General features: G+C 32.7%; 3 protein-coding genes across 3 annotated transcripts in view; 2 read left to right on the top strand and 1 right to left on the bottom strand.

Moving 5' to 3' along the window:
* The first annotated feature begins 17,625 nt into the window (after window positions 1-17,625).
* LOC137831063 (transcription factor JUNGBRUNNEN 1-like) lies at window positions 17,626-22,506 on the top strand. The gene is made up of 3 exons (XM_068638578.1): window positions 17,626-18,103; window positions 18,694-18,998; window positions 21,835-22,506. The coding sequence occupies exons 1-3, from the start codon at window positions 17,911-17,913 to the stop codon at window positions 22,255-22,257; spliced, it is 921 nt and encodes a 306-aa protein (XP_068494679.1). The 5' UTR covers window positions 17,626-17,910; the 3' UTR covers window positions 22,258-22,506.
* A 21,713-nt stretch (window positions 22,507-44,219) lies between these two features.
* LOC137831062 (GDSL esterase/lipase At4g26790-like) lies at window positions 44,220-48,336 on the bottom strand. The gene is made up of 3 exons (XM_068638577.1): window positions 47,837-48,336; window positions 46,366-46,858; window positions 44,220-44,592 (listed from the first exon to the last, which is right to left on the bottom strand). Exons 1-3 carry the CDS (start codon window positions 48,221-48,223, stop codon window positions 44,405-44,407), a joined length of 1,068 nt encoding a protein of 355 aa, XP_068494678.1. The 5' UTR covers window positions 48,224-48,336; the 3' UTR covers window positions 44,220-44,404.
* A 23,080-nt stretch (window positions 48,337-71,416) lies between these two features.
* The window catches only part of LOC137833332 (uncharacterized mitochondrial protein AtMg00810-like), a 1,217-nt gene continuing 544 nt past the window's right edge, over window positions 71,417-72,089 (top strand). The window contains exons 1-2 of the mRNA XM_068641688.1: window positions 71,417-71,618; window positions 71,836-72,032. Coding sequence (XP_068497789.1) covers window positions 71,417-71,618; window positions 71,836-72,032 — 399 coding nt within the window. The remainder of the gene's footprint in view (window positions 71,619-71,835; window positions 72,033-72,089) is intronic.

Here is a 72,089-nt window from a genome sequence, read left to right as displayed (position 1 = left end):
TTTAATATTCTAATCTCCTGGAAAAACTGGTTTTTGTGAGAGGTTGTACTTGAACGCATGATTGAGAGTCTTCCTTATCTTAAACTTTGGTTTCTTAGTTAGTTCACATTGTTCTAATTAATTTCTTGGGCGCATGATTCAAGAGAGAGGAGGTAAGCATTCCCATGGAGTATACACATGGAACAAAGTGGGTATTGATTAAACTAGTAGACACATGTTTTACTAGTGAGTTTCAGTTGAATTAGATTGACGCATGTTCAATCTGGTTTAACTCTGTTGGAGGATTGAGAAAAGATTAATCTTTAGAGAACCTGTGAAGAATTCAATGGTGGAAGAACTTGGGAATCAACCACTTTTTATTTGTTGTTTCAAATCTCTTTTATATTTCCTGCATAACTATCTCAATCCTCTTTCTATTATTATTGTTATTACTAACTCTTATTATTGCAGATAGATTCTAAACATCGATCTGTTAATTTCACTATTGGATTCGTTGGGAGACGACTTGGGGTCATCTGACCACAATTATACTATCATCTCTCTAGTGTTAGACAAGTCTACACTATAATTATATTAATTTGACAGCAAAACGACAACAATCAATGGGCTTTTCTGGAGAAAGGCTGAGGGTCATCCCTTGAGGGCGGGTTCGGGGAGCGAACTCGCACAACTTGTCGTTGATGTCTGTGCATGGTTTTGCGCAGCTTTTCATTAGCCCTTTGTAGCTCCTCGTTTACCCGCACAGTTTCCTCCATCATCTTTCGGGATGCTTCTACCTCTCTCAAGAGATGATCCTGGTGGGCTTGAGCTTCTTCTCTCTGCCGCTCTTGTTCAGCTCGGGCTTCATCCCTTAGCTTCGTCTGTTCGGCTCATGCCTCCTCTCTTAAGCGATCACACTCAACACGAGCCTCCTCCCGGAGACGCTCTTACTCAACTTGTGCTTCTTCTCGAAGACGATCTTGCTCCCTGATGATCCTCATTAGCTTGTTGGAGGACTCTCATCGTTTCAATGATTTGTTGCAACATGGGGATCCCGTCTTCGTCGGGAGTCGAAGCTCCTTGCCTTGTGTTTCTCATCTCGTGCGCTGGTGTGGGTGAATTCGTGTTGGTAGCTAGTGGGATTAGTTTCACTGGCCTCACGGTGGGCACCAAATAATCTGGCTGGCTGACCTGGGTCGAACCGTTGCGATGGTTGCTATTGTTAGAATATATGGCCTTAAACGAGAGGGGGGTGAATTGTTTAAGGGGGATTTTCGCAAACTTTGAAGATATAATGAAAATCAATGCTGAATGACAGAGAAAGAAATCAAAGAAACAAAGAACCAAAACTGTTTCAAGATGATATCAGAAAAACAATCGGTTGTTTCTTCGAAACAATCGGTTGTTTTTATCAGCAGTTTATAAAAACAACTTAAAAACAGAATTTAAAGAGTTAAGGGTAAGAGATAAGCACGCAAGCAATTTATACTGGTTCACTCTTACACCAAGAGCTACATCCAGTCCCCAGAAACCACTGGGTATTTCACTATGCAATAAAAACCAGATTACAAACACCACACACCAAAGTAGTGACCTTGAACCCCTCAAGAAACACACTACCTTTGGCAAACCACACCAAGAATGTTGATCTTGAACCCCTCAAGAACACACAACACTCCTTGGCAACACAACTACAGAAATACAGTAATCTAGGAAGAAGGGAATAGAATACACCTGGGTATTACAAAGCTTAAAGATCAGAATTACAACCCAATCCTATTCCACACACTTAAGAATGATCCAAAGCTCTTTCAAATCTTGGAAAAACTGTTTTGATAAAATCTTTCTGTTACTTCAAGATTAGGAGCGTAAAACTACCTTTTATATAGACCCACCAAGTGGTCAAAAGCATTTAATAAAGGAGCCAAGTTAGTTAGGATCATTTAAAACATATTAAAACCGCTTAACAGAATTATGTTACGGTTTGCAGGAAAACAATCGGTTGTTTTGTCGAAACAATCAATTGTTTTGGTTTGACAGTAAAGTCAACCAAGTTTTTCAAAAACAGCTAAGGCAAAACAACCTGTTGTTAGGTAAAACAACCTGTTGAATTTTTGACAGCTTTTTAGAAAACACATTTTTTCAAAAGGTTAAAGATTCAAGTGAACTTGGATCAACTTAAGGAGTGAATTAACAAGTTTCAAACAACTAGACAACACACACACCCAGCAACAAGGTCTTCAAGCTTTCCTCTTGGATTTGGAGACATCAAAGCATCTTGTTCAACAGCTATCTCCCTCTGTCTTTCTCACAGATTCCAACAAAGGGTGCTCCACCTATTGATTACACTCTAACGATCAAGTTAGTGAGAGCACTTATATATTATAATGTAGTGTAAATAGCGTAGAATCAACTTACCTTATGCCTAGGGTCTCAATGCCCTTTTATAGCACTCGTTAGGAGTTGATAACTACATAATTAATCTGTTAATATTTACCCTCGTATTTTGGGGTTATATGTTTGCATAGTATCGTCTCTGACTAGGTCTTTTCTTGTTTCAAACAACTAATTCAATTAGTTATAATGCATATTTACTGTTTGGATCGTGTTAATTTTATCAAAGATGAATGTTCGTTTGGAACTATTGAGCCTTTTTGTATTTGAACCGATGCATGGAGCTATGGTATGTTCCAAATATACCGATTTAACTAATGAGGCTAAAATCCACATATTCGGATTATGGACCGAACATGTCAAACAATATATATATATATATATATATATATATATATATATATATATATATCATATTTACTAAAGTTTTAAAAGTCTATAATAATGCTACAATTCACTATCAAGGTTATGAATACTTGGAATTATCAAGGAAAGATAGTCAAATATATGTAAATCTATTTGGGTGGCTGCTCTATAAGTATCTTAAAATTATTTTAAGATATTTATTATGCAAAACAGAATGCTCTTTTTATGGTATTGTATGTAGCAGTGTTTTACTGTGGCTCTGACCAACTTCACATCAATTTTGTGGGTGTGGTCTGTTTTTATTGTCAACATAATAGGTTTGCTTCAGTAGCAAATTATCTGTTCATGGTAATTGTTTCTGGATTTTTATATATGATTTGAGACACTTTAAAAATGTCCCATTTTTAATTCATTTAATTATTTTTTAATAAAAAAATAAAAACTATTTCTTCATAGATATTTATGTCCCGTGCATCAAATTATTGTTTCTTTGATTTCTACAACTGTAAAACCTATATATTGAGACTTTTGAAGGTTCTTTCCTCCTCAAATTTACTTCTGGGTTATGATGGAACGAGGAATGTTTCTGTTGGAAGTTCTTAGTTGGAAACGAACGTATGAGTTTCACTACGTTAACGTCATTACTATGGTCATGTCTGACATGCTCGTGGACAGTTTTACAAAAAGGGGTTTCGAAGTTGTTGTTATATTCACCATGAAAAACAAAGTGGTTATCTTTAGAATTTTCTTAGGCTGAAACTAGTACGCTTGGATTGCTACAATTATCCTATTTTTTGGCTACTGTATCTATTAATTGGGGATGTGGTGAAAATTGAAGCAATACTATATATTGTGTTAGTTTTATGCTTTTGTTCTCTAGTTTTAAAGTTTGATTAGTTTTTGGTTTTTCTTTGTTAGAATTTTGGTAGACATGAGATTCCATTATTATTTGTTGTTGGTAGGTGTTATGTTGATGGTAGGGTGAGATATATTTGGTAAAAATAGTGTAATTGGTGTTAGTTTTATGATTATTCTCTTTAGAGTATATAATAGGATCTTTGAAATGGTACATTTTTTAGTTCTAGAGAATGAGGTTTTTTTTATAAGGGATGGGTATCCTAGCCTTTTATATTTATTTTTTTATTATTGATAACAAAATCATTAAAAAATTAATTTTTAATTATGAGATTTTTATAAATATATTTCTCTTTCATTTACCACCCTATTAACTGACATGCATTTAACGATTGATTTCAAGTTTAATTTTTAATGACGTTAAATAGCTTAAACAAAAAGTTGTTTCCTTTAATAGTCTTTCTTTTACATGTAGAACGATTATCTTTAATACAAGAGGTATACATACACACACACACATATATATATATATATATATATTATTAATTTAAATTTTTTATTTAATATTAGTCTCACTTTTTAAAATTGTTTCCATATCACATTATTTATTATATTAATTATTTCCCGCAAGTTTTTTAATTTGTATCATCCTACCATTTTTGGTGTTGGTATAATACCATTTATAACTAGAATACGTTTAAGTAAAAATCGGCAATACTTTTAGGAAAAATAACTTCTTTAGTAACTCGAAAACAATTGAAAAATAGATATTATAAATGATGATATAAATTAGTTTATACAATAATTTAACATGTGAAACCTTTTTATTTTATTTTGAAATTCTTAAAATTTTGTTTCAAACATGCATGTGCCTGTTTCAAAGATGCGATAAACACTGATAATTATGGTTTTTATTTTGATATAATGATAGCAATTATCAAAAGTTGACTTCATATATGTGATGAAAATAAGTATAGTGCCGCCCACTCTAATCACACTTTTCCTAGGCGACTCTTACCTAATTCATTTTGCTATTGTCTCACACCCATCACAATCTACTCCTCATCAAATTTAATTTTAATTTTAATTTTAATTTTTGCACTTAAAACCTACCTTACCTAATATAAAATTTCCATCAAAAACTTCAGTACTGTTTGTTTACCAACGAAGGATGATCACATTTTTGCATTTGTTGGGTGATTTAAATCAGACATATAGCAGAAGAAATACAAAAACATATTGTTCCTATCTCAGTTTAACAACATCATCTGAACATGGGTTAACTTCGTTTCTCGAAGGTGTACACATTTTGTGCCAAATTGTAGAACGATAAGTGGAGCCTTAATCATGTTTTTTATGTTATATAACAGATAGGAGTGGGTACTATGGGAGATATACGGAATATCTATAATAAGGAAAGATTTTGTATTTTATTTGCATATTGAAGACATAGTGTATCATACACTTTTTTTTTATATAGATTGAAGTTAAAAAAATATAATAATTTATGATATATTTATAAATTTTTTGAATCTATTTAAAAAGACTCTTTAAGATATTTTATAAAAAAAATACAATTTGTATGAAAAAATTTAATTTAATTTCCTTTTTCATTATAAATGTATATTTTTATGTAATAAATATTTATTTAGGGTTAATCAATAATGACTGAACAGTAGGTAAAATCAGTATTATCTACAGATCTAAATCAGTAGGTAAATTCAGCATTACCTACGGATAATACCCACAGACAGTATTACCTACCAACTATTACCTACGGGTCTTATTACCTACCAACTATTATCCACCAACAATTATTACCCACGAATCTCTATTACTTACGAACTATTACCCACGAATATATATTATTTACCAACTATTATCATAATATTTATATACATAATATTAAAAATATTATTATAATATAAATAATTATAAAATCAAAACTAATATTCACAAATAATAATATTCATAACCAATAATATTAATATAATAATATAAATAATATATTAGTATTATATTAATAATATAAATATTATTATTATTATTATTATTAATAATATTAGTAATATTAATAGTATTGATGATATTAATAATATAATAAGATTAATAATATTAGTAATAATAAAATTATAATATTAATAAATAATATTATTTATTAATAATATTAACAATATTAACAACACTAACCATATTAATAATGTTAAAATACTAATAATATTAGTAATACTAACCATATTAATGATATTAATAATATTAATGATATTAAATATATGAATAATATTAATATTTTTATTATTATTAATTATATTAATATTAATAATCATACTAATAAGTATAATAATAATTTCATAATAATATAATAACAAAAATTGATTGATGTAATAGTTAAAGTTTATTTATTTATTTCTTAATAGATTTGACTTCGAGTTTCATATTTTAATTTATGTAAATAAATTAAATTTTTTTTATAGTGGAAATTGATTATTTATCTAAACACATTCTAATTAACTTTGTGAGAGATAAATTGCATGATGCAATGCCAATTCTTTTTCTTTTTACCACACTTTACTCAAAGAATTGATAGGAGATGGTGTATTTGTCTGAAATGAGAAGGAGGAACTCCATGATTGCTTCCATGAATGAAAGAGAAATAATTCAAAATTAAAATCAATTGTTTCAACAAAAATATGAAAACTGAAAAGCATGTTTATCATCGTCCTTTCGAATTTGGGAGGAGTTGAGTTGAATTTTGTAAAGGATGTATTTCTTCCGTGTCCATCTTCTTTTTCAATATTTCTACCCTAATTAATTTTTTTAACATTTTGACGCATTTATTTTGAGGATAAGAAAGAAAAAATTATTTGACAATTTCTCTAAGAGTTTGACTTCGAAACGTAGTAAATGTGCACAAAATTCAATACTATAACAATACATACGTCATTAAGGTAACATAATCAATTAAATTAAATGTATGATGTCTTTAAAAATATTTAATGAGAATGAGATGTTTTTTTTTTTAAATAGGACAGAAAAAAATGTAATTTTAATAAAGGCTAAATTGTGCAAAAGATCATGATAAAATTAGGGAATCTCAAAAAGTTACACCTCCAAAGTTTTATCAATCATACACTATATACCACAAAATATAATTATAAAGGAAAAAAAAAATACAATTTCTTGGGGGACTAAATGTGAGGGTAAAAAAAAGAGGATGAGTATCTCATTATTTAATGTGAATGAAAGTTATTACCTACCATAACTACTTATTTTTACTATATTTGTTCTATTTTCTATTTTCAATTTCTAATTAAATAAATTTAACTTAAATTTCTAAAATGACTGCATACAAAGTTAGCATGCCTTTAAAAAAAACTCGAGGATATAAATTTTTTTGGAAATATGATTTCTACAAATTCAAAATTATATATACCGTGAAAAAGACATTCCTTTATAGTTTTGCATTTCGAGGAAGCTTACTTTTCTGCCCATTATGGAAGTTAAAATTATGGGAAAAGTTTGTACCTCTCATAGGGTTGGGTTATTATATTAGGGATGATAATAGGTTGTGGAGGGTGAGTTTGAATACTATCTTTATTCTTGAACTAAAATTATTTTGTATTTTTATTTTTATATATAATGAGTATGGATTTTTTTTCTCTCATTTTCATCTTTATCGAGTAATGGATATATACTCGTACCTGTCTCTTCATTGTTTTAATTATTAATTAATTTTTTTTATAAAATTAAAATTATAGTAAAGGAAACATCACATTATCAAGTATTTAATGTAAAGTTCTTCGTCCTCTTCCTATTAGATGAGAATTTCCTTCACCAGGCTGGGTTAAAATTAATACTGATGGGGCTGCTAGGGGGTATCCTGGTCTTGCTACTTGTGGGGGTATTTTTCGTGGGAGTATGGGAGAATTTATTGGTGTTTTTTCAGCGTTTCTTGAAGTTCAGACTGCTTTGGTTTCTGAGTTTTATGGAGTTATACATGCTATGGAGGAAGCTCAAAAAATGGGACTTACTAATGTATGGCTTGAATGTGATTCTGCCTTAGTTTGTGTTGCGTTTACTGCTAGGACTAATGTTCCGTGGATGCTTCGGAATCGATGGAATACTTGTCTTAATTTTTGTGGGACAATCAGGTTTAGGGTTACTCATATTTTTCGTGAAGGGAATGCATGTGTTGATAAGTTGGCTAATTTAGGATTTATTCATAGAGAATCATTTCATTGGTATAATAGACTCCCAGCTAGTCTGTTCTTAGAATTCTTTATGAATAGATATAATCTACCTATGTATCGTTTTTGTTAACATATGGGTTTTGGTCTAGTCCCCCCATATTTTTGTATTTTCTTTTTTTTTTCTTTTTTTAATAATATTTTTTTTTCATGTGATGGCAGATGATTTTTGTTACTTGAGGTGTCAGCCTAGCTGAGATGTCAAGTGCATAGTGATGCCTAACATGAAAACTTTTTATGTAAAAAAAAGTATTTAATGTAAAAAAGATATACATTTTATTTTTTTTTAATGTCAAATATCAATGAAAAATTATAATTATAAATAGCAAAAGAGAGTATCAAATAACAATTAGATAAAAATAAAGTAAAAGTTTTTGAGTGATTTAAAACGGGGATGAGCATGAGGATGTGATACAAATTAATTGGAACGAGTATGGGGATTGAGACAGAGTACATACCTAATTAAAAAAAATCATATATTACTTTTTTTAATCAACAAAAAACAAATAAATAAAATAAGAGGTATTTCAGGGATACCCGAAGCCTTATACATCAAACCATAAAAGCCCCTCTACTCAAATTAGATAAGATATTACTTATACTCATGTATAATCAATATGAAGATTTTTCATTAAAATTAGGATAGGTTAAGACCATCAATAGTACAAAATACGGAATTAACGACCCTATATAAAGACGGTTCACGAAGAACAATCGTAATAAAAAAGGCAGTGACATTTTTGTAATTTTTTTGCCATTTTAAACAACAGTTCCTACCTGAATTGTCATTATATGTTAATGTTTGCACTAATAACGACGCTTCCTATGTTAACCATCATTATAAAGTGTCTCCTATTGCAGCGCAAACTTTCCTATCTTAATCTCGTTGTCCACTCTCAGCTCAACTCTCACTTTCTTTACACTTTCAGCGTCACCCTTCATCTTCTTTCACCCACAACTCTCCCAAGTGTCGCCCTTGAAGTTGCCTCCATCACCAATGCGAATTCCAACGGCGCTCCTCCGCAGTCAACCCAGACACTCCATTTCTGTCGTGAGTACTCCAAAGAGCACCGCCACTCCGTTTTCGACGCAAGCGTCGCGCCTTTGATTCGCCAAACGTTGCTCCGTGTTGTGCCTCTGCTCCTCTGCGAACGTTGCTCCACGCCTCTACTCCGTAGCGTTGTGCCTCTGCTCTTCCGGCTGGTGGTCGCCCGCAACAGTGGTCCCTCGCGCCTGGCTGCCCTCAACCCTTAGCTCACTGTCGCGCCATTTTTTTCCCGCCAGGTTATTCTTTATTTCTTTATTTTGTTTGAATAGTTTTTACTTTTTTTATTAGTGTTTTAATATTTTTTTAATTTTTTATTATTGTTTTAATATTTTTTACTTTTATATTAGTGTTATAATAAGTTTGTGAATGCAACATGTTGATTCTAAGTCCGAGGGTGCCCGACCCTCAGAAATTTAGATTTTTTTTTGTAATGAATTACATAATATTTGTATACATTGAAGGCGTTGATTCTAAGTCCGAAGGTGTCCGACCTTCGGCATTTTGGATTTTGTTTTATAATGAATTAGATAATATTTGTATACATTGAACGCGTTGATGCTGAGTTCGGGGGTGTCCGACCTTCGACAATTTTAATTTAGGTTTATAATGAATTAAATAGTTTTCTTAGTTTCCCAGCTCTATGGATCAAAGCTGGATTAATAAACCACGTATAACTGATGGATGCAAAAGAGGGGTGGAAGAATTCATACAGTTTACACAATGTAATGCCATTAGTAATCATAATGGAGTAAGAATGAGGTGTTCTTGTGTGAATTGTTTGAATAGAAGAATATTGAATGTTTTCGAAATTCGAGAACATCTTTGGTGTGATAGGTTCTTAAAAAATGATACAACATGGACGTGACAGAATTGTTGCACTTACCAAGTGTTTGCGAAGCTTCAGAGTTTGTTGATGATTTCCCAATGGACGATAGATTAGAGGACATGATTTGTGATGTGGGAGCATAATCATTTTCTAAAGCGGTTTTCGAAAATATGTCTAATGATGTAGAGACTCATTTGTATCCTGGTTCAACTAATTTCACACGATTATCAATAGTGTTAAGGTTAATGAATTTGAAGGCAATGAATGGATGGACTGACAAAAGCTTTACACAATTACTTGAATTGTTGAAGGACATGCTCCTAGAAGGAAATACATTACCCACCTGAAATTATGAGGTAAAAAAGATTCTTTGTCCGATGGGAATGGAATATAAAAAAATACACTCATGTCCTAGTGATTGTATTTTATACAAAAATGAGTATGGTAATTTAAGAAGATGTCCCAAGTGTAGTTTGTCACATTATAAAGTTAAAGTTGGTGAAAAAGAATATAATGATGAAGTCACAAAGGAAGGTCCTCCTGCTAAGGTCGTTTGTTATCTTCCAATAATTCTAAGGCTTAAGTGTTTGTTTACAAATGCAGATGATGCTAAAGACCTTAGGTGGCATGCAAATAATAGAATGGGCTACTTCGTCATCCAGCTAATTCTTTGCAATGGAAGAAGATTGATAAATAATTTCTTGAATTTGGAAAAGAATAAAGAAACTTAAGACTTGGATTGGCTACTAATGGAATGAATCCCTTTGGAAATTTAAGTGGTAATCATAGTTCATAGCTCGTTTTGTTAGTGATTTACAACTTACCTCCTGCTTTGTGTATGAAGTGCAAATACATGATTTTGTATGATGATCTCTGGTCTAAAACAACCTGGAAATGACATAGATGTTTATCTTAATCCATTGATTGAAGATTTGAAATTATTGGAATGAAGGCGTTGATGTGTTTGACGCGTTTAAGAATGAATCTTTCCGATTGCGTGCAATGTTATTTTGTACTATCAATGACTTCCCTGCATATGGGAACTTGTCAAGTTATAGTGTGAAAGGCCACAGAGCACATCCAATATATGAAGAGAAGGCATCATATGAGCAGTTGAAACACGAAAGAAAAACCGTGTATCATGGGCATCGTAGATTTTTAAAGAAATATCATATGTATCGTAGATGGAAAAAAGCTTTTAACAGATACCAAGAACATGATATTTGTCACACTCCTTTAAGTGGCATTGAAATTTATGAAAAGATAAAAAAATGTTAATGTCACTTTTGGAAAAATGAAGAAGAAGCAAATTGTGAGTGAAATATGGAAGAAGAGATCAATCTTTTTCGATCTTCCTTATTGGTGTAAGTTAGATGTCAGACAATGTATAGATATTATGCACGTAGAAAAGAATGTGTGTGACAGTCTAATAGGAACACTTCTTAACATTAAAGGCAAAACAAAGGATGGTGTGAATGCACGTCTGGATTTGATTGAGATGAATATACGAGAGGAACTGACATCGCGAGAAGTTGGTAAACATACATACTTGCCTGCAACATGTTACACTTTGTCAAAGAAAGAGAAAACAAGTTTTTGTGAATGTCTTAAAGGTGTTAAGGTACCCCAAGGCTACTTTTTAAATGTGAAAAGTCTTGTATCTATGAATGATTTGAAACTAATTGGCTTAAAGTCTCATGATTGTCATGTTCTAATGCAACAATTACTACCGGTGGCTATTTGTGGAATCTTACCAAAAAATGTTAGAGATACAATCACTCGACTATGTTCATTTTTCAATTCCATATGTAGTAAAGAGATTTACTCACAGAAGTTGGATGAACTTGAAGAAGAAATAATTGTTATCTTGTGTCAACTCGAGATGTTTTTTCCTCCATCTTTTTTTGATATCATGGTACATTTGGTTGTTCATCTTGTAAGAGAAATCAGATTGTGTCAGTCAGTTTATATGCGATGGACGTATCTAGTTGAACGATACATGAAGATTTTGAAGGGTACGCGAAGAATCAATGTCGTCCGGAAGCTTCCATTATTGAAAGATATATTTTAGAAGAATCTATTGAGTTTTGTTCTGAATACTTGTCAAAAGCCAAATTTATAGGAGTTCCTGAAAAAGGTTGGCACTCTCGTAGATATATAAGTAAATCTTCAAAAGGTGTACATGTCATAAGCAAATGTAGAGAAGATGTTCTGCAAGCACACTTGTATATCCTGAATAACACTGATGAGGTGTTACCATACTTAGATACACACAAAGACATTGTCAAATATAAGAATCCAAGGCAATAAAAAAAAGGGTGTTAATTGAGCATAACAAAACTTTCATGTCATGGTTTAAGCAACAAATCATGAATGATCCATCAACATCTAAAACATTAACATCAACATCTTTATACTTTTGATTTATTAAATATATTAGTACCAACTTATTGAAATTTAGGTATATTTCTGGATTATGCTTCAATGAGGGGAAACAAAATATATATGGGTTTTTAGACCCTCAACTCATTCAATCACTTGGAAACAAGAAGTCAGAAACACAAACATACATCACCACTGCCTTAAAGAATGGAGGAAAACAAATTTATTTTGCTCCGTACGTCCATGAGTAAGTCCATATTTATTAAATAACTTCTACTAAATTATTGAAATAAGAGAAACTAATTGATTAGTTATATATGCATCATTGGCAGCTATTGATTATATATGTTCAAGATCATACCGCTGCATGATTTTTCTCCTTGCATAAGAAACCCCCTACTTATTTTAAACACATTATAGATAGGTACGAAAATTTCATTTAACATTCATTATTACTTATATATTATATAATGTTATGTATTCTAACATGAAATCTTCTTATTTCAGTGTTTACTCTGGATATAACATGTTGAGTGGAGGGGAAGTGCAAACACAAAAAAACTGACTTGGATGTACCTTAAGGTATTTAAAGTATATATGTTCACTCAATTTAATGTGTCTCATTCATTCATTTAATACGTTTATTTTCAAATATAGTCCTACAGACAATCTGAAAGTTATGAGTGCAGTTATTAAGTTATGCAGTGGATGTCAGCTGTTGTGCGTGTTAGAAAAGATGGTTTTAAACTAGAGGGGGGGTGAATGGTTTAAAGGGGTTTTCGCAAACTTTTCAAAGCTAGAATGAACTTATTTCAGAAACCAATTGATTCAGCAATTCAGTTAGCCAAAACAGCAAGCAAAACTGTAATACTAGAAAAAACAATCGATTGTTTCTTCGAAACAATCGGTTGTTTATACCAGCAAACAACAAAAAAAATGAATTTAAAGAGTTAAGGATAGAGAGATTGTACACAGTTGTTTATACTGGTTCACTCCAAACTAGAGCTACATCCAGTCTTCTCAGAAACCCTGAGGATATCCACTAAGCAATCACCACTTGATCACTTACACCACAACCAAGAGAATGACCTTGAACACCTCAAGAAACACACTCTCCTTGGCCAACACTAATATAATAATTTCATAATTTTGCATAAAACCTTTAGGAACATAATAATTTCTAATTTTGCATAATCTAACAGAGTGACCTTTCTTCATGCAGTAAAAGCATGTAACAATCGGTTGTTTCGTCTTAACACTCGATTGTTTTTCTGATTTTCTCAAAAAGCTTTTTGAAAACCTATCTTGCTTGTTCTGTGGATTGAAGCCTAAACCAGCTTTTCCAAAAACACATCTTTGAGATGCTAGGACATTCTCAAAGTTTGACTTTCCTTTTGAAAGCTTGTCCACAGTTTCAACAAGATAGTGAACCTTTTTCTCAAGATTTTCACAATTTGTGCAATTGAGAGTATCACACTTGCAAGAGGCATTTTTGAAATCTTTTTCCAATTTTTCAAAATCACCTTTTGCTTTTCTCAGTCCCTCTTCAAGTGATTTAACTTTCTTTTCAAGCTCATTGTTAAGATCTTTCAATCGGTTGTTTGAAAGAACCAATCTATTAGCTTCATCATGAGTTTCTTGAAAAGCTTCAAGCAATTCACTATAGTTTTGTTCATTTAAGGAAGCACATGAACTTACCTCACTTGAACTGCAAGAATCATCATCATCATCCTCAGCAACTAAGCATATGTTGCCTTTTTCATCTTCACTTGATGAAGAGCTTGATGATGATACTTCATTTTCATCCCAAGCAATGTGGCTCTTTTTGTCTTGCCTTTCTTCTCCTTGTAGCTTGTCTTTTTCTCTTTGCTCTTGTTGGGACAATCAGCCTTTATGTGACCTTGCTCACCACAACCAAAACAAGTATAGTTATTTGAATTAAATTCATTGGGTTTCTTGTTTCCATACCTATCCTTGTTGTTGTCTATGTTGCAGTTTCTCTTTAAGAATTTGCTGAATTTTCTTGACAGCAAACTAAGATTTTCCTCATCACTATCATCACTTGAATCTTGCTTTCCCTTATGTTTGGATGCTTTCAAGGCTATGCTCCTTGTGTGCTTATCTTCACTCTCTTGAACATTGAGTTTATTCATCTCTAGCTCATGTTCCCTAAGATTTCCAAACAAAGAGGCAACACTTAATGATGTTAGATCTTTAGATTCGAAAATAGCAGTTACCTTTGGTTGCCATGCTTTATAAAGACATTTTAAGATCTTGATGTTCAGCTCCTCTTTATCAAACGTCTTGTCAAGGCTCATAAGGTGATTGATGATGTGTGTAAACCTTTTCTGCGCTTCAGCTATGGTTTCACCTTTAAGCATTCTAAACATCTCATACTCTTGAATGAGAGCATGCTTTCTAGCTCTTTTCACCACATTTGTTCCTTCATGAGTGACTTCCAAAGTATCCCACATTTCTTTTGATGATTTGCATTGTGAGACCCTGAAAAACTCATCAGAATTTAAAGCAGAGGTTATAATATTTTTGACAATGCAATCGAATTTGGCCTTTCTACTTTCTGCATCAATCCATTGAGACCATGGCTTCTCAATGACAGAACCATCTTTTTCAAACATTGGGATAAAAGGGCCATTTTCAATTGCATCCCAAATTCCTTTGTCAAGAGATTCCATAAATATTTTCGTTCTAACTTTCCAAAACTGGTAATTCAAACCACAAAACAAGGGTGGTCTGTTTATTGAGGCACCTTCCCCAAACGGTAGTCTATCAGCCATTTTGAAAGATTTTAGGATCAACTTGAATAACTTTCAAGAACCAAACTCTTGATGCCAATTGTTAGAAAAGATGGCTTTAAACTAGAGGGGGGGTGAATGGTTTAAAGGGGTTTTCGCAAACTTTTCAAAGCTAGAATGAACTTATTTCAGAAACCAATTGATTCAGCAATTCAGTTAGCCAAAACAGCAAGCAAAACTGTAATACTAGAAAAAACAATCGGTTGTTTATACCAGTAAGCAACAAACAAACTGAATTTAAAGAGTTAAGGATAGAGAGATTGTACACAGTTGTTTATACTGGTTCACTCCAAACTAGAGCTACATCCAGTCTTCTCAGAAATCCTGAGGATATCCACTAAGCAATCACCACTTGGTCACTTACACCACAACCAAGAGAATGATGACCTTGAACACCTCAAGAAACACACAACCAATCTCAGCAAAAACACACACACGAATTGTTCAGTAGTTTACAAAGATTACACTTGTTACAAATGAATATCTGAAATCAATACAAGTAAAATCCTATTCAGCACTTTGATCAATCTCTCAACTCTTTAGCAATCTCAGAACTCTTTGAAAAACTCTTCTTGTCAAAAACTATGTTTCAAGATTCTTAAAACTTAAAAACAGTTTTTCAGAATATATCTAAGAATATAGTTTGTTATCAAATCTTAACAAACTCTTAATTGCATTTAAAACAGATTGGTCAAAGCATTTAATGACTGGAGTGTATCCAGTTAAAGCATTTAAAGCTCAGTCAAAGAAAACAGTTTTTCTGTTATGGTTTTAAAACAAACAATCGATTGTTTCCTCGAATCAATCGGTTGTTTTGTTACTTAACAAAATCACCATTCAAAAACAGTTTTCAAACTTTCTCAAAACACCTAAGTGTAAACAATCGGTTGTTTCGACAAAACAATTGGTTGTTTCAACTTAGTTTGAAAAACATTTTGCTTTGATAAAATTGAGATGCTAATTTCTTTGAGATTTAATCTAAGGGTTGATTACAACATTGAACTACCCCACAACAAAGCTAAAACCAGCACAGCAACATCAAGCAAAGCAGAGGTTCATCATCTTTCAAAGGATTTGGATTCTTCAAAACATTGAACACCACTTGGTTCAATAGTGCGAGCTACAATTAATAGAGGTTAGGATCAAGTAATACCTCAATACAAAAAACACTTTAAAATTCGAAGTTTATTATTCATGCACTAATTAAAAAAAAAATTCAAATGTCACAGTTTTTCAATGACCAACAGCCGCTAGGTTCAGAAGCATTGGAGTACGTGAGGACAACATGGTCAAAGTATTTTGTAACCATGTATAACACCTTAAGATAGATAAACTATTAGAATGAGATAAAACTTTTTCATATATTAGCATAACTTTTTGTAGAATGTTACTAGAATAAATAAATTATTAGAATGAGATCAAACTTTTTCATATATTAACAAACAAATTTTGTAGAATGTTATAATTTGTTGTATGTATTTTTCATATTTAAATTATGATTTTAAATATTTTTATTTTCTGAAAATTAGATATTTTAGGCAAGTTTGAGGTGTATATATATAAAATAAAATATTTTTTTTTTGAAAAAAAATTACATATAACGACGGTTCCACTAGTTATTCAGAGTATAAGTAACGACGGTTGAAACCGTCGTTATAATTCATTTATAACAACATCAATAATAACAACGGTTCGAGAACCGTCTTTATATCATTTTTAACAATCGTTATTTATTTATTTATTTTACTAGTGAATACCCACAATTTTACGGATTAATTTGTCATTCCTACTCTTTGTGGAGAATTTAGATACACTATCAACTACTGTTTTAATGAATATAACATTTCTAGGTGGGAAGCTAATTTCCTGAGATACCAAAATTCATTGAAGGAAAATTTTTAATATATATATTTAATACTTATGAATCAAGGATTGAATCCTTAACACATACTTCAGAAACCATGGATATCTCAATCACAAATAAACCATGAAACAATACAAAATACTATCTCTATCTCAGCAATTTTTAGTTTTTTAAAAAAAAATTCAAATTAAATAATATTCTTAATTTATAAAGACTTTTTTCATAATTATTAAATATTGACATAATGTTTTTATTTGCAACAGATAAAAACAATATACTTAGTTTTTATAAAATTATTTCAGTAAATGACATAAAAATAAAATAAATTGGGGGTGATTATGAAAGGAGGAAGCAAATAAATATGATGAGCTATAAAATAAAATAAAAAGAAAGAAGCAAAGATACAGAGTGGAAAAGTTATAATGGCAATCAAACTAACTGAATAACATACCACAATAAGTTAACACTAATTATACAACATAGTCATTATGAGAGAGGCAACGAATTCGGTTGATCACAATGCATGAATCCTTTTAATAAAGTAATCCTTGTATATTTTAAACATTTTTTGTGTGACAAAGCACATGAATTTTTTCTACAAAAGTATTGATGTCTTTGAAATGTTATTTGACTTTTCCTCAATTAAAAGTGTTGTTTTACATAGAGCTAGTTATTCCATTCATATGTCCAATAGTCAAAATGGTGCCCCCTCTTCTTGACTTTCCAATATGGTTTGGAAATGAAACCTCCAAGGGTTTCAAAAATTCCCATGTCACTGCCTTTTCACCATCAATATGGTTAATTAACCATGATGAAATGCATATATAGTGAGGACCACCCCATGCACATGCATCACCCTCACCCTAGAAAAATCAACATGTCTTGTAGTGTGGTTAATAAACTTGTCAGCATTGGGACCTCTTTCTTTCTCTTTACGGATTCATAATGATCTCATAATCGAAATATTTGACTTGACTCCACTTCCCAACATTCAACACCAACAAAGAAACCAAATAATATCTCAAAAATGTATATAAATATGTGGGGAAGAGGAGAATTACGCAACCGTTTTATGAGAAGTTCTTTGGCGTGTGGTTGGAAAGAAACAAATATTACCAATAATAGAGAAGAGAGAAATGAATGATAAGGTACAAGACTGTGATGATACCAAGAAGGCTGAAGAAGTTGTGCTTCCTGGCTTCAGATTCCACCCCACAGATGAAGAACTTGTTGGCTTCTATCTGCAGAGAAAGGTGGAAAAGAAGCCTCTTAAAATTGAACTCATCAAACAGGTTGATATCTACAAATATGATCCATGGGATCTTCCAAGTAAGATCTGCTTCCACTATGAGTTTGGTAGTACTTCATTTGTGCCTATGTATGGTGGAAAACATATAACTATTTCTCATCTTCTGCAGTTTAATTTTCATGAAAGGTTTGTTTATAAGACTCATTCAACAAGGAGTTTAGTGTTGTATGATGAAGAAAACAATTATGTATACTGAATGAAAGTGCTTGTAATGTTGTTTGATTCAACTTTTTCTTAAGAAGTATTTGCTTTGTTTTTTCTTTAAAGAACATTTGAAACAAAGTGCTTCTTGAGATGTAAGCTTTCCTAAGCCAATCTTAATTATCATTTCAGTTATAAGAAGGAAAACTGCACCCACATAAAGCTCTGTTGCTATTCTGATGTTTTGGAAACTTTTCATGTTATTATTTTAGAAAAAGATAAAGCTTTTAAAAGAATGATTAGAAAATTAGATCAATTTATTTGGCTTATGTTGTATAGAACCTTTCTCTCTCTATATATATGAAGCCCTACTTTTGAAATTTGATGGTACATAGATATGTATAATGATTTGATTGTTTGTTATTAATTTGTGAATGATAACTTATATTCTGGGAATTAATGCATGAAGAGGTGAATTCATTCGGGGACAAAGAATGGTATTTTTTCTGCATAAGAGGGAGGAAGTACAGGAACAGTGTGAGGCCAAACAGAGTAACTAGGTCAGGGTTCTGGAAAGCCACAGGAATAGACAAGTCCATATACTGCCTGAAGGAACCTCATGAATGCATTGGCCTGAAGAAGTCATTGGTGTACTATCGTGGAAGTGCTGGCAAAGGCACCAAAACTGATTGGATGATGCATGAGTTTCGTCTTCCACCAAATGCAAAATCCACCACCAACATTGCTAATGCTACCAATAACCTTCATGAAGCTGTAAGTCACTTTATTTATATTTATATTTCTTATCATTTTATTTATACACATATACATCATTTTATACTCTTAATAAGTAACTAAATTTAATTTTTACTCAGTTTTACAAAACTAGATCTTTAGTTGATATGAAATTTTTAACACTTCCCTCACGTCTCGATTGTCAATTCGTCAATTCGTGTGTGAGACTAAATATTTATCGATGGTCTGACTGGTAATAAGTAGCAGGATCAACCAACAAATTATTATTAAGATAGACTCTAAATTACTTTGATACCATTTTAAATATCACCTTATGAACCAATTTTGTAAGGTTGAGTTAGACTTAAAGTACAATTATTAAGAGTTTTTGTTTCATTAAATATAAACTAATTTTAGATAAAAAATAATAATTAATCACTAGATTAACTATATTAAATACTATTTTTGAGATTAAAAAAAAAGTCTTTGTATCTAAAATAGACTTTATTATTAATAAATAATTTTTAAATTGGTATCAATCTTAATAGCTAATTAGATACCAATTTAGAAACTATTTATTAATAATATAAACTACTTTAGATATCAATAATTTTTTTTAATCTCTAAAATAATATTTAATATAGTCGATTTAGCGACTAATTATTTTTTTTTTCTAAAACTAATTTTTATTTAATGATTTTTTTTGTAATATTTTAAATCAAGGTGCCAAAATTTTAAGAGAAAATAATTTATCATGTATAGTAATTTTCTTTTACGATTTTGCTATATATGGTTACCTAAATTTTGTAATAACTATTTTAAAAGTTATATACCTAATAGAGGGAAAAGCTTTACAACCATATAAATGTTTAAATTATTCTTCATACGTAGCACAATTCAGACCCATTTTATAAGGGGAAAATGATAAACAAATGCACAAAAACCACATAGTTTCTTAAATTTTGTATTTATTTACAAGAAGATTTGACTTTGGTCTTTCCTTAGAAATAATTGGATACATGTTGTATATATATGGAAAACATTGACCTCCATATGTGTCAGTCAAATAGAGAAGTTTGTATTTTCTCTCTTTTTTTTTTCCTTCTAGAATTTACAATAGCGTATGAATGAATTTAAAGTTTCTAAACTTTTTTTTTTATATTATCTTTCATATTGATTAAACTAGTCTATTTATTCAACTATAATATTCTAAGATGTTATATTTTTCTACAATATCATTTAAACTTACTTTATAATAATATTTAATTAAATAAATTTTTACACTATAATTATTAATAATAATTAATTAATAGTAGCATGAAAATAATTTATGTTAATAGATGTATAAAATTAAAAATATTATTTCATTTTATGATGGCCTTAATATGGAGTGGAGTACTACTTACACGATTCCATAATAATTTCTTTATTTATTTTGATAGAAAAAACTCTGGACTTCATTAAATTTATTTCATATAATCACGAATCGAATCTGATTTGACTACGAATCAAATACTTAACCAGTTATGGTTTAATCTCATAGTTTCATTCACTATAACATCACTTTGAGCCAATTTGAAATCATTTTCCTGCATAAATTATAACAAAATTAGAACTTTCTTAGTTGCTTAATGTGTTATCTTGAAATTTTTATAAATATAATTATTGCAGTTGTAATAATGTATAACTAATTGATTAGAAAACATTTTCAAACCTCATTTTCATTGATATTATATATTTAACAGTTATAACATATTTTTTTTATTTAATATAATCCTGTTATTTTAGAGATTTTTTTTTACAATTTTCATGCAATGCACATAAACTAAGAGATATAGGAATTTTTGTGGTGATTGCTTCCCCTATACTTTAAGGGTCCCTCTTCCCTTGTGGTTCTCAAGGTGAAATTAATTGATTTCATTGATTTCTTGAATGGTCCCATATAATGAACTTTATGGATATGGCCAACTCAACCCCTTTGAACACTGACATTTTGGTTGAATGTAACTTTCATTATAAAAAAAAAAAAAACCATGCAATCCCCCTTTAATTAATTAATTAATAGTACTTTTAAAACATGACCCAGTCCCTTGGAATGAGTCTTGAATTTTTTTTCTTAATGCTCTTGTTTCATACGAAAAAATTGTGTCTATTTTTCAAAGACAAAAGCCAAGAGCCATCTTTTTTTCCTTACACACATTAATTAAGTGAGGTCGCAGAAAATTTATAAATAGTTAGGATGAGACAAATATACACAAAATTTTGGTACCAGAACATAATTTCAAATGGAAATATCTATACCCATATAAGCGTTTTTCAGAAAGAATGTTAAATATTATATTTTTCAAAGACAAAAACCTACACCCATCAAAGTTTTTGAATACTTAGAATGAGACAAATGTAGACAAAATTTTGGTACCACAACAAAATTCAAGGGGAGATGTATATTCCCCTATCTCTGTCTTTCTCTCCAAACAACCATTGAATTGTTTTTAAAACATGTTAAATATTATTTAACTATTTTTTAAAGTTCAAGATATGAATCAATCTTTTACCCATCATATTCTTACTTCTTAAAAAAAATGAAAATTAAAAATCATAAATATCTTCTTAAAATAGAAACATTTAGTGCATTCCATGATAATTACAAAAGAATCTTTAAAAGATGCATTAAAAAAGAGAGAAATATTGACCTGAACCATAAGTTTTTTTAATAATTTATTTCATTTTTGAGGTTATACAAGTGGAAGAAAAAGAGAGAAATGAAAAAAATTAATAAATGTTGTGATAAAAAAAAGGGATGAAAATGAAGTTAATTGCATGAATATAATAACCATAACTTTTTTTTTTGTCTCTGTCATTGATGTATTTGCAGGAGGTGTGGACACTCTGCAGAATATTCAAACGCACCCCAACTTTCAAAAAGTACACTCCAAATTTGAAGGACTCAACAGCCATCACCAAATCCAACACTGTGAATTCCAACACAAGCACCTTAGATTCTGACAACTGCAAGCCATATTTGATCTGCAGAGACACTGAGATGATGCAACAACTAAAGCCAGTATTTGGACAGGTTGATGAAAAGAAACACTTATTTCTTGGTCAGTTTGGCCAACTACCCCATCTTCAAACCCCATCAACCCCTTATCCAAGTTTTTGGAACCAGAATGTTGAAGAGTATGCATTTGCCAATGAGAATTGGGATGACCTCAGATCTGTGGTTCAGTTTGCCATTGATCCTTCCTCTGTGTTTGATTGTACAGAAGAAACACATATTCCACCCTACTTTTCTTAGGTTGGAGTGAGTAATAACTTTGGTAGATATGTTTTATATATGTATACTGTATGAACATATAGAGGTTATTATCATATACTTTTCATTATTCTCACAGTTTTTTAATTTCTTTAATATATAAACACGCATATGTTGAACTTTGCTGGTTTTACACTCTTTTGTTGTAAAGCCTAATTGACTTGTACCTTGTGAATTATATCCTCTTTCCATTGATTGAGCAAATAAATACATTATCCCTTCATTTATCAATCTGGTTTACTTATATTATATCTTTCAAGAATAGGCTTGATGATATAATTTATCAGAATTTTTTTGGTTTCTATGATTTTCAAGTATTTAATAAGACCAGTGAAAGATATTTTAATATACGTTTAAACGGATATATAATATATATATATGTTGGACTCTTTAATTTAATAGGAAATTATGACCAATTAATATTAGTAATATTATTGTGGGGAACTTACACTGTTGTGGAGTTAATGGAAGATTATGACTAATTAATATTGGTAACACTATTGTGGTAGCTGAATTATTGATACACCTCAATTAAGTCAATTAAGGGGAGAGAATTGCTGGGGAATCTCTCCTTAAGTTAATGAGAGATTATGACCAATTAATATTGGTAATCAATCCATTGAATATATTCAATGATGGCCATTAAATTGTTTTTTTGGAAATTGTAACTCTCTCTTGAAAATGTAATGAGCATTAATCTCTTTATGAAGAAGTTTTCCTCTCATCTTTTCTATAAAGGGAACTCCGGCTGGCCAGACTTTGTAATCCCACTTTCATAGTGGATGTGTTTTCAGCATAATGGTGAGATTAAAGAGAGATCCTAGTGAGATCCAAGAAAAAAGACTTTGTATTCCATCAATGTTAGGTGAGATGAGATTGAGATTGAGTGTTATCCTCACAGAGTGAGAAAAAACAAATATTGTAATCCTACTTTCATAGTGGAGGAATTTTCCCGTGGATTTTACTTCTCGAGTTGAAAATTCTATGTGTCATTATTCTATTTTCTATTATTTGCTTATTGCTCCCGTAAATGTCCATCTTGTATCTATATCAAAGAGGGAGAATTAATTTTTGAATTTTTCCAACAATATATATATATATATATATAATTTGTTAAATTATTTATTCTCTTAAATTTCAATCATTTTGTAATTACATATACCCTAAACTTTATTTTTTCTTAATTGATTATAATTAGGTACCTTAAATTTCCCTTGCTTTCGTAAATAAACACCTAAATTCTAATTAATTCTTAACATTTATTATTTTTTATCAGGTTCGAGTTAAATCATTTTTACTAAATGTTAATGCTTTATTATAAAAATTTCTTTTGTCTTTCAAAATTCATTTTTATATATTAAAATATAATAAAAACTAGATTTTATTTTTGGAAGGATTACGAGAAAGATAATATGGATAAAAAGAGAAAAATGGTTGTAAACCATAGGAAGAATGGTGATCAAGCGTAAAATATCACTATAAAAATGTCAACAATTAATCATCATATAAAATAAAATAGTGTACAAAACAACTCTAATAGGACACCAAATCAATTATAAATAGACACTAACATAACAATTGTTAAAATAAAGTATAATAAAAAAAAGTACATAACGTCGGTTTTTGGGATAAAATTGGATACTCAGATTATATTTTGAATTAAATAATTTAACAATAGTCGACACAAAGTTTAATTTAAAAACAATAAATTAAATAAAATATGATAAAAAAAATTTATAGGCTTAACCTAATAAAAAATATTAATATTTTATTATGTTAGCATCAATTATATGACGCGTATTGGGATTTTTTTTTTATCAGCAATGAATAAATAAAATTAAAGGAGATACTTCAGGGGTATCTCAACCCATATACAGTAACCTGGACTTCCTATATCATCCACAAACGAAACTCTCGGTTGGAGCAGAACAACCTTAAAGTGAGAAAACCATACCCAAAAATATAACCAACAGGTTACCTCACAGCAACATTCAACTTTACCGTAACACCCAGAACCGAGGCCACCTACATTCACCTCGTCAAGCGACGAGTTACCCATGTTGTGAGAAAATTAAATAAGTGATATTATTTTTCATACTTTCCCCTTTCTCATTTCTTCCTTTCACGCTATTTCCTTTCTTCCAAATCTTCAGCTACTCATTTTTCCTTTTCTCCAAAATCTTGAGCTCCCTTGCATTGGTTATCTATAAGGTTAAACGATAAGAAACCAAATTAAAAATTTGAAACCCTTAGTGTTTGCATTGGTGATTAGTGCATGACTAACCCTAAGCCTAAGATAGTGAAACCATTTGAAATCGACCTCCTATTCAAAACTCAAAGTGGAAGAAGAGATGTGGTCGTGAGAAAGCATTTATCAACAACGGTGTACTTTTGTGTATTTTGTTTCGTGTTTAATCTAGTGGTTGAAGTGGTGGTGGAGTCTACTTGAAACCCACGAAAAGATCCTTGTCATCCACTTGAACTTCTTCTTTAAGCATTTTCTATGCAGATTTGATCGTGTACACCGTTTTCTCTCCATCTTTTCAAACCCAAGTATCCTCCTTATCCGCTCTTATTCTTTGTTCACCCAAAAGATGCATCATTTGTTGTTCCAGATTCTTTTCCCATTCAAACAAGTTCCTTCTCCATTCAATCCTCCAAGTCCACTTTGAATTATCAGCCCTCTCCCTTTCTAGCCAAAGGAGATATTCCTTATTAGATCAAATAGAGAACAACCTCGGGAAAATGTCCTTGAGAGTCATATTGCCCACCCATTTGTCCTCCCATAACCTTATCTCTTTCCCATTCCCAACTTCCCAAGTGAAATTATCGTTGGACATGTTTTTCCAGCCCTCGAGAGACTAAACCTCCTTCAAATCCCGCCACCAAGAGAATCTGTTCTACAATGCCTTTGAACCTGAAGATCCCTCCAACCTCCATACTTAGATTCCAACACTTCTCTCTACAAACTCTTCTTCTCATAACCTAACCGCCAGATTCACTTCCCTAACAAAGCAGTATTAAACCGTCTAATGTCTATTCCTAGCCCTCCTTACTTTGGCTCACAAACTTTTTTCCACGAAGCCCATGCAATTTTCCTGCCATCCAAACCCCGTCCCCACAGGAAGTTCCTCACTGTAACTTCACTAAATCCTTCACCACCATAACCAGCATTTTATATACATAGACATATAAAACAATGGAAGAGAAGATAATATTGATTTAATCAAGCAAAGTCGTCCGGCCATAGAGATAAACTTTCCTTTCCATTTGCCTAATTTGTTCCTCACTCTGTCCACCACCCCTTCCCAGAACTTACTTCTTTTGTGAGATCCACCCACCAGCATACCCAGATATTTGAACGAAGTCTTCATCATGTCGCAGTTCAAAATAGCCGCAAAATGTTGAATCAGAAGATAGCTGCCACTCACCCCTCTAACACTGCTATTCTGAAAATTAACTTTCAAACCTGATGCTAATTCAAAGCAATTCAGAATCGCCTTAATAACAAACACACTTTGCGCTTTTTCTTTGCAAAAAAACAACGTATCATCTGTATACTGGAGCATATTGACCTTTTTACACCTGCCTCCGATCTCCACACTTTCTAAAAAATCTTTCTCTACTGCCTTCCTTACAACCCCAGCTAACCCTTCAGCCACAATAAGGAAAAGAAATGGAGCTAGTGAATCTCCTTGTCTCAAACCCTTCTTTGGCTTAAATTCCTGAGTAAGACTCTCATTTACTAACACAGACACCTATGAAGACTCAAGACATGCACTTATCCATCCAATCCACTTCGCACAAAAACCTAGCCTTTCCAACATGTAGTAAATAAAATCCCAGATGACTGAATCATATGCTTTTTCATAATCAACCTTGAAAAAAACACAAATGCCCTTCCTCCTCTTCACTTCTTCCAAGACTTCGTTTGCTACTATAACACTGTTCATTAGCCTCATGCCCTCCAAAAACACAGATTGCATGTTGTCTATAATCTTATGTAAAACTTTCTTCATCCTCAGAGATAAGATTTTAGTCACAATTTTGTACAAACATCCGACCAAAGAAATAGGTCTAAATTCATTCAAATGTTGCGGATTGTCGACTTTAGAAATCAAAGAAATAAACGAAGCATTCATCCCCCTTGACCATCTTCCTCGAAATCATGAACAACTCTCATGATGTCGGCCTTGATCTCTTCCCAACAAAACTTTATACAACCAAAATAGAAGCCATCAGGTCCTGGGATTTTATCACTATCACAACTCCACACTACAAGCTTAACTTCCTATTCGGTTATCCTTCCTACCAGCAATACATTGTCTTCTTCTGTAATTGTATTGAACTCTGCATTATCTAACCTAACTCATTGGCTTGATTCTCCACTTAACCTTTCTTTAAAGAAATCTCTTACTTTTTCCTTCACCACATCCTACTCGTCATACCACTGACCCTTGTCCCTCAACCCACTGAATCCATTTCTTACTCTTCTCCATTTGATTACCGAGTGGAAGTATTTTGTATTCAAGTCCCCCTACTTCAGCCACCTGAGACGAGCCTTCTATTGTAAAAGATCTTCCTGGCTATGGTTGTTTTTCTCTACTAATCTAATAACCACTTTCTCTCCTCCCTTCCTACCTTGTCCAACTCGCTCTCATCATCCTTAGGGTCTAGCTCATAAAGTCTCTTTTGAATCTCCTCCCCTTGTTGAAAAACATTGCCAAACACTTCTCTGTTCCAAACTTTTAAACCAGATTCCAACATCTTCAGCTTCTCTTTAAAAAACAAAGACCCCATTTCCTTGCACCTCGTAGCTACCCCATTTATTACGAACAAAATCCTTAAACCTGCTATCATTTTGCCAGATGTCCAAACTCCTAAACGGTTTCGGTCCCTTGTCCGTGATATCCGTTTTTAAAACCAAGGCGCAATGATCAAACATCAATTTGTCTAAGACGTGACACTTACTGTCCGACCACTTATCCAACCACTCTCTTGACACTAATATCTGGTCTATTTTGATCTTAATCAAACCATTTGGTTTATACTGTGTGTATTTTCTTCCCACCATCGGAATATCGACCAACTCTGAGTTTTCAATAAAGTCATTAAACCTTGTCATCTCCCTTTTGTGATCATCACCATTCCCCACGTTCCTCTTCTCTCTCGATCTTCTAATAGAATTAAAGTCCTCAACCACGCACAACGCCTTTGTATTTTGTGTCCTCCTCTTTTCTCGCACCTCCTCCCACACAACTCTTTTGTCTGTAAGTGGGTCAACATTATACATATTAACAATGGTGATCTGTAAAGCCTCTCCTATTCTCCATTCCCCTTCAAGAATTATAGTTACTCCCATTAGTGATATTGTGCAAATAATTCTTTTTAATGCTTCCCCCACTCCCATAATATTCATGCTAATTAGCTTCATCATCAGAAAAATTGTTCTCCATCATGCTTGTGCTCGCCCTCCTTACATATGATTTATCCCTAATTTTCATCGCATGTAAAAGAGAACCCCATCTCCTTTCTAGTATTCCAAATTTTCTTTAGAATGCTCGTTATTCATCAAGAAAAGCCTATTACAATTCCTTACACCTCTATCAGATAAACCATGGTTAAATATTTTTAGAATCTAACCTTAAATCCCGCTATTTGGACGTTGAACTCTACATTGGTATGACCGCCGACGAGATTCTCGTCTCTTCTTCATCTCTTACGAGCCTCCCCGTTCCTAAGTACTTACTCTCGATTTCGCAAGACGTTGAACTCTCCGCGTTCTTTTCTACCAAAGACGTTCCGTCATCTTTTTCTTCCTCTAACACTGCTCCTCCCCTACAACTCGACGATGCAACTTCCCTCTCCTCTAACCGCAAATTCATCTCAATGCCATCTTCAACTATAAGCAAGGGAAACCAAGAGATCCCCGTGCCCTTCTCTGAATCGCGGCACATAGAATTGCGGTGTCCTTGCGGTTGTACACTACCATCTTTGTTGTCTACGAAGGCCGAGTACGCCTCCCTCTCATTGGCAGCCTCATCTCTGTGAGCACCAACAGGAGAAAAGTGCCTCACATTTTTTATCGTGAAGTGTCGTTGCGTGTCCTCCCTCGGAGCGTTGTGCCTCCATTCCTCCTCATCGTTCATGGCGTTGTTAGTGGTTCCTGTTAGATAGGTTACTTTTTGCACCCCTCTTGATTGTTCATCTTCCACTTCTTTTGGGCCCAATCCCATAAAAGCTCTAAACATACTCCCTTCGTTCCTCTGGGCCTTTGATGGCCCATTAACTATTAGGTCAAACTCCTTGCCTCTCTCTATAGCCGTTCCAAACCCTTTTGGCACGTAACCCACCTTCTATTTCTGTTCTGACACATGCACTAAAGGGGCCAAGTCTTCCCCTTCCTTTCTTGCGTTGCCCATGCGTTCCACTGAATTAGGTAAGCCTTCTCTGCACCAGGAAACCCTACCCCCACTCAAACGTCTAAAACACGCGCCTCCCCCATTAATCAATACCTAATTCATTACCAAGTAACCAAACTTACAAATCAAGGCACCTTTTAATTAATGCATTAGATAATAAGAACTTCAAAATTAAGCATGTTATGTGAGAATAGTATTATGGATGACCTCTTAGAAGCTATTGTTTTGTAACTCCTTTTTAAAACCTAAAAAAAAAAGACACCACTATAATTTTCTTGAATTTATTACCTCTGATCAAATTCCTTAAGAAAGAATTATAGGTCAGCGTAGTGTGATATAGAAAAACCAAGACAAGCTTAAATTTTAAGTATTTTAAAAGAAAACATACATCCAATTCCAAAGAATAAAGATGTGCAACAAATTTGTGAGTTGTATGACAAAAGATACAATGTAAATATTGCTTTGTACTATTTACTCTCAGTTGATTTTTGTGTGGAGACTATTAAAACATATTTTGCCAAGAGAAACATGTGAACTTGTGAAAAATTTCAAAATGTTTGACTTGTTACGGTTAAGGCCTATCTCCATCAAAAGAGAGAGTCATCTAGAGTAGAGAGTTGGAATTAAGAGGCATAAGAGAGAAATCATAAGAAAGCCTCAAGGCTGAAGCCTAGAGAAATCTTAGGAGGAAAAGATCTTGAAGCCTAAGCTGACCTACAACATTCAAAGGATTCATGTTTTTTGTTTCTTAGCTTCTTATACTTTAAATTTCACTATAAGATCTTATTATGACTTGTTAGATTTACCCTGTTGAGATTGAATAACAATGTGATATTCCCTAAGTTATTGTTTTTTTATGAATGTCTTTGTTTTTATTTGAAATTAAAATTCATTGGGTTTTGTAGTGTGCTTAATACTCAATGGTGAGAACCAACAATTGTTGACCATAGAATATGAATAAGAATGGAAGACGATTTCATGTATTTGAGCCCTATTCAACCAACAATATATATTGTTAAAGATAATCAAGATTATAACATTGAAGTATCAACATTCAAATTTGGACAAAGAAAGAAACAATTCAAAATACAGAAGAATAAAACTAGATTAAAAAGTTTCGATATTGAGCATCCAACGGCTATGTGAAAAAGAGAAGAAATCAAAGCTTCAATGGTCATAGTTTGAAAGCTATATAAAGACCATGAAGATGAAGACTAAGATATACAACACGATCATATATTGTAGTGTGAGTAGTCTTTCATTGTGCTTATACCTTTTAGATTTTTTGTTTAGAGCATTTACACTTTAGGGAGTGAGTCATTAATTGTAAATCCTTCGCTATGTGGAGATAACCCTATGCGCTTTCATTGTTACTCTCTATAAAGAGTGTTTTCTCATTGTATTGAGAGGTCTTGATCTCAAGGGTGTTAGAAAAGATGACTTTAAACTAGAGGGGGGTGAATGGTTTAAAGGGGTTTTCGCAAACTTTTCAAAGCTAGAATGAACTTATTTCAGAAACCAATTGATTCAGCAATTCAGTTAGCCAAAACAGCAAGCAAAACTGTAATACCAGGAAAAACAATCGGTTGTTTCTTCGAAACAATCGGTTGTTTATGTTGGGTTTAATAATGCCAAAGTTCAAGAGGGGGGTGAATTGACCTTTTAAAACTTTCTCGCAGAAACAGTGTTTAACACAGTTTACAGAAAATAAATCGATTTATGTGAAAATGAACAGATTTATTTCAGCACTGTTTTTGTTTGAAAAGCGTTTATACAGCAAGGTTAATCACAAGATTATGCAGATAGACTTTCCAGATGCACACACTGATATTAGAACAAAAACCAGTGAAACACCAAAACAACAAACTTCAGTTTCAAGCAAGTGATTAAGGTTCAATTGATAGCATTGCCAATTAATTGAATAACCTTTACAATCAACCTGTTCCAGTGGCCTTTAACAAACTATGAGTGTTCTTCTTGATATCAAACAATTTTCCAGAAATTAAGAACAGTGAATCACAGAACAGCAAGCTTAAATTTTAAGCAATTGTTTAAGGTTCAATTAATAGCTTTGACAATTTCTTGAGCAACCTATCACAGTCAATCTGTTGTAGTGACTTTTAACAAATTTTATATCTTCTTATCAGAATCAAACAACTTTTCAGAAGTTAAGAACAGTATGAACTGAGCCCAGAAAGAACAGATTTATTTTCACTTGAACAGATTTATTTCTTTGCTGTTTTATCAATTATGCAGAAATGAAATTGCAGAGAGTGAGAAAGAATGAACACAAGCAGTTATACTGGTTCACTCAACTGAGCTACATCCAGTCTTCACCAAAACCAGGTAGAAATCACTAAAACACAGTACAACCAAGTACAATTCCCACTGTTCTTGAAACCTACAAGAACTTAGGTATTCTTGCTGAAAAAACCTATTTCAGCTCACACACACACTCTCCAAGAAAACCTATCAAGAAGAGTGTTTAACCAAACTATTACAAGCAATGAGAAGTGAAACGACTACACCTGATTGAGGATACAAAGATCTGCCTTAAACCAGTAGGCAAGATTGCTAGAACAGTAGCAGCACCTCACACCAAGCTTTTGGAACCAAACCAAGAACAAGCACTTTGTGATTTTCGAAATCTTTGAAGAACAAATGCTAATCCTTTGTAAACTTTTGATTCTCTGCTGTAAAACTTGTTTTTGCAAATGTATGAACGATGCTTAAACTCAGAAACAAGTTTTCATTTTATAGAAAACCAACTTATAATAGATTTTTGAAAAACAGTTAAAGCTGTTATAAAATGAACAGATTGAAAATAAAATGAACAGATTTATTTTCAAAAAGCAGTTAGAGAATTTGTTAAGTGAGGAGACTTAGTTAACCATTCTGGTGCAGAGATAAAACTGAAAACGTTTAAGCTTGACATGGAACCAGAGACAAAAAGAATCTATTCATTTACAGATGAACAGATTTATTTTTCAAAACGAAAACAGAGAAAGTTTAACTATTTAAAACTCAGTCGTTTTGAAAAGAAGAAGACTTAGTCAAAATACCTGATGCACAAAATCTAATTTCCACAAGACTTAGCCAAGGCATCAGTTTAAAAAATGAATTTGTTTATTTAGAAAAGAACCGATTTATTTTTATGCAGTAAACGTGTTTTTTGTAAAACATGTGAAAAACAGTTTAAGAAAACTTATGCTTGTTCTTATCACATGGCCAGTGGTTATGAGGTGAGTTATTCAGCAAAAAGCCCACTCTTAGACAACCTCTAAGCACTACCTAAGACATACTTAAAGCAAAGCAAAATACAAATGAAATGTACATAGAAGTCTTCATCAAACACAATCTTGAAGGGGCAGCAACCTTCTTCAACAATCTCCCCCTGTTTGATGGAGACAAATCCCCATAGCTAACCTCATAGCTTTGTTGCTTTAAGAACCTGCACTGCACCAGATTTTAAACCAGAAAAAAACAGCAGTATTGCATAGCATGAGAAATGGTTTTAAGATGCAGAGTTAACTCCCTGTTTCAGCTAGCTTCACCTAGCATGGTGAGCTATTTTTCAGCAGCTATTTTTCTCCCCCTTTGAATTCATCAAACAGCATATAAGCATAGGGAAAACAAATATGAAACAGAAACCATAACCATAATAGTTCAGAAAATAAAACCATATTGTTCAGCATTACAGACATTTGAAAATTGATAAAGAAAGCATTAAAAACAGATGACTACTGATCCTTGTAGTAAAGCTCTGCAAGTTGTGCCTGAACCCCTTCAATCTGATCATCAAGGTGTTGAAACCTTGCATGAGTAGTCTCAAAGTATGCCCTTTGTTCTGCAGACATTACATCAAGACGATACAGCACTTGCCTTTCAAACATAGACATTGGTTCTCCTCGGTATTCTGGAGCTTGATAGGCAACTATGACATTTGCAGCAACTTCCTCATGTTCAGATTGGGTAGCAGGTGAGTCATCATCCATAGGAACAGCTTCGTCCTCATCTTCATGTTCTGCTTGAGGGTCCTTCTCCTTGAGAACCACCCACTTGTCTTCAATTTTGTGAAAACCCATTTTGGTGAGAGTTGAATTATCAATCTCACTTACAGCTTTGATAGGGTCGTTTCTCTCATTTGTAACATCAACACCAAAGTAATCAATTAATTTGGAAACGAGAATAGCATAGGGAAATCAGTAATCAGCCAACCTTTTTGACTTAAGCATGTGTTCATTGACAATGAAAACCCAGTTTACCTTAATCTGGTTCATGATGCAATATAGGAGGATTAGGTCCTCTTCATGTAAAACAACATGGTTTGTTCCTCTTGGAATAAGTTGCCATGCTATGATGTAGGCAACTAGGCGTGGAGTGAGGTTCAAGTGCCCTGCATGGAACCTGTTTATACTCTCTGTAGGATTCCTCATGCAGCTTTTATAGTATTGCAGCTTGTTGAATTCTTGGATTCCACTGGTGTTTCCCTTTCCTACTTTCAATCCAGCATATTTTATTCCAGCCACAGAATTCCACACCTCACTTGTGATCTTCATCTTGGTCCCTTTCACATAAGAGACAACATTCTTTCCATCCAATGTGAGGTTAGTGTAAAACACCTTAACCAAGTCAGGATATACATTACCCGTTAATTCCAACATCTTTTTCAGTTTCTGGTGCTTCAACACAGCCCTTGTTTCTACCAGTTTTTCAGATTTCAGCCAGTTGAAATCCAACACTTTGGGTATGTTGATCTGCTTCCTGCTTGTCTCGTGAATGTAGGTATTGATGCCTTCTTCATTTCCAGCGAACCAACCTTCTAGCACACCTTTAAAGGTGGTTTGCTTCCCCTTATTTTTCTGTTTCTTGGAAGAAGAAGTCATGGTTGAACCTGAATTCTTTTCTTGGTTTCAAATGGTGAGAACAGAAAAAGAATAGCCAATGTGGGTAGCAAGTATTCAAACAGATTTATATAGAAATGAATGTGTTGATATGACAGTTATGAGTGGATATGCATGAAGATTTTATGCTCTGAATTTGTGCAGAGAATCTTTGAAAATATGCAACAAATATTTAGGGTCACGATGCATATACTCATGCCTTTATTGAGCACCCAAACCATCAAATCGGTTACATAACCATGACCAAAACCGTCAAAGGTACAGAGGTTAATGCCCACTAGGTCAGTCAAGCAGTCAAAGATCAAAATTTCTCTTTCCTAGTCATCAATGCATATCAGTGCAGAAAATAAACACATTCAATTGCGAATAAACAGATTTAATTTTTCACTGCTAGGCACAATTGACATTTATAATACCCAATTCATTAAGCAGAAAATTAAACCTATCTTTGGCTAATGGTTTTGTGAACAAATCAGCAAGTTGTAAATCAGTACCAATGAACTTAATATCACATGTTCCATTAGATATGTGTTCCCTTAGAAAATGATGTCTAATTTCAATGTGTTTGGTTCTTGAATGCATGACAGGATTTTTGGTTAAGTTGATTGCACTTGTATTATCACACAACAGAGGTATATGGTTAAGTAAGATACCAAAATCATTCAATTGTTGTCTTAGCCATATAGTTTGAGCACAACAACTCCCTGCTGCAATGTATTCTGCTTCAGCAGTGGAGAGAGCTACACAAGCCTGTTTTTTGCATTGCCATGAGATCAAGCTTGATCCTAGCAAATGACAGGTTCCACTCGTGCTCTTCCTATCAATTTTGCAACCTGCAAAATCTGAATCAGAATATCCAGTTAAGCTTAATGAAACATTACCTGGATACCACAAGCCAACTTCTTTAGTTCCTTGTAAATACTTCAAAATTCTTTTGACAGCATTGTAGTGTGATTCTTTAGGAGCAGATTGAAACCTTGCACACATGCACACTACAAATATTATATCTGGCCTGCTGGCAGTGAGATACAGTAGTGATCCTATGAGTCCTCTGTATTTGGTTTCATCAACAGAAATTCCAGCTTCATCATGATCCAAATGACAGCTTGTTGAGAAGGGTGTGCTGATTGGTTTACACTTGTCCATTTCAAATTTCTTCAGTAGATCCTTGCAATACTTAGCTTGACTTAAGAAAATGCCATCCTTGAGTTGTTTGACCTGCAAGCCTAGAAAATAGTTCAACTCACCCATCATTGACATTTCAAACTCACTCTTCATGACTTTCACGAAAGCTTCACACAATTTTCCATTGTTTGATCCAAAAATGATGTCATCCACATATACTTGGACTAGAATTGAGTCATCTCCTTTCTTCTTAATGAACAAGGTCTTATCTGATGTGCCTCTGTCATAGCCTTGTGAGGTGAGAAAATCACTTAGCCTCTCATACCATTGCCTAAGAGCTTGCTTGAGTCCATAGAGAGCCTTTTGGAGTTTGAACACATATTCTGGATGTTGATGGTCTTCAAAACCTGGTGGCTGTGAAACAAATACCTCTTCATTAATATAACCATTTAGAAAGGCACTCTTCACATCCATTTGAAATAGCTTGAACCCTTTGATGCAGGAGAAGGCAAGCAGCAGTCTAACAGCTTCTAACCGAGCCACTGGTGCATATGTCTCATCATAGTCTATCCCTTCTTCTTGATTGTACCCTTTAGCTACTAGCCTCGCCTTGTTTCTGGTGATCACTCCATGCTCATCCATCTTGTTTCTAAATACCCATTTTGTCCCAATTATATTCATCTCAGGTATTCTAGGAAAAAGAGTCCAGACCTCATTAAGAGCAAACTGATTTAGTTCCTCTTGCATAGCTAAAATCCAGTTGCTGTCCTTGAGAGCTTCATTCAAATTCTTGGGTTCAACTTGAGATACAAAGGCCATTGCTTCACAGAAATTGTTCAAGGATTTTCTAGTTGACACTCCTATCTCAATGTTCCCAATGACATTATCAAGTGTTAAATCTCTTGGGGTTTTCCACTCTTTTGGCAAACCTGCAGCTGCAGTAGATTCTTGTATAGCATGTGTATCAGCAGTATCAAAATGAATCGATTCATTTTGATTTAAAACATATTTAAATTCATTACTGTCAAGGTCATCAGCAATTTTAGATAGGCTATGATCAGTTTCATAAAAAACAACATGCATTGATTCTTCTACTATAAGCAACCTTTTATTGAAGACTCTATATGCATGACCATTCAAAGCATAACCAATGTGCACACCTTCATCAGATTTAGCATCAAACTTACCAAGATTTTCTTTGCCATTATTCAGTATAAAACATTTACACCCAAATACTCTAAGGTGGCTCACACTAGGTTTTCTGCCCTTATACAATTCATATGGGGTTTTCTTAAGAATTGGTCTTATTAAGGTCCTATTTAAGACATAACCTGCAGTATAAACAGCATCAGCCCAAAAATACTTAGGAAGCTTAGATTCATTTAACATAGTTCTAGCTAGTTCCTCTAGTGATCTATTTTTCCTTTCAACTACACCATTTTGTTGGGGTGTCCTAGGGGCTAAAAAGGTATGTGCTATCCCATGCTTCTCACAGAACCTCTCAAACTTAGCATTTTGAAACTCTCCCCCATGATCACTTCGAATTGATTTTATGCAGCAACCATTTTCATTTTGCAGAATTTTTGCTAATTTCTTAAAGGCAGTGTAAGCATCATGTTTATGTGCAAGAAATAAAGTCCATGTAAATCTAGAGTAATCATCCACAACAACTAAAGCATACAAATTTCCAGCCAAGCTAGCAACTCTAGATGGACCAAATAAGTCCATATGTAACACATCCAATGGATTTTTTGTAGAGACAATATCCTTTAACTTGAAAGAGGATTTGATTTGTTTACCTTTCACACAAGCATCACAAAGCCTGTTGTCCTGAAATTTAATGTTCGGCAAACCAGAAACTAAATCTTTAGATTTAAATTTATTCAAGTGATTTGTGTGTATGTGAGCTAACCTTCTGTGCCACAACCAAGACTCATCACTTCTGGACAGCAAACACTCATTTGAAGAGTTAGTTTCCATGATATTCAACAGATAAATGTTATTCACTCTCTTAGCAGTAAACAATACCTTACTAGATGAATTACTTGAGATTGTGCAGCCATTTGACTCAAAATTCACTTTGTATCCTTTGTCACAAAGCTGACTTATGCTGAGAAGACTATGCTTGAGTCCTTCTACATACAGCACATTCTCAATGGTTGTTGAGTTCCCTGTTCCAACAGTGCCTCTACCCAAAATCCTCCCTCGGTTATTATCACCATAGGTTACATGTCCTTCTGCTTTGAGCTTCAAGCTGGTAAACTTTGTAAGATCTCCAGTCATATGCTTGGAACAGCCACTACCCAAGTACCACTGATTTTTCTTGCTGCCAATCTGCAAAACAGAATAAAAATGATACAAATGGTACCCTTTTCAGTATAGGGTCCAGCACAGATTAAAACCTTCTCTTTGGTAGCCATTTTGCTAAGTTCTTAGGCACAAGATGTTTTCTAGCAATGCAAGACCTAGATGTATGACCAGATTTCATGCAGTAAAAACAGGTTACATGAGATGCCTTTTTGCCACTGTTAAAAGCTGAAAAAACTGATTTTGCTGGAACAAAAAAACTTGAAAGCTTTTTGACATTGGTTACATTTCCAGGGGTATAACCAAGTCCATTCTTATTGAAAACAGCATTCTGTGATCCAAGGAGAGACTCAAGGTTTTCTCTTCCCTTGGTGAAATTGGAAAGGGTTTTCAGCAAATACTCCACTTGTTTTTCCAATTTTTTTGCAGTTTTCACAGGTTTTAATATAGGCATGCAAGCAAGATAGTTCAAGGCTTACCAAATCTGTTTTGGCCTTATGCAATTCTTCCTCAAGTGTTTTTACTTTAGGTGCCAACACATTATTTACCTTTTGCAGCTTATTGCATATTACAGCTAGCCTATTTGCTTCATCATGTGTTTCCTTGAAGGCAGCAAGCAAATCATCATAGTTATCAGAATCAGCAGAAAAAATACTTACTGAATCAGAGCTTGACTCCTCATCCTTCATCATGAAGCACAAATTATTCTCCTCATCTTCTGTTGAAGAGCTGCTGGTTGAGGATGCTTCATTTTCCTCCCATGAGATGTAGGCTCTTCTTCCCTTGTTCCTTTCAAATTTCTTGCTGGCAGATTTGTCCCTTGTTTGATTGTCTGGACAATCTGTTTTGATATGCCCTGTTTTGCCACAGCCAAAGCAAGTATATTTAGAGGAACTTGAATCATTGGGTTTGAGATACCTTCTTTTCTGCTGGTTCCTGTTTCTGCTTTTCTTCCTCAGGAATTTGCTGAATCTTTTTGTAAGAAGGCTGATTGTGTCATCATCTTCAGCATCTTCTTTTTCTTCCTTGATCTCATTCAGTTCAGTTGCTTTCAGTGCAAGCCCTTTGGGTTTTCTCTCTGTTGTTTCCTGCTCTTTGAGTCTTTTGAGCTCTAGCTCATGCTCCATCAGCTTTCCAAACAATGCAGCAGTTCCCAACTTTGACAGATCACGACTTTCAGAGATAGCTGTCACCTTTGGTTGCCAGCTTCTGTCGAGGCACTTCAATATCTTTATGTTGAGTTCCTCTCTGTCAAATTCTTTTCCCAAGCCAGTGAGGTGATTCACAATATGGGTGAATCTTTTCTGCACATCAGCAATGCTCTCCTCGGGTTGCATTCTGAACAGTTCATATTCTTGGATGAGAGCATGTTTCCTTGACCTTTTCACATCTTCAGTACCCTCATGAGTCACTTCTAAGACTTCCCACATCTCCTTAGCTGACTTACATTGAGATATCCTGAAGAACTCATCCATTGTCAATGCAGAGGTTATGATGTTCTTGGCCCCAAGATCATGTTGAGCCTTCCTCCTTTCGGTCTCATTCCATTCTGATCTTGGCTTTACCTTTTCTTCATCCTTGACAACCTGCATTGGCACATAAGGTCCATTGACCACAGCTTCCCAAATTAATGCATCAATGGATTCCATGAAAATTCTCATTCTAACTTTCCAAAATGCATAATTCATTCCATTGAACATAGGTGGTCTATTAACAGCAGAACCCTCAGCAAAAAGCACATTAAACTCAGACATTATTACAAACAAACTTGATTAAAATACAAGTCCTAGCTCTTGATACCAATTGTTGGATTTAATAGTGCCAAAGTTCAAAAGGGGGGTGAATTGACCTTTTAAAACTTTCTCGCAGAAACAGTGTTTAACACAGTTTACAGAAAATAAATCGATTTATGTGAAAATGAACAGATTTATTTCAGCTCTGCTTTTGTTTGAAAAGCGTTTATACAGCAAGGTTAATCACAAGATTATGCAGATAGACTTTCCAGATGCACACACTGATATTAGAACAAAAACCAGTGAAACACCAAAACAGCAAACTTCAGTTTCAAGCAAGTGATTAAGGTTCAATTGATAGCATGTCAATTAATTGAATAACCTTTACAATCAACCTGTTCCAGTGGCCTTTAACAAACTATGAGTGTTCTTCTTGATATCAAACAATTTTCCAGAAATTAAGAACAGTGAATCACAGAACAGCAAACTTCAATTTTAAGCAATTGTTTAAGGTTCAATTAATAGCTTTGACAATTTCTTGAGCAACCTATCACAGTCAATCTGTTGCAGTGACTTTTAACAAATTTTATATGTTCTTATCAGAATCAAACAACTTTTCAGAAGTTAAGAACAGTATGAACTGAGCCCAGAAAGAACAAATTTATTTTCACTTGAACAGATTTATTTCTTTGTTGTTTTATCAATTATGCAGAAATGAAATTGCAGAGAGTGAGAGAGAATGAACACAAGCAGTTATACTGGTTCACTCAACTGAGCTACATCCAGTCTTCACCAAAACCAGGTGGCAATCACTAAAACACAGTACAACCAAGTACAATTCCCACTGTTCTTGAAACCTACAAGAACTTAGGTACTCTTGCTGAAAAAACCTATTTCAGCTCACACACACACTCTCCAAGAAAACCTATCAAGAAGAGTGTTTAACCAAACTATTACAAGCAATGAGAAGTGAAACGACTACACCTGATTGAGGATACAAAGATCTGCCTTAAACCAGTAGGCAAGATTGCTAGAACAGTAGCAGCACCTCACACCAAGCTTTTGGAACCAAACCAAGAACAAGCACTTTGTGATTTTCGAAATCTTTGAAGAACAAATGCTAATCCTTTGTAAACTTTTGATTCTCTGCTGTAAAACTAGTTTTTGCAAATGTATGAACGATGCTTAAACTCATAAACAAGTTTTCATTTTATAGAAAACCAACTTATAACAGATTTTTGAAAAACAGTTAAAGCTGTTATAAAATGAACAGATTGAAAATAAAATGAACAGATTTATTTTCAAAAAGCAGTTAGAGAATTTGTTAAGTGAGGAGACTTAGTCAACCATTCTGGTGCAGAGATAAAACTGAAAACGTTTAAGCTTGACATGGCACCAGAGACAAAAAGAATCTATTCATTTACAGATGAACAGATTTATTTTTCAAAACGAAAACAGAGAAAGTTTAACTATTTAAAACTCAGTCATTTTGAAAAGAAGAAGACTTAGTCAAAATACCTGATGCACAAAATCTAATTTCCACAAGACTTAGCCAAGGCATCAGTTTAAAAAATGAATATCTTTATTTAGAAAAGAACAGATTTATTTTTATGCAGTAAACGTGTTTTTTGTAAAACATGTGAAAAACAGTTTAAGAAAACTTATGCTTGTTCTTATCACATGGTCAGTGGTTTTGAGGTGAGTTACTCAGCAAAAAGTCCACTCTTAGACAACCTCTAAGTACTACCTAAGACATACTTAAAGCAAAGCAAAATACAAATGAAATGTACATAGAAGTCTTCATCAAACACAATCTTGAAGGGGCAGCAACCTTCTTCAACAGTTTATACCAGCAAACAACAAACAAACTGAATTTAAAGAGATAAGGATAGAGAGATTGTACACAGTTGTTTATACTGGTTCACTCAAAACTAGAGCTACATCCAGTCTTCTCAGAAACCCTGAGGATATCCACTAAGCAACCACACCTTGATCACTTACACCACAACCAAGAGAATGACCTTGAACACCTCAAGAAACACACTCTCCTTGGCCAACACTAAGATTGTTGATCTTGAACACCTCAAGAACACACAACCAATCTCAGCAACACACACAAGCAAATTGTTCAGCAGTTTACAAAGATTACACTTGTTACAGATGGAAATCTGAAATCAATACAAGAGAATCCTATTCAGCACCTTGATCTATCTCTCAACTCTTTAGCAATCTCAGAATACTATGAAAAACTCTTTTATGAAAAACTTTGTTTCAAGATTCTTAATATATCAAAACTATTTTTCAGAATATATCTAAGAATATAGTTTGTTATCAAATCTTAACAAACTCTTAATTGCATTTAAAATTGATTGGTCAAAGCATTTAATGACTGGAGCGTATTCTGTTAAAGCATTTAAAGCTCAGTCAAAGAAAACAGTTTTTCTGTTATGGTTTTAAAACAAACAATCGATTGTTTCCTCGAATCAATCGGTTGTTTTGTTACTTAACAAAAACACCATTCAAAAACAGTTTTCAAACTTTCTCAAAACACCTAAGTGTAAACAATCGGTTGTTTCGACAAAACAATCGATTGTTTCAACTTAGTTTGAAAATAATTTTGCTTTGTTAAAATTGAGATGCTAATTGCTTTGAGATTTAATCTAAGTGTTGATTACAACATTGAACTACCTCATAACAAGGCTAAAACCAGCACAGCAGCATCAAGCAAAGCAGAGGCTTCATCATCCTTCAAAGGATTTGATTCTTCAAAACATTGAACACCACTTGGTTCAACAAAGGGGAGATGATGACTGATTTTCTAAAGAGATGGAGAATACTTGGTGCCTTATAGAGCAGTAAGAATATTGGGTGACTTGAAAAGATGTAAGAATACTTGTATACCTAAAGAGGTGTAAGAATGCTTGCGTTAGTGAATGCTCTTAAGCGGTTTGCTTAAAGAGATTGGAGGTAGCCCTGGTTATGGGATGAACTAGTGTAAATTTGTGTCTATTTCTCTTTATTTTTACTCAATTAAATGCTAAAATTGTTTTCGTTATAATTTTTCATGATGTGAGTTCAACACTACTGCAGAAACGTGTTTTAACAACGGTTAAAAAGACCATATGAAGACGGTTTAGAACCGTCGTTACTTTGGAGTCATTATAAATCAACTGGTTATAACGACGATTCGGGAACCATCGTTATGAAAGCATATTAACGACACGTGTAAAAACCATTGTTATTCTAGAAAATAAACGGCGAAAAAAACTATATTTTTAAAGACGGTTATAAATGGTGTCATTCAAACTTTTTTTTTTATTTTTTTAAAGACGGTTCTAACATGCAACCATCGTTATAAATGTATTTTTTTAAAGAAAATGTTGTATTATATATATATATATATATATATATATATATATATATATATATATATATGCTCCAATCCTGCATAAAATATTAAATTTCCAAAACAATAATGCATGCATATAATATCATAATTTAAATATGAAAGATTACATAGAATAAATTAAGTACATATAACATTCTACAAAAAGTTCTACAATATATGAAAAAGTTCAATGTCATTCTAAATTCTAATCATTCATCTATCATAAGGTGTTATACATTGTTACAAAATATTTTGACCATGTTGTCTTCACATACTCCAATGCTTCTGAATCTAGCGGTTGTGGATCATTGAAAAATTGTGACATTTAAATTTTTTTTTGAATTAGTGCATAAATAATAAACCCCAAATTTTAAAGTGTTTTTGTGTTGAGGTATTACCTCATCCTAACCTCTATCAATTCCAGACCGCGTAATAGTCAACATCCACTGCATAACATAGTAACCACACTCATAATTTCCAGATTGCTTATTGCACTCCAAGTCAAAATAAATGTTATTAAATGAATGAATTAGACACATTAAAGTGGGTGAACAAATATAACCTGACACTATAACCTGACAAGTTCTATGACCTTTCACACTATAACCTGACAAGTTCCCAACATTAAAATTCTAAAGAAAGAGGTAGATGGTGAACATAGGTCTTTGTATGAATTATTTTAGGAAGGTAAGACTCTTCCTTTAGCACAGGTCACAATTTGGAGGGTTTTAAAAGATAAGATAGATACAATAGTAAATTTAGAGAGGTGTGGGTTAGTTATGATAAGTACTTTATGTGTTATTTGTGGTGATGAAGAAGAGACAACTAGTCACTTATTTTTTAAGTGTAGGGTAGCTTGACTAGTATGGGGTATGTGTTATTCTTGGATGGGGATGGTTTTGGTTGATCACTATGAAACAAATACACATTTTTTGCACTTTGCACTATACACTTTATCTGAATCGATTAATATAATCTGGGGAAGTGTGTAAACTATAGTAATAGGAGAGATATGGAAACAGAGAAATAAGAGCATCCATAAGAATGGTAGAATATATCATATTAAGATTTTTTTCAATGACACAACTAAATGTTTGGTCATGGATTACATCTAAGGAACCTTTAATAGTTTTCTCAAATTCTGATTTATGTTGAGATCCTTTGGTATGCATGAAATCCCTAAAAAAATGATAAATCACGGTAGGATACATATTTTAAGTCATCTTCGTGCTATACCCCCCTGTCCAGTTATGGTCAGGGTGATGTGTGTTGTTTTTTTTTTTTTTTTTGTAGGACATGGTCAATAGGTGACATAAATTGGTGACCAAATACAGGGAAAACAAAACAATTAAAAACAAATGTGGATGCTCGAAATCTAGAAGGTATCTAGACTGATTATAAAATTTGTAAAGGGACAATATCATTGAGATGTATATGTGCTAGAACTTTTCCACTGGAGAGGTTCTTTATGTAATGAGATTTTCGGGAGGTTTTGGATTCTGATGTTTTGAACTGGTAGTCAATCCACTACAAGAAAATCGCGAATTATATACGGATTATTACATACATATCAAAATCCGTATGTAAAGTCAACATTACATACGAATTTTTACATATGGATTCTATTCCGTATGTAAATAGATATTACATACGAATTTTTTCCGTATGTAAACCAAAGGTAATTACATACGGATTATATCCGTATGTAAAATTGTTTTACATACGGATTTTGGTTGTATGTAATTCCAATTTTTCTTGTAGTGATCTGTTAGTGGGAAGGTTCATAGTTATTTTGTTGTTATTCTTTATATCCAACTGTTTTTCTATAATTTTGGAGGAGGTAGGAATGTTGTTTTGGTATTGATAGATATCTTTTTGTATAAGAGTTGTGACACTCTTTAAATTTAATTTTTTTGTTGATAAAACAAAATACCAAACTCGAACAAAGGTCCTCTTATGTAGGAATTGGTGTGAGTATTATCGAAAGAATCATTGGATTTTTTTCTTGAGTAACAAGGATACTTATGAATAGAGCAAGTATATAACAGGACAATACATGGAGAAGTTGCTAAAAATCTTGAGGAAAAGCTTGCTTGCTTTTCAGAACATGAATTGGATCATTCTTACGAAAACATATAAGGACAATAATATTGTATACACGTCACTTAGACGACACAAAACGTTGTTATATATACTAATGTACATAGTATATATAAATGTAGAATCTAGACTCCTTGTATTGTTGAATAATCAAAGAAACTTTGCTAGATGTTTTTCTATTAAATAATTTGACATTATTTGACTTGTTTTTTCTGATGGGTGGAATGCATCCCAAAATACATACTTATTTGCATCTTGGCATGTAAATTTTGGGTCACATAGAAAACCCATCTCAAATCTCCCTGTCCCACAGCATCCTGTTTTTGCTTCCTCAAAACCTGCAAATAAAAAAACAATGTTAAATATGAGTGTTCAGACTTTCTAACATATTGGAATTTGGAATTTTGAACACTGCAAAAACTCCACCTAATTCGGTATTCACTTTGGAATTTGCTTCTATTCAAACTATATATATAAAAACTAGATGTAGGTGCATTAAGGTTATCCATGTTCTCCTCCACTATCTTTGTCTAAATTAAATAAGATATTGAGATACTAATCTGGTTCAAAATATACCACTATCTCTCTCTGATTTTATATAATTCAAGAAATGAAATCAATTCTCTCCATCTTAAAACAATAGTTACTCATTCCATTTCATAAATAATACTACTTTTAGACTTTTTTTCCTAAATAATTTGTTTTAGCTTTTTATAAGTAATTTTTCTAATAATATACCCCTATATATACTAGTAGGGAAGTAATTTATAAAGTACCACTTATATTAAAAGGAGGAATGTAATTTTAAAGTTAGTTTTTCTTACCAAATTTATATTAATTAAATATTTCAGTAATATATAAATGTGTTATAACTTTATAAGACTACTTTTTTGAGAGGGAAGGCGTATAAGATTTTTTATTCTATTTTTATTTTATTATTACACTCATATATATTAATAAAAAAATTAGAAGAAAATAAGAATTAATTTTTAAAAAAAATATTTTTTTGAATGAATTGGTTTAGAATTTAGGGTTTAAAATTAAAGACTTTGCATAATTGGAAAATTTTCAAAACTTTAATGGTGTTTGAGAACTTACAAATGAAAATTGATTTTTAATTAGGTGTATGATGACAATTGGGTTTTACTATCTATCATTCTAATATATATATATATATATATATATATATATATATATATATATATAAATTTTATATTATTGTAATAAACCATATTGATACTAGTACTATAAGCGTGTGTATGTATTAATAAAGCTAGCAAATTATTTACAATAAAATAATTGAAGAATTAAAATATTTGCAAAAGAAACCTATTTAAAATCAATAACATGATTTGTGTCAACACTGGTTAGACATTACAAGAAAATCACTAAATAGAAACTAATTTTTAAAACACAAAATAATTAGTTGCAATAGTAACTAAATTAGAAATCATTTTAGAAACTAAAAAAAAATTGATTTTTAAATTAGTTTCTATTATTGTTAAATAGTTTCTAAATTGGTATCTAATTAGCAACCAATGTTTTAACTACCAATTATTTAGATTCTAAATTTGGTAACAAAAACATTGGTTGCTAATTAGATACCAATTTAAAAACCATTTAACAATAATAAAAATTAATTTAAAAAACAAAAATTTATTTAATCTCTAAAATTATCTCTAATTTAATCCCTATAGCAACTAATTATTTTTTATTTTTAAAATTGATTTTTATTTTATGATTTTATTGTACTGTAAAACCAGAAGTAAAGAAAAGCATTAAAATATTTGCAACAAAAGAACTAATTGAAAAAATATATATATATATATATATATATATATATATATATATAGGATTCTTTAGAGCAATACACAAGAGAGAGGAAATGAAGAAAAAAAAGAAAGAAAAGAGTAAGAATAGCCATGAGAAATGATATATTTTTTAATTAAAATAACATTACTCCTTCAATAAACGATTTTATTGAGATATTAAAGAAAATATAATTAAATCTGGAATAGAAAATTAAAAATTACTGTAGTTTCTTAATTAGAAATCAGATAGCAGCATTAAATATACAGTGGGAGCAATTAATGGTGATTGTATGAACTTACCAAAACCAGAAGGATCTGTAACGATCTGCAGAAAGATATCATATACATTTGCATCTACCATTTGAAATCCAGGTAAGTCCTTGTTGAGCTTTGACACCAGCCACCCCAACTTTCCATTGAACTCCAAAGCCAAATTGTTGTACTCCTCCACACAATTATGGAACTCCAAAATGTTCATTGCTCTCTCTAGTGGAAGACACCCCATAGGAGGCAAACCAGTGAGAGAAACTTTCCTTGCCCCAAGCCCATAAATTTCAGTGAAGAAGTTTTTAGCAAGGCCTAAGAGGAAGTCCTCATACTGCTGAACTAAGGGGAACTCAGACCTTCTTTCAGTTAGGGCATAGTAGTTCTCAAGGAAGTCATTGGTTCCTATGCTAACCAAATACAATGCATCACTTAGTATTTCATTAGCCTTCTCCTCACCAAGATGTGCCCTCAATTTCTTTTGGTACTCCTTGTAGTACTCTACTTCTTTCCATAGAGGTATCACATCCTGCAAAATCTCAAATTCATGGCTTTTAGAACTACAAAAAACTTACCTTCATTCACCACAGTTATTACTGTTGGATCAAATCACTTTTTGTTCTGGTTTTAAGTAGTGTGAATTTAAGTCAACATAACATTCCCCTTCTCAAAATTATCTAATGTACTGAGAAAGTGGGTTATTTAATAAAATCAGTTTAAAAATAGTATATTTCTTATTCTTAATTTGTGTATTTTTTTAAAATTACAATCATTAGGAGAAAAATATAACAATTATGTATTTTATGTGACATCTCTAACGGTTTGTCATAGTCAAACTAATATATTAAAATGATAGATCGGTCAATTTCTATGACTGAAAACAATCTAAATATGAAAATATGCTTTTAAAGGTTTATAAATTTAATAAGGGTAATGGTATGTTAACCACAAATATAGTATCTAAACAAAGTACCTGTATGTAACCAAGTAGACAGTATTTGGACTTATTTTAACTCCAAACAATTATGAAAAACATAAATTTTGTCTTCTTTAGAAATTAAACCATTTTTTTCTTCAATTATTTTACACAGAACATAAAAGAAATAACAAAATCTCATTTCCAAAAATTTCTTTAATATATATTTTAAAAAGGATAAAACCAAAATATTTATTGTAGCTTGTAAAATTAGCATTCATAAATAAAACTTTTTTCTTTTTTGAAATCAACTACATCCCTAAAGCCCGTCCAAGAAAGAGTTATGATTATGTGTACTATTAAATGTGGAAGATTGAGATGAAAAGGTAAAAGAGAAAGGAAGATAGAAAAAATAGAGATAAATTAATAAATATGTTAGGTAAAATGGAGTGAAAACATGAATTAAAAAATACAAGAAAATAGATGAATGAAAATGAAACAAAAGAAGTAGTTGATTTTCACAAATGCATGTTGTAAAATTTTCACAAATGAATGCATGTGAAGAATGAGTAGTTGGGCAATAAAACTTACAGCAACATTTGAAGTAGCATTGTCGTATCCAGTTCCTGCAGAAGCAAAGCACACACCAGTAGCAAAATCTGATATGCTGAAAGCAGGATCCAAGTATGCAGGAACTGCTTGCTTGATTCCAAAGGCCTCAGAGACGAAGTCAGGGGGGATTCTGCCATTGGAGAACCTACCAGTAGGTTTGCCATTGAAGAAGTCTCTCCCGTAAGGTTGAAAGTTGCTCCTAGCCATGGTTGGAATGAAGTTGTTGTTACCTGAATCCACTGAGGAGTCTCCAAACACTATAATTGCAGGAACTTTGCATGCAGAAAAGTGTACCAAGAGTAAGACTTCATTAATAAAGAGGAGCCATGGAGCATACCCTTTTCCCATTCTACGAATTGGAGTCATCAAATTGATGCTGCTGCAAAAGAGTAGTATTTATGCAGAGTGCAGACACACCAGAGGGGTTGTGAAAGATACCAGTGCTATTTATGGTAGAAGGTTTTGTGGTATCTGCAGTGCTTTTGTCTGCTCATGTTATAGTTTGAAAGGGATGAATAACAAAAAATATAGACCAAAAATTAATTAATTAGGTGGCAGATTTAGCCATTAAGTATTGCATGATACCATTATTAAGCCGTTGAGTGAAAACAGGAACATGTTGCCCTTTTTGTCAATCAACAATGTAAACCTTCTATTGCAAAGCATTATCAATAAATAATTTATGGCTTGAAATGTAAAAATAAATAAATTATGCAGACATCTTGCAATCTAAATTACTAGAACTGTATGCAGTTCCATAAACCAGATTAGAATAAAGTAATCTTAAAAAAAAATTAAACCCATTTAGTTAAATATTTCTATTTTATTTTTTATAAAATTCATATAATTTAATGAAAAATAATTCAACTTGATCTGTATTGATGATGAGTTAATTTAGTTCACCAAACCAAGTCAAATAGTTTGTTTTATGTGTAATAACTTTATTATTTTTGACAATAATCACCTTAAAATTTATATTAAGGATGTATTCTAATTAATAAAAATGAGAATAAAACTTACACTCTATTAAGCTATAATTATCTATTTCTTAATATTATTTCCATACTAAAATAAATATTTATAAAAAAAAATGAGGAGAATAATAATTCTAGGTGAAAAGAACTGACCCTCATGGCCACTTAATTATCTGTGACTGGTGTATGTGGGTGGGATATTAATATACACTATAATGCAGTTAATAATTCAAAGAATAATTATTTTTAAAATATTTTTACACACTTTGAATCTTAAAACTAAATTAAGGTCCATATATAACCAAACTACTTTTAATGGATTTCAATACTTCTGTCAAAAAAAATCTAGATTTAAATTCTCATTTAATTAGTTTCACTTCTAATTTTAAGGTTAAATTAATTAAGATTAATGGTTGTTCAATAAAATTCAAATTGTCACACAAAAAAAAGGTTAAAAAGATATTAGAAAACGTATTGCTACACTTTTCTAAAAAAAATTCATTAATTTGTAATCTAAAATTTGATTAAAGAAAAATAGCAATAACACTTGTATATGTTATAATATATAAACTAACAAGAAGTTTTTGTATTATTTAACTACCAACAACTTTTATGATATTGTTATATTTCCTTGTATGATAGTACTATTATATATATAAATTTTGTACATATAATAAAGTATGAATTTGATTATATATTATGAAGGTGACATATCAACCAAAGTTTGTGCAGTGAATTAAATTTTGGTGGGACCCAAGAAGTAAAAGGCAGGTCAAGGTGAGGGCCATGCATTGGTAGAATGGGCCAAATCTGAATTAGTGAGTTGTTCGAGTTTACAGCTAATATCTTCTTAAATCTCTCAATGTATTTATTTCGCATTCAATACTTAACCAATTCCTGTAGCCAATTACAAGAAAAAAAATTGGATCATGCATTGAGAATAGTAAAAACTGAAAGAACAAAAATATTAAAAAAAAAGTCTTCACAAATTATAAATAAAAACTATTGACTTACTGATAATTTTATTCTCTATATTTTACAAATTTTAAAAATTGGATCCTAGATTTTTTTTTTTACAACTTTTATTACTTTATTTTTCAATCTTTTTAATTTTAATATATTTGGGTTTCCTTATTTAATTTCACGTCTTAGTCATTAAAAATAATTATTAAAAAAACTATTTTGGACAAAAAAATAATAATTAATATTATTATATTAATTAAATTAGATATTACAGAATTAAAATTTATTGATATATCTAAACTAGTTTATATTATTAATAAAATTTCTAAATTAATATATAATTAACTATTAAGGTTTTAATTATTAATTAATTTAAACTTTAAAATTGATAGTTAAAACCTTACAACTAATTAAATATTAATTTATAAATTGATTTATAAATTTTATTAATAATAAAAAAATACTAATAATTTTTTAGTCTCTAAAATAATATATTTTACGTATAACTAAAAATTGATTTTTATTTAATAAATTTTTAATTAATTGAATTTTTTTAATTTTAGTTATTTATAATTTTTTTTTTACTTTAAATACATTAGAATTTGAACTTTTTACTAAATGTGTATTTAAGAGCCAAAATTGTAAGTAATTAAGAATTAAAGGACTAAAATTTAAAGTAATGAAACCCAAAATTTACAAATATTATAAAATAGAAGCCATATCATAATTAAGGCTAAATTGGTTTATTTCTCTATTTGCTTAGAGTAATTATTTTATTAAGTGTTTATTTACTAAAAAAATATGAAATAGAAATCAATTTTTAGATATTAAAATAATTAATTACAATAATAATTAAAAAACATGATGAAACAGAGAAAAAATCAAGTCAAATCATGATTCTCATTGGAAAAACACTTTTTTTTTTCTAAGATCTTAAAATTCATTCAAATAGAAACAAAGAAAAAAAAATATCAAGGATGAAAAAGTACCCTCTGATGTAGTGCATGATGAGTAGAACATTATGAATAGTGCATGGTGAACATCATGAATAGTGCATGATAGTACATGATGAATAGTGCATAAGATTATTGATACCTATCGAACCTTGTTTTAATTTAATTACGAAGTGAAACTCAATTTAGGAAGTTAAGGGTTAAGGTTTGGAATAAATTTAAAATTGGAAATTGAAAACAAACAAAGAAATTTGGAAAAGAAGGATAACACAAATAAGGTTGGATAAATCTAAGTAGGATCACCATAAGAATTGATGAACTCTTGCTAAAATCTCAAGATGTAGTGAAAGTAATCATATCACTCTAACTTGGTGCATTTTATGATATATATACAATTTTTAATAACCTAAACATATAACATGTACCCAATATCAAACAATCCATCGTGGAGTTTCGAATGCTAGCAACGATGCAAAAATTATGGCACAGGATAATAGTAACGTTACTTGGATAATAGATTGAATCAATTTAAGAAAATTGATCACATTCATTATCACTGTATAAAGAAAAAAATATCTAAAATGAACCCACTAAAAAAAAAAATTCTTAAAATAAAATATTCATGTGAGAACTTATGCATGCTTAATAGTATACACTAACATTATAGTCTATTTGTATTTATAATTAATTATGAAACATAGAGAATCAAATTATTAATCTCTTTCTTATTCATTCTTAATATATATATTTGACAAAATTTTGAAGTCAATTTTAACGGGTTATATTTGGTATTACTGACGGTTTTAACCTCCGTTAAGTGTGTTACCTCCGGTTTGCTTTTCCCCTGAAAGATCCAGCATCGCTAACTGATTTCCGGTGGTTTGTAAACTTCCGCTATTCCTAGCGGTTTGAAAACCCCCCATTACTTTTAGGAGGTGTATATATAAAAAAGTAGGTGACAAATAGTAAATATTGTAAATCAAAAATAGCCCAATGATTTTCCTCTACAAGCCATGTTGGTAGATAAACATGTTATGTACACTTAGATAATATCATTGTACACTTAGCTGTAATATTTATCTTATTATTTAGATAATATTTACTAAAATGGAGAGATTATTTAATTAACAGTTTCAGATTTCAAAAGATTAACAGTTTCATATTTTGATTTTACCTAACAAGAGGCAGTACTATCTTATGTATGTAATTTATTTAATTATGTAAGAAGTTAGATAGAGTACCATCAAACTTAATTTTTCATACAAGTCATATTAAAAGCATAAAGGCGATTCCTGTACACTAAGATTTGATTAATTTGAGCTTTCTAATCAATTTAATATTTTAATACTATTATAATATTTCTAGCTTTCTAAACAATTTAATATTTATAATGACTAGTCTCAAGCATAAGTATAAATCTCAAATCAGCCAAATCCTCTCTCCTCTCTCCTCTCCTCTCTTCGATTCACAGAACAAAAAATGACATCTTTAGATAAAAAGCATAATTATCTGAACAATGGGTTATCTAAACAAAAAATGACATCTCTAGAAAAGGCAAAGTTTTTCCATTCTTCGACTATGATTCTTGATGTTGATAATTTGTTTCATCATTAGGAACACTTCCTTGATCGGATGCCTAATATATAAAAATAGTTATAATAAGTAACATTCCAGTTATAATATAAAATATATATTAAGTTAATAAAGATTACCGGTGATGCATAAAACATAGCAAAATCATGAGGCAACTCTCCTGAATAGTTTTGCACCAAAGAAGTCATCATTGCCTTCATTTCATTGACTTGTGATGTCAACATAGAAACCTAGTTAAAAAAAATGAATGAAATCATAATACTATTGTCAAATCAAATAAGTCAATACCATACTAAAAATTAAAATATAATAATATAATAATATATAATTGAGAACAAGAAAAGTAAATAATTGATTAATAAAAGGGTAATATCCTTTAATCACACCTTCTTTATTTTATACTAAATCACCACTTTCTAAAAAAACAGAACTTACCAATAATATGCATGATTGTATCTAGTCTACTTATATCACGTCATAACACCACACTAATTAATACCCTATAAATAATATTAAAAGAAAAATGTTTTAGAAGCCATATAACAGCAGTTGGAAATCTTATTCACCAAAACATATAGTTCACAACAATTTTTGCTATCTAGTTTACCTTCCAAGCTAGCATATAATTGGGTTTATTTAGTCCTATATTATTATTTCTGTTAATTTTGTATTTTTAACCTAAGTTGCTTCTTTTGGATCAAAACAGGAAACAAGACCTGATATAAAGAATTAAAGAATTAAATCCGCAAATATACGAGAAAAGGAATTGAATGCAATATGTCTCACATCAATGTTGGAGTCAATTACAATCAATGCATAAATCTGAAGAAAATTGGAAACAATATTCCTGGGAGAAAAGCAAGAATAAAATCTGAGGCTATTTAGGAATGAAGATATATGTTTAATAATTCGAAACAGGAAAGGAAACATCTGATAATTGTAAAACAATATCATAAGGCAGATTTTAATATGATTTTGTGCAAGGGAAAAAAGATTATAAAAGATACTTCAAGGGAAGGAAGAAGGGGCTTTTTTGGATTGCATTTTAGAGGAGCAAACACATTCTAGACCTAGTTTTCTTTTCTTCTTTATAATACTTTTGTTTTGCCTCCGCATGGAAGGCTAAACCTTTTTGGTTGATTCCCATGTAATTTCCCATTGAGTTCTGAGGTTTTGGTTAATAAAAGTTTATTTTTTTTAAATTCTCTATAGCAATTGTTTTAATAGTCTAATCTCCTGAAAAATTGGTTTTTGTGAGAGGTTGTACTTGAATGCATGATTGAGAGTCTTCCTTATCTTAAACTTTGGTTTCTTAGTTAGTTCGCATTGTTCTAATTAATTTCTTGGGCGCTTGATTCAAGAGAGAGGAGATAAGCATTCCCATGGAGTATACGCATGGAACAAAGTGGGTATTGATTAAATTAGTAGACGCATGCTTTACTGGCGAGTTTCAGTTGAATTAGATTGGCGCATGTTCAATCTGTTTTAGCTTTGTTTGAGGATTAAGAAAGGAATAATCTTTGAGGAATTCAATGGTGGAATAACTTGGGAGTCAACTTGCATTCTTTACTGTTTTAAATCATCATTTATATTTTCCTACTTAACAATCACAACCCCTTCTATTATTACTGTTATTCCTAATCCTTATTGCTTGCAGATAAGTTTTGAATTTTGTTCACTAGACTCACTATTGGATTCTTTGGGAGACGACTTGGGGTCATCTGACCACTTTTATACTATCATCTTTCTAGCATTGGACAAGTCTACGCTGTATTCATATTAATTTGATAGCAAAACGACTGCTATCAGTGAGCAATTGTTTGCTTTGTCCTATTCTCTTTATTTTTTATAGCATTTTCCTAATCATCAACATATAAAAATTAATAAATCCAAATGTAAATGTCTAAAAAATATTTTAGTTATACCTTTGTTTTTAAATTTAGACGGTAATCCACAAATGAAGCCTAATGATCTCTATTTATTCCTTCTGGAGCCATTACAATCAATTCATCTCTAGTACGTGTTCCATCATTCCTTTGTTGCTACAATTCTTGTCGGTGGTCTCTCCATTTTGTGTTAAGTGATTTAAGGACATGATTTATATGAACATCAGAATGAATATCAAATTTAGCCTTAAAAAAGTCAACAAATAAAATTAACAATAATTATAACATATTTAAATTAAAAAAAAATTAATTATAGTATAACTTTAGACATGATTTACTTGAATAGTGTTTTTAAGTATATCTTCTTTATAAAATTTAGGAATCTTCCTCCAACTAGAATAACTAATAGGAAATGCATTATGATTTCTTGCAATACTACCTAAGAACCTATTCAATAATGCTCCACCATCTGCAATAGGTTGACCCTCATTATTCCATTTCACAAGAATCCTTTCATTAGGAGTTAGATGTCAAACATCATTGGTTCTTAGTTGTTTTGTGTTTCTCTTTCCTTGCTCATCTATGAAATATTAAAAACATTTGTGTTTAAGGGATATAAGACTAAACGGAAAAATAATACTACATAACTATATATAACATTGTATGATTTTAAGTGAGTTACCAGTGATATCAACGAGTCATGCTCTTTTGCAGGCTATAGGCCTTTGTTGATGTGCTTGCATCTCAGCTTCCTCGTCTTTTTCCTCTTCATTTTCTGAATATACGTCTGATATACTAGGTATTGTTGGTGCAGGTACATGTACATATTGATGTGGTGGTTGAGAATCAGATTGAGGTGTTATTGGCGGTTGAACAATGAATGTAGGAGCAAAGTTCATCTGACTTTTTGAACATATCCTAACTTTCAAGGTTCCTGAAAATAAATAAACTCAATGAAAAAAAAAAACAATTGTGTCTAATGATGTGAATATTAATAAATTTGAAAAAGAAGTGAACACAAATTACTTGGCTGATATGCAGTTGAAGGTGGAAGGGGTGCTATTGGAGGTGTAGGGTGAGCATGTTTAGTACCTTCTTGAGGTGCAGATGGAGGTGGATGGGGAAATGGAGGTGGAATACCTTTAGGATTACTTGTTTCAAGTCCTGCATCAATCACAAAATTACAAGTGAATTACAAATGAATTAATATATTGAAGAATGCAATTTATAGACGACAAATAAATTGTATGAAAGTTTAAACATCTAACCAGGTTTATAAGGGTGAGTACTAGGCCTTGAAGGATTACTACTCACTTGAGTTTCTGACTTAGACTTGAGTTTGCAAATTTCATCTTCAAGATTCCTAACAATCAATAAAACTCTTGAAGATGTAGCATTACATATTAATGAAAATTAAAACTCAAAATTTTAAATTGAACATATTACCTGGATGAGATGGAGGATAAGTTGCAGATGAACTATTCTTATTGGTTGGTATTTTCTTCATCTTCAGGTGGTCTACAAACAATAAGATAAACACATAAATTTATGCAATTTATGCATCACAAGGATAATAAACAGATATGCAAAGGTATTATTGCTTCACATGCATAACAAGGATAATAATTACATAAATTCAAAGTTGTAGGATAATAAATTAAAATGAAATAGTAAAAATAACATTGTTAGTTGTATATTTTCTTCCACATCTAGAAATAATGTTTCTACGTTTTGTTGTTCAAATGGCTCAGATTCATGAAAATTGTCAACATCATCTTCAACCATGTTGTACAAGTCTCTAGGCTTTAAATGTACAGGTATGCACCAATTTTTATCAAACTCATCTTCTACGTAATACACCATTTGAGCTTCTGATGCCTGGATGTATGGCTCATCATCATCGTTATCACCAGTGTGGATCAAGCGTGAAAAGTTTAGTAATGTAAATCCATACTCATCATTCATAATCCCTCTAGAAATAGTTGTATAGGTCCACATACATTTGAATAAAGCAACTGAAAATCAACCATGGTAGTTTATCTCAATTATGTCTATCAATCGACCATAATACGGTACACCTCCAAACCGCATTTGATTATCACTACTACTTGCATAACTCCTTGTCCCAAATGTACCAAACACTCCACTGTTTTTTGTTTTAAGCTAAAGGTCACGCTCCAATATACGAAATTTGAACCCATTAACATTGTAGGCACTATACCGCTTTGCACAATCAATAAGACCCATAGTTAAGAATTTTAAATCATCTAAATGGATACCAGTTGATTCAGTCCTTATCTAACAAAAAAAATATCATATGAAATGTAATTTAAATATATATATATATATATATATATATGAATAAAAAAACTATTGGTGTAAATATACATACACGACGTGAAAACCACTCTGCAAATTCTCTATGAACCCTCTTGTCTATCATAGAGGATGAACGTGTGCGACTTCTTAGTTGTCTTCGTAGAGTATCTCTAAATTCCCTATGTTAAACATATAAAATATATAAGTTAATACTGAAGAGAAAATCAATTATAAAAAAAAACACTATAGTTCATAAACTTACTGCAGAAATGGGTTAACTATGGTGCAGTTAGTTAACACATGACGATGTGCTTGCAACTTTTCCTTTGTAGATAGAGTGAAATAAGTAAAACCCCCAACTGGTTTTCCGACTGGCGGGAACAATGTATTTTCATTAGAAGGCACAACTGCAGGATCATCATTAACATGACGCAATCGATTGAATACAGTCTCAATTCCATCTAAATATCTCAAACAAAAAGTTAAAGCCTCTTCAACCATGTATCCTTCAGCTATTGACCCTTCTAATATTGACCCTTCTGCTTGTGCTTTATTACAAACATAAGACTTTAATTTTCCTAGATACCTCTCAATGGGATAAATCCATCGATATTGGATGGGTCCTCCAAGCTTGGCATCTTCTACTATATGCACAATTAAATGAACCATGACTGTAAAAAAAGAAGGAGGAAATAACATTTCCATGTGACACAATGTGAGGACCACTCTACTTTGTAGCTGGTCAAGTTCATCCATTTTTAAAACTTTATTGCACAATTTTCTAAAACACAAACATAAATCAATCAAAACAGAGCAGACTTCCTTAGGAAGTGTATTTCTCATTGCCAAAGGTAGAAGTTGCTCCATCAAAATATGAGTCATGACTTTTCAATCCTCCAAGCTTACGTTGTTTGACATCAATGCATTTGCTAATGTTACTAGAGTAACCATCTGGAACAATTATGTTCTTCAAAGTTTTGAGAAATATATCTTTATTTACATTTGTCAGTGTATATATAGCAGGAGATATTTACCATTTTCGTCAGGCCAAAGATCAGGTCTAATACCCCAAATATGTAAATCCTTTTATGCCTTTAGATTGTCTTTACATTTATTTGAACTATCGTTCAACAATGTAATCAGAGACAGTGTTCCAAGAGTTGTATTCGATCCTTGAGAAAAACCCGAGGCACGAACGTTGTGCAAAATGCACCGCAACTTTGGAAATGAGAAATGGAGAAGATGAAAACCAAATTTGAAAAATCAAATAGGGAAAAACGAAAATGAATACCTAATATAACAAAAGCAAAGTGAGAAATGAACCTTCAATTCAGAGGGAAGAACGGAGAAGCTGTAGATGATTTTCTAGGGCAAAAACATAGTGAGAAATGAAGCTTCAGAGGGAAGAACGAAGGAAAAAATGAAGGGAAGAACGCGAGAGAGTTGAAGGAACGTGAGATGATTTTTCAGGGATTGAGAAATATTTAAATGTGAGAGAGCTGAACTTTCGAATGAAGAATGTGTAAAAATCTGAGAAAGGTGAGGAAGTTGTAGTCTGTGAAAAAATAAAACATGAGAAGTATTGTACCACCAACAATAGGGAAAAGTAAAAAATAGAAAAAGAAAATTATTATTTTTGGGAAAACTATAGAAACTTATCATGAGTTTAAAAAAAAAACTCATGTACTAATGGAGGTTCTTATAACCTCATCTAAAAAACCTGGTAAAATTAATATATTTTTTAGTGTATTAGTTCTATTTAAATATTTTTTTTAGTGTATTAGTTCTATTTAAATATTTTTTTAAAGTTAACTTTTATTTTTACTAAGTATCCCAGTCAAAATCACAAATTCGATTCTGATAAAAGTAATTATTAAGAAAAATTATTATAAATTACATTAACTATCTCATAACAAAAGTTTTATATAAGTTTAATAGGTGAAGTAATAATCAAATCTTAATCTTTAGTCTATTAAATAAAAAATAAAAAGAACTACACTCATAACTATCTATTATAATTTTTTGACATAAGTATTTTATCTAAAGTACTGATGAAATACTACTTTATAATATAAAAGTAAAATTACTTCTAATTTTATCAATGACAACGGATTATTGATATAAGTCTCAGCCAAATTTTAAATAACATAATAGTTACCAAGTATATCCAATATTTTTAAAAGTAATTTTTGAGGTTCAACTTTTTATTTTATTTCTTGTTTGCTTTTAAGTTTTTCTTTAAATTTTGAAGTGGACAAATTTTTGGTTCTTCAAGTATTTTTTTTATAGTTGTTTAAAAAAAATTATTCAGATGGTACTATAAGATGAAAATTATGTATTTAAAATTTAACAATATATTTTATCTTAACTTCTACGTACACTATATTTCATTTTTACCCTAATAATTGGCTAATGGATGAAAAGTCTATGTGTTTACTTTTGATAAATTAAAGGGATAATTTTATTTCGAGAGATTAAAATTAAATCTTGAATATTTTAAATGGATTAATATATTTTAACTTAAAACTCTATCGTGATAGCAGAGTCAAGAAATATTTCTAAATTTCTTAGCATTATTTGTAGATATTTTAGATTTTACTATTGACAATTTGCATGGGAGTCAATATTTGCTACATTTTATTTTATTTGGGAAAAAAATTATACATTTATATGAATATATAATTGTGGTTTATAATTAGGAAGGAGTAATTTGAAGAGAAAAGAAACTACAAAACTTGTTGAGGAACGGAATCCTGTGCATGAAAGTGTTTCATAAAAACCATAAATTACTATTCACGTTTAATTTAATCAACAATTTATCCTCCATTTTTGTTATTGATTTTCTCTCAATTTAATAATTAAAAATAAGTTATTCATTAGAACTATTAGAATAAAAAATAGAATTAAGGATACAAAAGTTCGCTATTCAAGATTTATTAGCTAAATTTTTGCTAATATGACTTCTTTCAAAAAAATTATAAGATAAATTTTTTAATACAAACAAATAATATTAATTACAATGTATTTTTTAAATATTTTAAACTTTTTTTTATATAAAAAATATTTTAAAAATATAAAGTTAAAATTGATTTTAGTCCCTAAATTTTCATGTTGACATGACAATCACTGACGTGTTTGTTATAATATTATAATATAGTATACACTAGAAGTTCGTTTGGAACATCAGAAAAAAGTTATCGTCATCTTTCGGAAACAACTCATTACAATAGTTTGCTTACTATAAATATTCATGTGGTCTAAAGTTTCGACTAAGGACAAAAACCAATTTTGCATTATAATATAGGGACGAAAAACATATTCAACCCATATATATATATATATTAATGTCACTTTAAGTAACTGCATTAAAATACTTTTATAAATTTTCACTTAGGTTTTTAATATTTTTTTGTTGAAATTCAAAGTAAATATAAACCACATTGTAATGTTTTTAAATCAATTCTTTATAGTTATATAAACCTCAAGTCCATTGAGATAACATCATCAGGGTTAATCATCACATTTGAGATATTGTCCACTTTGGAGTTCGGAGCTTAGTCACAATTTTGTGCTTAAAAGGCCTCAAAGGGTTTAGAGAGAGCTATATTTAAATTGTCATTGGTCTTGTCTCTAAGTAATGTGGGACTATTTGGTGTACTGGAATAAGATCCTCAGTCGAGGGCTAAGGGAACGAGAATTTATCTTTGGAACCACTTTTCCATTTTTCACAAACGACACCAATGTTTCAACCTCAAGCTCGTTGAGATAATATCACTAGGGTCAGTCACTACATCTGAGGTATTATCCGCTTTGAGGATCGGAATTCCGTCACGGTTTTTTTCAAAAAAAGGCACCTTAGAGGATTAAGGGAAGAATGTGTATTGAAATTTCCCTTAACCTAAACTCCTAAGCAGTGTAAGACTAATATTTAAGTAGACATCGCAAAGACCTTGACAGATGTGGTCATCGGATTTTCCTGGGTTCCCTTGGGGGTTTGTGGAGTTTTCCCAAGGAAATTGTCGTGGTGCTGACTTCGTCTCCTTTCTTGGGCACTGCAGGAGGTGCATCGGTTAGAGGAGGTGCCCCAAAATTTATAATCAAAATTATTGCCCATGATTTCTACATAAAAAGACAAACAAAGTTAGTCACTTACTCAGTAAGTTCAAAAAATAAAATATAAAACTTTATCCATGAACAAGGCACGATGATCCTCCACTAGAGGAACATTCAGAGGGACTTACTGCCAATTGGGTGAGGAAGATTTGTTATTATTTTTACATCTATTCTCTTCTCGAGAGAGAGTAAATACTCAACACGAGACTTAAACTTGTTCGACCTTTGCCAATATAAAGGATATCAGATGTAAAGTTGGGATAGAAAAATAGTTGCTTAGGTTGGTCTTGCGGTGTGCATTTTAACTTGATTTTTTTTTTTTTGAAGTTTCTAAAATGAAGAAGAATATACAGTAAAAGAAATAGGATCATGTTGGGCTCCATTCAATGAAACTCAACCAACCTCTACACCATGTTTAAGTTGGTAAAATTACATAAAGGTGTTTATGGTGGGTCATATTTGAAGATGAGTACAAAGTATTTGGAAAGACTTCAAGAAAGTCCAATTGTTAGGATATAACTTACTTGGTGTCACGTTTGTGACAGTTAGCATACCAAACTGAAAAGGAACAAAAGGAAATTGAATATCAAGTTCTTTGAAAAAGTACTAGTATACAAAAGTGAAGTACCTAATATTTGGTTGAGCCTTCATAAGGACTCAGTCATTCTTAGTGTAAGGTTTGACCGCAATGAACTCGCACATTGCATCATAACATACAATAAAGGAGGATACAAACTCCTCCATCGTATCCCTCAAGGTAAACTCAAAGGCATAAGAAACAACTTCACCGAGTACTCAAAAGTACTCAGGATCAAAGATTGAAATGAACTTGTCCTTCCTTATCCTCTTGGCCAAGTTTGGCCTAGAAGTCTCCCTAGCATCTAGGGAGGAGGCATTTCGCCTAGCCAGAGCAACAATAACCTTATTCCTCTCTGCCGTAGTGGTCGATGCCACAACGGGGACTTCAAGAATAAATTCCTAAAAGTGATTCTATTCAATGGAGAATGAACCAATACGACTGGTGGAGAGATATTCTCCTGTGGAAACAACCTTTCTACTCATGAGAGATTTATTCCTAAAGGAAAATAAGAGAGAGAATTGGAAGAAGAAAAAGTTGATGAAGAAGAAGAAAAAAAGGGAGACATAACAGAAGCAAGCAACCAAAAAAGATGAGGTAATGGTGATATATTGATTTTTATATGTTTATGAAAATGTTTCATATTAAATCCTAATGTTTAAAACGTTGACCAGAGAGGCAATCGTAAAATATAAAGTGTCACCTCAATCAAGGGCAACATGTCCCTTCAAAGTAAGTTTTGGGTGAAACATTAGCCTCCAAACTGATGTGGCACCTTGAAAATGTAAAACTCTTCATTAGACATAAAACTCCCATTTTAAATCCCTCATTAATGCTTACAGGGCTTTATTCCTCTCATCATGATGTGTTATTATTGACAATTTAGTTAAAATTTAATTTACAATAATTATCTTCATATGTACATTTTAATTTTCTCAAGCTTGACTCAACCTATGAGCTATATAAGTTCGCAAAGTCTAACCTGACTAGTCATGAAAATATGATCTATTTCTAGGAGCTCATAAAAAATACAAATAAAGAAAATTCAAAAATAAAAGTATGATTACCCTAAAATTGGATTCTCGAGTTTTGAGACTTGTGTACTACCCAAATCACAAAACAATTCAAATCCACCATGAAGATCAACCACTTACAAAAGTCACTTATCTCGCTATGATAAAAGTTTATATAACCAATTACCTTTTTATTATTTTTTTTGCAATTCCTTAAATAATAAATTAGAACTGATTTTGGAAATTAAGTTTCGTTTCTTATTATTTAATTCGGGAATTTAATAAAAAAATACTATCTATTGGATTCTAGTATTCATGAGCCACACCAGTGTGTGTTTGATCTTCTGTGACAGGTGGCATCATCTCCATGCTTATTACATGCATTAGATGATGCGGTGAAAAGAGAGAAAGTAAAGAAAAAAAAGTTGTATTATTTATTATACCCATAAGGAAAAAATGGATATTGTATATATAGGCTCTGTTAACTAAAACAAAGTAACATAAATAGTAACTAAATTTATAAAACTTAATATCCCCTTGAAGTTTATCGGTACATGTTTATCAATCCGAGGTTGGAAATTGCATAAACAAAATCACCATGTTCAAGTGGTTTTGTGAAAATATCAACAGTTAGATGATTGGAGGAGATTGGTAATACCTGGAAGAGCTTGGATTGAAGTTTTTCACATACACAATCTATTCTATATGATTCGTTCCTTCCTTTTAAAGTTCTACTAAACTACACAAAAGTAATTACAAAAAGAGTCATCAAAATGATGCTCATCTCCCAAAACTTTAGCCTTGCTCCTAGTAATCCTTTGAGGCATAAAGGATGTTGAGCTCATAGGTTGGGCTTGGTCCCCAACTTGGGCTTGGGCTTCTTGGGATTGGGCCTCAGACGCCTCCTCTACTTGGTTTTCATCAGAACTTGTCTTGCTGATAGGATATTTTTTTAATTGATTAAAATAAGTTTTTAATCTGTTAAATGTTCTTATGAGTCTAGAATGACTGTACAAAGCCATTTAATCTATTAGATTATCATTTTATTAAAATCACTTAGAACCATGATTAGTTTTAAGCTCTTTGTTTTAATTTGTTGAAATGACTAGTTAATAAACTAATTTCATTAACAAGTGAAATTAACATATTAAAACACAATTTGAATCCATTAAAACACGTAGTTTGAATTTTATATAACTATATCATTTTGAAATTATTTTACACAAGATCAGAATCAAAGTTTCCAAAATCGAAATTATTTTACTATTGAGAGAGAGTCCAAACTAAGCTAAAATATGTTCTTGAAGCTTTCTTTGTGCAAATTTTGATATATGTACCTTGTTTGAAGAGAAACATCAAAATTCACATGGTGTACTCTTTTATGTTCTGCTTATCTTGTTTAAGGTGATTTTTTTTTTCACTTTCTATATTCGTTTTAAGTTCTTAGATTGTCTCTAGATAGGGTTTCCAGATACAATATAGGAATATGGTGTTACTAGGTGTGAAAACCAATCTTACAGGATTCAAGATCATATTTATTAAGTTGTTTACTTTCATTGTATTAGTTTTGTGCTTATAAAAACTCAGATTTTAGTAAGTTTGGCTGAGCAACTAGATGTAGCTTTTGGATAGAGTGAACCATTATAAAACCCACTATGCACATCTCTTTCTCTCTCAGTTATCTTTTGATTCTAGTAATTTTTCAAATCTTGGTTCTGTGCATAAAATTGGATGCAACCAATCATGCAATTGAATGTTTTAATAATGATATAATTCTAAGTTCTGCAAATTTTTTTGAGATAGTTCAATTTAGCTCCCCCTCTTGAATTAAGCCATTTAAATCAAAGTCTACACATCTTGCCTAAGTCATCTATGATTTTGATGATAACAAATAATATCAACTTTTTGGATATTTAACGAAGTTACTTTATATTAAGCATAAGAGACAAAATCTCTATAAAAATATTTTAGTTGAAAAGTTTAGAAAAAATCTGATGTACTAGATTTGGGAAGATTCTTGCAAGACTCTTAAAACCTTTTTGGATGCATTACCTTACTAGTATGGACACAACACATAAAAACTAAACGAAGTCTCGAGACTTGTTAAACACAAGTTGCAAAACCAAGACACTCTTAGCATCATAAGACGACCTTTCCATGGAGACATGTTTGTATGCTTCTACAAGTAAGTTTGTCTTATTCTTAACTATTGTGAAGCTAAGGCTCATAAAGTAAGCATTGTAGTATTGACATTTATTCTCTATCGAGAGTTTGTAATCTTTCAACAACTTTTTGTTATATAGTTTAGAGAGGCTTTGTGTCCTTAGTCTTAAAAAAGCATTTTGCATTTAATGATCAATCATAGGGAGAGATTAACATAGAAAAAAAATGATAGTTAAAATATTTGTAAATTTTTGGTATTAAGAACACTTTGCAATTTTCAAAGAAGAACGAAACATAACCCAAGTTTGGGTGAACTAGTATAAACCAGCATGTTCGTTGTTGTTATCTATTAACCAAGTTTTCTCGTACTTCTGATTTTTCAAATATTTATGACAATCTTTTATGTGAACTTTAGAAGGTTGGAAGAATCTTGATCAACTCGATAAGGTGTGGAACAAAAGAAAAATCCATGGAAGAACATAAAATGGTGGTAGAAGCATAAACCATGGAAAGAACCAATTTGACATTCAAAAGATCAATTAGGAAAATAAGAACAAGTTGTAAAATGAAAAAGAAAATGAATTTAGAAATAGAAATGGGGAAGAACATGTCACCTTTATGATGAATCCCAAAGGATAGGTGCAAGAATATTTGTCACTTGCAAAACTTCTCAGGATAAGAAGGAAAAGAGTAGAGAACTTTTAAGACTCTTAAAAATGTACTCACAAAAGAGAATTTTAAGCAATCTACAAAAGTGATTTTTGCAAGAGATAATGACTCTTATTTATAATGGAATGCCACAAACAAGAATAGGAAAAGTCACCTTTGAAGTTGATCCGGTCGGTCATCGGTAGTCGATGACGTCAGTAGCAGATAACCACGTGGACCACTCGCAGGGTGACACGTGGATCAGGTGCCAGAGAAATCAGGGAGGAGATCACCCGGTATGGTGATCGGTGGTCAGTAACCGAGTGGCCACCGACAGATCAGTTCCAAGATAAACACTCGGGGGAGAACGCGAGAAGCAATAGAGCATCGATCAGTCATCGGGTGCATGATCATCGGGGTCTCGTGTTACACGCAGTTAAACTGGGACTGAGACTCCCAGCGAGAGCGTTACGCATGGACCTCGCATGATCATACCTCAGAGAAATAAGAGCTCCTCGCCGGTATAATCGTGCACGTGAGTGGCCTGAGGGAGTTAGTAAACCAGTCAGTGATTGGTGACTCCCTCAACCCATTACGTGCATGACGTCGTGGAGGGGAAATCGCGTATGCAGAGAGCAGTGCTTGGTGAGTGTGCCTAGTCCAGCCACACCTGGCGTTCTCCTGGGAATGTGCGATTCACCCAGATGGAAGAAACGCGCTAAGTTACTCCGCAAGGGAATAACTTAGGCGCACAAAGAGATGCGCTAGAGCATTTCAGGTGGTGGCACGTGTACGGTTAGATGTGAGTTGCATGCCTCCACGTGTCGCTGTCTGAGAGGGGCGCGGCCCAGATAAAGGTGCACTCCGTGTCGTGAAAGGTACAGACAGAAAACCCAGACACCCACGACCCTGACTGTGGTACGTTTTCGTACAAAAGCATAACAGAATTCTGACACACGCAGAGAATAGCGTAACAGAATTCTGTTAGGCACAGACACAGAGAGAATAAAAAGAGAGAATCAGAGAGAGATACACACACATTATTTTTGTTAGTGATTCTGTGATCTAACTTGAGCGTCGGAGTGCAAACGGCCGCTAGAGGCGCTGTCTGTGTGTTTGCAGGTTGCGTTCGGAGTTCCCAGAGGAGGAGGTTCTAAAAGTATTCTTGCAGATAGCACAGTTGCCATAGGCGGGACAAGGAAGCGACAAAGCAATTCCTCCACGCTTGAGTTGTCGACAGGATCATTTGGCACCCACCGTGGGGCCCGTTTGAATCGTGGTCCCATCCACACCAAAGTTTCTGGAGTTTCTCAAAGTCTTTGCTGAGAAAATGAGGAGAACAAGACAAACATCACCTGAGCCATCTGTCGAGGAAGGAGCTGTGACAATGGCGCAGGTCCTGGAGATGATGCGCGCGCTGCAGGACAATGTCGCAGCGTCGAGAGCTGAACAAGAGAAGATCACAGGGGTGAAGGCGTCATTCACAGGGGTAGAAGATCCAGAAGCGCATCTAACGACGTTCCACACTCAGATGATGCTGTCTGGGGGCTCAAATGCCGTGTATTGCAAGATGTTCATGAGCACTCTGAGTGGAATCGCCATGGAATGTGTGCTCTTGAGGTTGTCAAGATCAAAATTCCTGGTGTGTGCTGTGCCAAAGGAAGTGTGTTTCTTGAAGGGTTCAAGGTCACTTCTTTAGTGATTTTGTGTGTAATCTATATTTGATGCTTAGAGGATTGCCCAGTGGCTTCTGGGGACTAGATTTAGCTCTTGGTTTAAGAGTGAACCAGTATAAACTGTTTGTATATCTATTTCTTCCCTTAAACTCATTTAAATTCAGTTGTTATTGCTTTGATGGTATAAACAACCGATTGTTTTTCTAGTATTTTGTTGTTTTGTGCTTTATATCTTGGCTAACTGAATTTCATACAAAGGATTTTGTTCTAGCTTAAAAAGTTTTCAAAAACCCCCTTTAAACAATTCACCCCCCCACCCCCCGGCCCCTCTCATTTAAGGCCATATATTCTAACAATTGGTATCAGAGCTTGGTACTTGAAAAATACTCTCAAGTTTGATCTTAAAATCTTTTTTCAAATAGCTGGAAAACTACCTTTTGAGGAGGGTGCTTCAATTAACAAACCACCTTTGTTGTGGTTTGAATTATAAGTACTGGAAGTTAGAATGAAAATCTTTGTTGAACCCATTGATGAAGGGATTTGGGATGCAATTGAAAATGGCCATTTCATTCCAAAGATTAAAAGAATGGATCTTTTATTAACAAACCTTGGTCCCAATGGACTAATGAAGAAAGTGAAAAGGCCAAGTTTGATTGCAGTGCCAAAAATATAATAACATCTACTTTGGATTCTAAAGAATTTTTCAGGATCTCAAAATGTGAGTCTGCTAAGGAGATGTGGGATACACTCAAAGCAACTCATGAGAGTACCACTGAAATAAAGAAATCAAAGACAAGAAGAAAAAGGAGGCAGAATAAAAAAGGTCTTAATCTATGCTTCATGGCCAAAAAGGAAGATGATTTAAGCAGTGTAAGTTCCTCTAATTCTTTAAATGCTGTAAATTACAGTCAATTACTTCAAGCTTTTCAAAAAACACATGAAGAAGATAATCGATTGGCTCTCCTGAACAACCGGTTGAAGGGAATGAACAACTGGCTTGAAAACAAAGTCAAATCACTGGAAGAAGAATTAGAAAATTCAAAAACAGATTTTGAAAACCTTGAAATTCTTTACAAAAACTCTTCTTGCAAGTGTGACTCACTTATTTGTGAAAATTGTGAAAATATTTAAAAGAAAGTTCTTTATCTTGTAAAGACTGTGGATAAGCTTTCAAAGGGTAAATCCAACTTTGAGAATGTGTTGGCATCTCAAAATTGTGTTTTTGGAAAAGCTGGATTAGGTTTTAATCCACAGAACAAGCAAGACAAGTTTTCAAAGTCATTTTTGAAACTGCCAGAAAAACAACCAATTGTTTTGTCGAAACAACCGGTTGTTACATACTTCTACTGCATGAAAAGAGGTCATTCTGTCAGTGTAAAATTAGGAAATATTATGTTCCTAAAGGCATTATGAAATGGATTCCTAAAGATTCTGGAGTTCCTAGTTATGAATGTAAATCAAAAGGATCCACATTTAAAAGGGGACCAAATCTTTGTACTTGAAATTTTACTTTGCAGGGAAATTTGATGGAGAGCATGCAATAGTAGTATCTAGACATTGGCTTCTCAAAACACATGACAGGAGATAAATCAAAGTTTGTGAGCATCACCTTCAAACAAGAAGGCCATGTAACATATGGAGATAACAACAAAGGAAGAATTCTTGGAAGAGGCTATATAGGAGACAAAAGTATCTTGCTCATTCATGATGTCTTGTATGTAGAGGGACTAAAGTACAACTTGCTTAGCATTAGCCAACTATGTGACAAAGGGTATCAAGTAATCTTCAAGACAAACTCTTGTGAAATCTGCCTTCCTAACTCAAAAGAGGTAATGTTGATTGGTAAGAGAATTGTTCCTGCCGGTTGACCAGATTGTTCCTCGTTCCAAACCTTCACCCTTCGCTGCCGTGAATACCTGAAACAGAGAGAACAAAGGGCGCCCTCGCGGCCGTTTGCACTCTGACGCTCAAGTCAATAATGGCAGAAAACACCGTGCACCTCCGTATCAGAACACCGCAACTACAATGTTCAGAAGGTGCGTAACTGAATTCTAACTGATTTCTCTCTTGTTCTCAAGTCACTTGTGTGTACAGTGTGTAAGCGTCAAATGAATAGAACGTACCTTAACTCCTGACAACGAGAGCTTTTATACCTCGTCAGTGCTTCTGCCACATGTCTCTTTCTAACTTAAGCGCAACTCTGTGTGGGAGGCCTTACGATGCTGTAACCCAACTTAGGGAAATCCCAGCGTGTAAGTCTCCCTTCCTCGAAGTGCATCTGGCGTGGGGGGTGACTACCTGGGTGCCAACTCATACACCCCAGCCTCTAGTCACTCGCCCTGGGAGTATTTCTGCCCTTCTCACGTACCATGCATGCAGATGACGTGGCCCTCTCCTGGGTCGTATCTGTCCCAGTGGTTCTCTAAAGGTGGCGCGTACTGTCACATCTCCACGCCTCATGCATAGGTACTTTGCGAGTCGGGTTTCTCCCTACTGGTACTGGGAGTATGGCTTTGTTGCCACCTTTCTCTTCTATTGTTACTCTTCTGAGGTACCGAGGCCTGAGGCCTCCACGCTCCTACCGTACCGCCTCCTACTATGTCACCCCTTCCACGGTCATTCCTAACTGTGGGTATAGGGGGGTGACACCACCCAACTGTAAGCGCTTCTTGGTCCGAACCTAGTCAACGCCCAAGGCCGGTCAATGCCTGAGACCTAGTCGTCTCCCTTCTCATCTCACTGTGCCCCTGATGGGTCCCACCAAGTGTTGACTTTGGTCAACGCCCGAGGACGGGTCGGTACAAGAATCAACAATGTCTATCTCTTGGATATTTCTTCTCCTTACTCTATAGGTTGTCTTCTTTCTAAGCATGATGAATCTTGGTTATGGCATAGAAGAATTGCTCACATTCACATGAACCACTTAAACAAATTAATATCAAAAGATCTTGTGATTGGGTTGCCCAAGCTTAAGTTTGAGAAGGACCACATATGTGAAGCATGCCAAAAGGGGAAACAAGTTAAAAATTCTTTCAAAATTAAAAATGTTGTTTCATCTTTGAAACCCCTTGAGCTGCTCCATATGGATTTGTTTGGACCTTCAAGAACCATGAGTCTTGGTAGCAACTATTATGCTCTTGTTATTGTGGATGATTTCTCTAGGTACACATGGACTCTCTTCTTGGAATCAAAGAGTGATTCCTTCTCTGCCTTCAAAAAGCTTGTTAGAAGGTTACAAAACACAAAAAACAACAACATTGGTTCTATAAGGAGTGATCATGGAGGGGAATTTCAAAATGAGAAATTCAACAAATTCTGTGAGAAGATGGGGATCTTACACAACTTCTCTGCACCAAGAACTCCTCAAAAAAATGGTACAGTGGAAAGAAAGAACAGATCTCTTGAAGAGTTAGCAAGAACCAAGCTAAGTGAATCCTCCTTACCCAAGTACTTGTGGGCTGATGCTTTTAGCACCTCTTGTTATGTGATGAATAGAGTGTTAATAAGGCCAATCTTGAAGAAAATTCCCTATGAACTCTTCAATGGAAGGAAGCCAAACATTTTTCACCTAAGAGTGTTTGGATGCAGTTGTTTTGTTCTAAATAATGGGAAAGAAAATCTGGGAAAGTTTGATGAAAAAGTTGATCATGGAATCTTTATTGGCTATTCCTTAATAGTCATACCTATAGGATCTACAACAAAAGGCTCATGACTGTGGAAGAATATGTTCATGTGGTATTTGATGAAGTTGATTACAAAAGCATTCAAGTCTCAAAGAAGAGGATGAGAAGAACATCAATTTGGAGAAGCTGGACTGCTATGCAGAAAAACAACTGGTTGATTCATCGAAACAATCGATTGAAATTCTGCAGCTGAGTGAACTGCCTAAAGAATGGAGAATACCAAGAGATCTGTCAGTGGAGAACATCATTGGGCAGATAAAGAAGGGTGTTTCTACACGTAGCTCTATCTCAAAGTTCTGCAGGCACACTGCTTTTGTCTCTCAAGTTGAACCAAAGTCTATTGAAGAAGCTCTTAAAGATGAAAAATGGGTGGAAGCTATGCATGAAGAGCTGAATCAGTTTACTAGGAATGATGTGTGGTTTCTGGTTCCTAAGACAGATGAGATGAACATTATTGGATCTAAATGGGTTTTCAGAAACAAGCTTGATGAGGTTGGAGTAATTACAAGGAACAAGGCAAGGCTAGTTACCAAAGGCTACAATCAAGAGGAAGGGATTGACTATGGAGAAACCTTTGCCCCTATTGCAAGATTGGAAGCTGTGAGGTTGTTGTTGGCTTTTGCTTGTATGAGTGGATTAAAACTCTTTCAAATGGATGTGAAGAGTGCTTTTCTCAATGGCTTTATCAATGAAGAAGTGTATGTTGAGCAACCACCGAGTTTTGAGGATCATCAACATCCTAATCATGTTTTTAAGTTGAAAAAGGCATTATATGGACTTAAGCAAGCTCCAAGGCAGTGGTATGAGAGGCTTAGAAATTTACTTTTGTCACATGGTTATGAAAGATGAATGATTGACAAAACTCTCTTCATTAAGAAGTCAAATTCTTAAATTAAACTAGTACAAATCTATGTTGATGACATCATCTTGGTGCTACTCAAAATAGTTTGTGTGAAGATTTTGTGGCAGCTATGCAAGGTGAGTTTGAAATGTCTATGATGGGGGAGCTTTCTTTCTTTCTTGGATTGCAGGTCAAGCAAACAAAGGATGGAATCTTTCTATGCCAATCAAAATATTGCAAAGAAATTCTCAAGAAATTTGAAATGGAAAGTTGCAAAGAAGTAAGCACACTCATGCCTTCAAGTTGTTATATGGATGTAGATGCTGCTGGAAAAGGGGTAGATCAAACAAAATACAGAGGTTTAAATTGGTTCCTTACTCTATCTCACAGCAAGTAGACCGGGTATCATGTTTGTCGTATGTCTTTGTGCAAGATATCAAGCAAATCCAAAGGAATCTCACTTCAAAGCTGCAAAAAGAATTCTTAAATATCTCAAAGGAACAATCAATGTTGGTCTATGGTATCCTTCTCACTATCCTATACACTTAATTGGTTATTCAGATTCTGATTTTGCAGGGTGTAAGCTAGATAGAAAAAGCACAAGTGGCATTTGTCATCTTCTTGGATCAAGCCTCATCTCTTGGCATAGTAAGAAGCAAGCTTGTGTAGCTCTTTCTACTGCAAAGGCAGAATACATTGTTGCTGGAAGCTGTTGTGCACAAATACTTTGGCTTAAACAACAACTTGCAAATTTTGGATTGAAGATCAACAAGGTTCCTTTGCTTTGTGACAACACAAGCGCTATAAATCTCACCAAAAATCAAATTCAG

This window comes from Phaseolus vulgaris, chromosome 6 (genome assembly GCF_000499845.2).
Source record: "Phaseolus vulgaris cultivar G19833 chromosome 6, P. vulgaris v2.0, whole genome shotgun sequence".
Lineage (NCBI taxonomy): Eukaryota > Viridiplantae > Streptophyta > Magnoliopsida > Fabales > Fabaceae > Phaseolus > Phaseolus vulgaris.
The sequence above is the reverse complement of the archived record's forward strand: the minus strand, read 5'-3'. Positions and strand labels throughout refer to the sequence as shown.

Bases quoted from the DNA above. Each gene is read 5' to 3' on its own strand.
- LOC137831062 (XM_068638577.1), bottom strand. From the start codon at position 48,223: ATGACTCCAATTCGTAGAATGGGAAAAGGGTATGCTCCATGGCTCCTC. The intron at 46,859-47,836 runs GTAAGTTTTATT...GAGATTTTGCAG, and splicing joins ATGCTACTTCAAATGTTGCT to GATGTGATACCTCTATGGAA. The intron at 44,593-46,365 runs GTAAGTTCATAC...TTTTATTTGCAG, and splicing joins TACAGATCCTTCTGGTTTTG to GTTTTGAGGAAGCAAAAACA.
- LOC137831063 (XM_068638578.1), top strand. From the start codon at position 17,911: ATGAATGATAAGGTACAAGACTGTGATGATACCAAGAAGGCTGAAGAA. The intron at 18,104-18,693 runs GTAAGATCTGCT...TAATGCATGAAG, and splicing joins TGATCCATGGGATCTTCCAA to AGGTGAATTCATTCGGGGAC. The intron at 18,999-21,834 runs GTAAGTCACTTT...ATGTATTTGCAG, and splicing joins CCAATAACCTTCATGAAGCT to GAGGTGTGGACACTCTGCAG.